At 36.3% G+C, this 72,089-nt stretch overlaps 3 protein-coding genes across 9 annotated transcripts; all 3 read left to right on the top strand.

Moving 5' to 3' along the window:
- Positions 1-15,277: 15,277 nt before the first annotated feature.
- On the top strand, positions 15,278-18,122 carry LOC121976039 (B-cell receptor-associated protein 31-like). The gene is made up of 2 exons (XM_042528026.1): positions 15,278-15,703; positions 17,621-18,122. Exons 1-2 carry the CDS (start codon positions 15,424-15,426, stop codon positions 17,974-17,976), a joined length of 636 nt encoding a protein of 211 aa, XP_042383960.1. The 5' UTR covers positions 15,278-15,423; the 3' UTR covers positions 17,977-18,122.
- A 1,722-nt stretch (positions 18,123-19,844) lies between these two features.
- Positions 19,845-31,256, top strand: LOC121976038 (probable UDP-3-O-acyl-N-acetylglucosamine deacetylase 1, mitochondrial). Of its 3 annotated transcripts, XR_006110498.1 has the most exons (8): positions 19,845-20,028; positions 20,111-20,419; positions 22,300-22,506; positions 22,814-22,912; positions 26,660-26,724; positions 28,305-28,449; positions 30,826-30,951; positions 31,060-31,256. XR_006110498.1 is itself a non-coding variant. In XM_042528025.1 (7 exons), the coding sequence occupies exons 1-6, from the start codon at positions 19,936-19,938 to the stop codon at positions 28,446-28,448; spliced, it is 849 nt and encodes a 282-aa protein (XP_042383959.1). In that variant the 5' UTR covers positions 19,845-19,935; the 3' UTR covers position 28,449; positions 30,826-31,256. The 3 variants fall into 3 exon arrangements, 2 of the variants coding, with proteins under 2 accessions (XP_042383959.1, XP_042383958.1); XM_042528025.1 differs by having other exon boundaries at positions 28,373-28,449; positions 30,826-31,256; XM_042528024.1 differs by having other exon boundaries at positions 30,826-31,256.
- A 1,089-nt stretch (positions 31,257-32,345) lies between these two features.
- On the top strand, positions 32,346-49,057 carry LOC121976036 (pre-mRNA splicing factor SR-like 1). 5 transcript variants are annotated; one of them, XM_042528020.1, is made up of 6 exons: positions 32,346-32,660; positions 33,181-33,245; positions 33,412-33,749; positions 34,414-34,494; positions 36,676-36,747; positions 47,950-49,057. In XM_042528020.1, exons 3-6 carry the CDS (start codon positions 33,462-33,464, stop codon positions 48,778-48,780), a joined length of 1,272 nt encoding a protein of 423 aa, XP_042383954.1. In that variant the 5' UTR covers positions 32,346-32,660; positions 33,181-33,245; positions 33,412-33,461; the 3' UTR covers positions 48,781-49,057. The 5 variants fall into 5 exon arrangements, with proteins under 5 accessions (XP_042383954.1, XP_042383956.1, XP_042383953.1 ...); XM_042528022.1 differs by having other exon boundaries at positions 33,384-33,749; XM_042528019.1 differs by lacking the exon at positions 33,181-33,245.
- Positions 49,058-72,089: the final 23,032 nt, after the last annotated feature.

Here is a 72,089-nt window from a genome sequence, read left to right as displayed (position 1 = left end):
AGGTTCGCCGGAGCTCCACACAACCAGTCGAAGATCTACGTCAGCAACCGGAGAGCGCCACGTGCCCAGCGTCCGTTGATTCAGCTTTCGGACAGGATCATTACTATACTACTTTTCCAATGTAACTTCTAAGAAGAAGTATAAAATTTTTTACTACTGCTACACTTTTCTTTCTACTATTATTTTATTGTTTACTGTTATCATTACTGTTAGTATACTTTTACTATTTCTATACTATTTTTCCAACGTAACTTCTAAGAAGAAGTATATTATTATTCATCTACATATCCTATCATAGTTCTGAAACAATCGAACATATTATAATAATATTTTATAGCTACTATATAAATATTATATGAACATCAAATCCATATTATAACATATTATAACAACTACAGATTTATATATACCTATAACTACTTGAATGATAAATAAATTAAATTCACATTATAATGGTTACAAAAATAGTAACAAATTAAATATACATTCGTAGTCGCTTCAACATATGTAACTGCTATAATATATATAACAGTTATAAAATCGTAGTTGTTACAAAGTGCTTGATAACTTAAGGATTTAAGCGGGGATCATAATTAAAGCAAAAGATGAAGTTGTCACTTTAGTGACTCTTTTAGGGCGGCCTTAGACTCTATGGAAGGGGTAAATCATGGGGGACATTTTCCCTAGAGCAACGATCCTTTACATAAGATCGATCATACACCTAGTGAGACATGTTGCACCTATTAAAAATTATCCCAAGACCTATTGGAGCAATCATCTTAGGGATGATAATTTTCCCTAAAGATTTGGGACTCCATGGGCAAACCCGAAACGGAGGTGGGTTCGGGGAAGTCTTTTCGGGTATAGGTTTAGGTTCGAATATTTTTCAAATTCCTTTAGTTAAATGATGGTGGGTATGGAAATACTATCCCTCTCTAAATTCACCCTAATAATAATAATGACGATGGTCTTTTTCTTTGTTTATTAAATCATAAATTATTAATGTTATTATATATGTATTATTTAATTAATATTAGTATTTATATGTCATTATATTCTTAATTTTTTTTAAATAATAATGTTAGTTAGCTTCATTGACTATCCCTGGAGGTAACCGACCAAGCTCCATAGAAGTTTCCCATCGACTACGGGAAGCACACACGACGATCTGCCTAAAAGCCCAACATCCTTTGATTGAGACCCCCATTTAGAGGAAAAATTCTTACAAATACACTATAGCTGGAGTGTCACGCCCCAGAGGAGTCCCTGTCCGAGAAAATTTCGGCAGCATCTCCCCTGTACGGTGGACAATCTGAAACTTTTCTACATCCTCACATACCTCAGCCACAGGCGGCTGGAATAATAAAACCAATAAACAATCACCGACATTCCACGCAGTTTATATAACAAGTAACAGAAGAATAATACTCTGACTCGAAATCAACCCTACTCCACTACACTCGTAAAGCTCAAATCCGATGAACTCACCTCTTCTGCCATCCAGGCAGACATGTAGTAGAATAAATCCAAATCCATCGATATGATAAAATCCATACAAAGTCCATAAGTGAAATAATCGAAAACATATCAAGTTCAAAACAGTCTAGAACAGAAAAGAAACTGAAAGAAAACTAATCATATCCTCGAGGTCTGCAGGGACCAGCAACTGGAACTCTCTCCTGACAGCATCAACCTGAAAATATCAACAATGGAGGCGGGGTGAGTCCAACACTCAGCAGGTACAACTGATATACAAAGTAAGGAAATAACACCTAGCACTAATCATGCGTACAGTCTCCTGATGTAAGAAAGATAAAAATGCATCTGAAGTAAACAGGAGAAAAACTGTACTAACCAGGACCTGAGTATAAGAACAAACAGTCCGAGTGATATGGAAATCCTATATGCATGTCAAACATAGGTATCCAAACAATATGCAACATATAAATGCAACAAACACAAATACAAGCAATAAATGCATCATGCATATGATGCCAATGATGCGTCCTGGTCACCCCTGACGCCAGTCGATCATCTCACACAATAGAGAGGCCGAGTGGGTAGGGCTGTGACAACCGTGCACTCTGTCGTCACTACTCCTGATGAGTGACCGAGTGGACGGGATGCTGTCGGAGTACACCTATCCTCCTACCCCAAATCATAAATGGGGGAGCGCAATGCTCTCATCTCCCGGTACACAGTGACGGGGAGGAATCCCTGCCGGATAACACGTTGTGTCACACTACCCATGAGCGGACCAACGGTGCCTAACAGAGTCCCTGCTGCAACACACTCTGCCTGATATCGACCACTAACCCATGAGTGGTGGTGTGTGCAGATCCATGTAACTGGCGATGTGCTCAACAATAATGGAGCAGACTATCGCACAGCATGCAATCATGCAAATGGTGCATGGCACTAACCACAAAATATCCTGACCTAATCCATATATATTGAAAAGTGCACCCTAGGTCAACGAATCATATCAAATCAAAGGTACACAAAAGGTATAAAACCTAGGTCCTGAACATGGTGAAGTATGGTATATCACTACCCCTATAAGCATGTATAAACAAATAAAGTATACATGGGATGCAAATCAAGCAATCAATCAATCATGTATCAGATATTGGGTAGTGACTAACCGAAACAAATAAAGGACATAATTAATGCAACTTGTTAAATTCACTATTATGTATATCAAATGACATAAGTCAAAAGTACCCGCCTCCAAAAATAGAAAGGTCCAATCTGACTCCGAGATACTCATCTCGCGTCAAAGTCCTGTGTCACCAATAAATATATATTTTATTTTTTTTTATTTAGCTATAACTCAATGAATAGCTAAATAAAATTCCCTAAACTAATTTAGGATAAAAACTCTAATCATATAACATTAACCCTTCCTAATTCATCATGTACCTAATCATCTAACAAGATCTAATACACATGATCTACAAAACAAAAACTCCCTTGTTGGAACACTTACATTGATCAGATCAAAATGGAAATCAAGAAAACAACTAGGCGTTCAGTGCTGTGGTGGTCGAAAATCCAGCAACTTCACACCACTGTCCACTGGCAATTGGATCAAAATTTCCAAATCTATCAAATAGGAAATCTTACAGTAGCATACAAAAATTCTACATCACTGTTGTAGTTAACAAAACCATCACCTGTCCTTCTTCTCCAACGATGGTAACAAGCAGCAGTGGCTGGGATGCTCTCCTATCAGCCCTCTGCCGAACTAATTTGCTTCAGTTTGTAACCTAAGTCAGTGCTGGAGAAAAGAGAGCCCGATTAGAAATCAATATATCCTCAACTGTGCCGATCTGAGATCAAACTGGTCACAGAGGATAAACTCACTAAAGATAGAGGTCTAGGGCACCACCACATGCCCTTGTTCGAACCTGCAGAATACAACTCGAGTTGGATTGGCGGCAGCCGGCTGGAGGGATCTAGAGCACAGCCAAGTGGAGGCTCGGATGAGGCATCGGCGCTAGGGCAGCGGCAAAGGATCGGCGGTGTCGCGAGCCCAAAGGGGAGGAGGAGTCGGCTCTCTATTCCCTGGCGTCGTCGGCGTCGAGAAGAGGAGAGGAAGGCGTCGGAAAGAAGTCGGCTAGGGCACTCGTGACGACGGCCGGTGCTGGGGTTCCTGGCGGCTAGGGCACAAGATCGGTGAGGAAGAAGATGAGAAGAGGGCGGTTAGGGCACAGTTGGTTCGGCGGCTCGGCGCGAGGAGGAAGAGGGATCGCCACACGTGTGAGGCTCGGTGAAGGCACGGGAGGAGAAGAAAATAAATAAGAAAAAGAAAGGAAAAGAAAATAAATAAGAAAAAACTTTTCCTCGCTTAAATGGGTAGTCTAAACAGGTCTTTTCGGGACCAACTTTTTATCCCCGTTAACTCATCCATACGAGCTCTGAAAAATTCTCGAAAAATTTCCAAAAATTCCGGAAAATTCTCTTATTAATATTCGACTATTTTCAGTATTTTACATTCTCCCCCACTAATAAAAATTTGGTCCCCAAATTTCATTATCTACCATCAGCAAACGCTAACAACAGGTAAAGCGTATAAATGCTGAACGGTGAATAAATCACATACCTCAAGTGAAAAGATGGGGACATCGAGCTCGGATAGTGTCCTCGAACTCCCAAGTAGCCTCCTCGTCCGAATGATGCTGTCATCCGACTTTAACCAGCCGGATAGTCTTGTTCCGCAACTGACGCTCTTTCCGGTCGAGAATCCGTACCGGAACCTCCTCATATGTAATGTCAGGCTGAACTGGAACTGGAATATCTGCCAGCACATGTGTCGGATCAGGCACGTATCTCCTCAGCATCGATACGTGAAATACATCGTGAACGTCTGACAGGGACGGTGGTAGTGCCAATCGGTAAGCTACCGCTCCGATCCTCTCCAAGATCTCGAAAGGGTCAATGTACCGCGGAACTAGCTTACCTCTGAGGCCAAATCTCTTTACCCCTTTCGTGGGTGAAACTCGCAGAAATACATGGTCGCCAACAGAGAACTCTAGTGGTCTGCGTCTCCGATCAGCATAACTCTTCTGGCGATCCTGCGCCTCTGACATCCTCCATCTGATAGTACGGACCAACTCTGCATCCTGCTGAACTCTATGAGGTCCCAACAACTGGGCCTCTCCAACCTCATCCCAAAGGACGGGTGTCCGACAAGGTCTACCATACAACGCCTCAAACGGTGCCATCTGGATAGCCGAATGAAAGCTGTTGTTATAGGCAAACTCTACCAATGGCAAATGGTCCTCCCAACTGCCTCCGAAAATCAAATACACAAGACCTCAGCAAGTCTTCTAGAGTCTGAAAGGTCTGCTCTAACGGTCCATCTATCTGCGGATGGAAAGTTGTACTGAAACAGAGCTGCGTGCCCAAGGTCTGCTGCAGTCTCTGTCAAAAACAAGACGTGAACCGGGGGTCTCTATCCGAAATAATGGTCAACGGAATACCACGTGATCTGATAATCTCCCGGCAAAACAGATCTACCAATCGATCCAGGAAATCAGTCTTCCGGATCGCTAACGAGTACGCGGATTTGGTTAATAAATCAACAATTACCCAAATCGCATCATGGCCTTGTCGTGTCCTCGGCAAACCCACCACAAAGTCCATGGTAAGGTGATCCCACTTCCACTCAGGAATACGAATCCGCTGAAGTAACCCTGCAGGTCTCTGGTGCTCAGCCTTCACCTGCTGACAAACAAGACATCTAGCTACGAAATCGGCGATGTCTTTCTTCATACCGTTCCACCAATAGGAACGTCTCAAGTCCCGATACATACGGGTCCCGCCTGGATGGATCGCAAATCGAGAACGGTGAGCCTCCTGAAGTAGCTCCTGTAAGACCGGATGAGACTGAAGTACGCATAATCTGCCTCGGAAGTGAATAACACCCTCCTCGTCTCATGTAAACTCGGTCTGCTACCCGGAAGCTATATGACTGCAAATAAATTGCAAATGCTGATCAGCAGCCTAGGGCTCTCGTATCCTCGTCCTGATCAACGACTGAGCACCCATGGTACCAAAGTACCCTAATCTGTCTGTCCTTACCCCTCAAGAACCAAATCAGAGGAACCTTAAATCCAGTCTGTGACCACAACTCGATGGCAAACTAAAGTCCCTCCGGACTTCCTGCTAAGCGCATCGGCAACCACATTAGCTCTCCCCGGGTGATAGCTAATGGTACAATCATAATCCTTCAGGAACTCCATCCATCTCCTCCGTCGGAGATTAAGTTCCTTCCAAGTAAACAGATATTTGAGACTCTTATGGTCAGTGAGAATCTTAAATGTAATGCCATATAAATAATATCGCCAAATCTTCATGGCAAAAATAATGACGACTTGCTCCATATCATGTACAGGGTAGTTCTTCTCATGTTCCTTCAATCGACGAGAAGCATAGAAGACTACCATATCGTGCTGCATCAGAACAGCGCTCAACCCTTGTAGAGGATATATCCGTCCTCTCCAGAAGGTAACACCAAAATCGAAACCGACACTAGTCTCCGCTTCAACTCCTAGAAGCTGGTCTTGTCATCCTTAGTCCAAGTGAACTTCACGTCTTTCCAGGTCAGACGTGTCAGTGACATAGCTATCCGAGAGAAACCCTCAATGTATCTCCGGAAATATCGAGCCAAACAAAGGAAGTTGCGAGCCTCTTCTATAGACCCCGTCTACTCCCAACGGTAACAACCTCGTCCTCCTGTGGAACCACGGTATTCTCCTACTGGTGACCGTGTGTCTCAAACATCTCACAGAAGACAACCAAAATACGCACTACTGATCTGCGCATATAGATGTTCCCATCGAGACAATCTCTGGAACTATGCAAAGATGATGTGCATAACTCACCGCGGATCCGAAATAAATCACCACATCGTCAACAAAGACAATGAAAACTGATCCAAACATCCTCGAAATACCAAAATCATCTAGTCTCAGAAAAATCTAAGGTTCTGCAAGCCTTAATGATAAAACCAAGATACATAATGTCTGTATCACAAACCTTCCTAACCATAACATCCTTGACAATAAATCTGCAATATAATCATCAACAATACAAATCATCAAGAATAGATCCACCCGTGTGAGAGCAACGCTCCATCACAGAAAACACCACATATGTGGGAGCAATGCTCTACCACAAACAATCCGTAATATGTGGGAGCAACGCTCCACCACAACAATCCAAAATATGTAAGAGCAACGCTCTATCACAAACCAACAGTAATATGTGGGAGCTCCGCTCCACCACAAACGATCCATAAGTGTCCAAGGCACCTAAATATCCAACTAGAGGCTGCACGAGATCACTCAACCACATATCACTGTAGGCAGCCAAAGATATAAACAACCTAGAAAACAAATCAAATCCATAATCAACTCTATCATCATCCTAGTGGGTTGGTCACCCACTAATAGGAGAATTAGTTGACAGGGTTATACAACCAATAACATAATGTAGACACTCAGCATTCTACATTCAACATAGGTAAAATCATCATGATGCTACCCAGCATACACCTGGTACACATGCACACACAACATATGTATAATCGACATAATCCTCCAATTTGTACACACCAAACACACTCATAGCACAGGTATAAATCAGTGTGATACCTCAAACAATACCTATCAAACCCGTGTGCATATATCAACATAGGTATAATCAACAATACACCTCAACAACACTCACATGACATATGTACACCTATGCCAAGAGTATAATCAACGTAATACTTCCAACAAATCATAATCGACACAAGTATACTCTCAAAACAATCATATAATAAACAAGATACCTCAAATAGTACACCCAACACATCCGCACATATCACAACTCAGATTAGATCGATAAAATACATCCAATAAAACACTCAAACATATGTGCACATTCCACAACATAATTTTTAATTGACAAATACCTCCAATAAACAATCAGACATGTATGTCTATCCACTCGGGCATAATCAACTAGAAACCCACAATAATCATATGTATAAATGTGTACGACCCAAAAGATAAAATCAGAATTCAAGAACATCAAGACACTCTCATGTTTATCCTCAAAAATATCAGCCCACATAATATCAGATGAATCAGTCTCTACTCCCCATGAGAGCAAGTTAGCATTCAAAACATCAAATCATTATTTATCCACATAATCCAATATCAGAGGAAACAAATATCAATCTTATCCTCCTGTTAACTAACCACAACTAACCAGATTTATTAAAATCTCATAGGCACTCTAAACCATAAACTCACTAGCACCTGATTTATAATCTGATCACCAACTATAAACATCAAACCTGTGAATATCATACATGACACTCACTATGTCACCATCAACAACAACCCAAATAATAGATCATCAAAATAGTTATCCACTAATAGATCATCAAACAACCACATAACATTTACTCTCATAAATCATTAGAAATCAACACATCACAATATCTGATCTCACAATATTCCTCAACCTCAAATCATTCTCAACAATGATCAAAACTGATAACTCCCCAAATGACCAATTTTTCATCGTATCGGATACTCTAATATCCAAAAGATATGAATATAAAAACTCTACTGGCTAAGTCAACAGGAATATGTAGGTATCATCCATTAGTCAGCTAACAATAGCAAAGGCTGGTATGTGCCTCCATCTCCTACTAGTAGTAACAAAAGCTAAAACTACTGATGGTATGATATGAAAAATCACCAAAGACTATAATCCTTTATCTCTATTAGGGTCGAGCAAGATCAGTGGCTAACTCATCACATGTAATATGGGCTACAACAACCAGACAGGTACTAAAGATAAAGTACTAATACATGTCATAACTATCATAAAATAAACATCATACCTATATGTCGTCTGGAGATGTTCCGTCGCTGTCCAGTCCCCAAATTGACCTCAAAATTCCGAACGAGAAAATTCGCCGGAAATCCATATAAATCCGAAACGGAAGTCCGAAACATAACCATAACGAAAATCCGTACAAACCGAAATAGACATCCAAAAATCCAGAACACCAAAAGCAGGTATCCATAACCTGCTCTTATACCAATAAATTTGTATCAGATAAATCTCGAAAATCCAACAAGTATCGCCAAACTTGGCGCTCTGATACCAAGTAAATAAATTGGTATCAGGTTATCCCAAATATCTAAAATATGAAAACAAATATCGTAAAACTTAAGCTCTGATACCACTAAATTGTCACGCCCCAGAGGAGTCCCTGTCCGAGAAAATTTCGGCAGCATCTCCCTTGTACGGTGGACAATCTGAAACTTTTCTACATCCTCACATACCTCAGCCACAGGTGGCTGGAATAATAAAAACAATAAACAATCACCGACATTCCACGCAGTTTATATAACAAGTAACAGAAGAATAATACTCTGAATCGAAATCAACCCTACTCCACTACACTCGTAAAGCTCAAATCCGATGAACTCACCTCTTCTGCCATCCAGGCAGACATGTAGTAGAATAAATCCAAATCCAAATCCATCGATATGATAAAATCCATACAAAGTCCATAAGTGAAATAATCGAAAACATATCAAGTTCAAAACAGTCTAGAACAGAAAAGAAACCGAAAGAAAACTAATCATATCCTCGAGGTCTGCAGGGACCAGCAACTGGAACTCTCTCCTGACAGCATCAACCTGAAAATATCAACAATGGAGGCGGGGTGAGTCCAACACTCAGCAGGTACAACTGATATACAAAGTAGGGAAATAACACCTAGCACTAATCATGCGTACAGTCTCCTGATGTAAGAAAGATAAAAATGCATCTGAAGTAAACAGGAGAGAAACTATACTAACCAGGACCTGGGTATAAGAACAAACAGTCCGAGTGATATGGAAATCCTGTATGCATGTCAAACATAGGTATCCAAACAATATGCAGCATATAAATGCAACAAACACAAACACAAGCAATAAATGCATCATGCATATGATGCCAATGATGCGTCCTGGTCACCCCTGACGCCAGTCGATCATCTCACACAATAGAGAGGCCGAGTGGGTAGGGCTGTGACAACCGTGCACTCTGTCGTCACTACTCCTGATGAGTGACCGAGTGGACGGGATGCTGTCGGAGTACACCTATCCTCCTACCCCAAATCATAAATGGGGGAGCGCAATGCTCTCATCTCCCGGTACACAGTGACGGGGAGGAATCCCTGTCGGATAACACGTTGTGTCACACTACCCATGAGCGGACCAACGGTGCCTAACAGAGTCCCTGCTGCAACACACTCTGCCTGATATCGACCACTAACCCATGAGTGGTGGTGTGTGCAAATCCATGTAACTGGCGATGTGCTCAACAATAATTGAGCAGACTATCGCACAGCATGCAATCATGCAAATGGTGCATGACACTAACCACAAAATATCCTGACCTAATCCATATATATTGAAAAGTGCACCCTAGGTCAACAAATCATATCGAATCAAAGGTACACAGAAGGTATAAAACCTAGGTCCTGAACATGGTGAAGTATGGTATATCACTACCCCTATAAGCATGTATAAACAAATAAAGTATACATGGGATGCAAATCAAGCAATCAATCAATCATGTATCAGATATTGGGTAGTGACTAACCGAAACAAATAAAGGACATAATTAATGCAACTTGTTAAATTCACTATTATGTATATCAAATGACATAAGTCAAAAGTACCCGCCTCCGAAAATAGAAAGGTCCAATCTGACTCCGAGATACTCATCTCGCGTCAAAGTCCTGTGTCACCAATAAATATACATTTTATTTTTTTTATTTAGCTATAACTCAATGAATAGCTAAATAAAATTCCCTAAACTAATTTAGGGTAAAAACTCTAATCATATAACATTAACCCTTCTTAATTCATCATGTACCTAATCATCTAACAAGATCTAATACACATGATCTACAAAACAAAAACTCCCTTGTTGGAACACTTACATTGATCAGATCAAAATGGAAATCAAGAAAACAACTAGGCGTTCAGTGCTGTGGTGGTCGAAAATCCAGCAACTTCACACCACTGTCCACTGGCAATTGGATCAAAATTTCCAAATCTATCAAATAGGAAATCTTACAGTAGCATACAAAAATTCTACATCACTGTTGTAGTTAACAAAACCATCACCTGTCCTTCTTCTCCAACGATAGTAACAAGCAGCAGTGGCTGGGATGCTCTCCTATCAGCCCTCTGCCGAACTAATTTGCTTCAGTTTGTAACCTAAGTCAGTGCTGGAGAAAAGAGAGCCCGATTAGAAATCAATATATCCTCAACTGTGCCGATCTGAGATCAAACTGGTCACAGAGGATAAACTCACTAAAGATAGAGGTCTAGGGCACCACCACATGCCCTTGTTCGAACCTGCAGAATGCAACTCGAGTTGGATTGGCGGCAGCCGGCTGGAGGGATCTAGAGCACAGCCAAGTGGAGGCTCGGATGAGGCATCGGCGCTAGGGCAGCGGCAAAGGATCGGCGGTGTCGCGAGCCCAAAGGGGAGGAGGAGTCGGCTCTCTATTCCCTGGCGTCGTCGGCGTCGGGCAGAGGAGAGGAAGGCGTCGGAAAGAAGTCGGCTAGGGCACTCGTGACGATGGCCGACGCTGGGGTTCCTGGCGGCTAGGGCACAAGATCGGTGAGGAAGAAGATGAGAAGAGGGCGGTTAGGGCACAGTTGGTTCGGCGGCTCGGCGCGAGGAGGAAGAGAGATCGCCGCGCGTGTGAGGCTCGGTGAAGGCACGGGAGGAGAAGAAAATAAATAAGAAAAAGAAAGGAAAAAAAATAAATAAGAAAAATCTTTTCCTCGCTTAAATGGGTAGTCTAAACAGATCTTTTCGGGACCAACTTTTTATCCCCGTTAACTCGTCCATACGAGCTCTGAAAAATTCTCGAAAAATTTCCAAAAATTCCGGAAAATTCTCTTATTAATATTCGACTATTTTCAGTATTTTACATGGAGATCAAACCATGAGTGTCTGAACGACAATTTGGATGTCATACCACGACACCATAGCCCTAGGGACATTATATTCCTAAATTAATACTTTTATATACATAGTGTTGAAAATTGAAAATATTTTTAGTCAAGTTAATAGATAATGAGCATTTGAAATGGATATAAGAATGGGGATAGAGATTTGGGATGTGGATTCTCTTATTAGACAGAATTGGAAATGGAGATGGGGATAGGGACGAGGATATAATTTTAGAGTGGGAATGGGTATGATAAATTCGTCCTATTTGTTGGTTGCTACTCGAAATACCATTTTGTTTCTCCTGTACAAAAATTTGTACAAGCACAGAACTTAACCTAGCTACCCATGTGCTCTACTGAAGTTAAACTTGGATTGCAAACGATGTTTAACATTATTAATCCAAGCTGCTCTTCAAAAGTTAAACTTGGATTGGAAACGATACTTAACATTTTTGCTCCAAGTTTAACCGATGTGATCTTCCTAAGTTAAACTATATTACAGAAGTTGATTAAATATCTATTTCAAAGATTGGCTTCTAGGTTAAACATGACGAGACACTAGGCCTTCTTGGTTATGGGATTATCCACCACTTCCTAGACAAAGTCTTTCAAAGAAATTGGATATTTAACTTCTTACAGTAACCTTAGGTTTAACTACAGAGACCACAATAGAAATACAAGATTAAAACGCAAAATCGAAATACAAAATTGATAGCACGAAATCGAAATATAAAATCGCTAGCCTTTTGTGTTGGTATTTCAGGATTCATACAAAGAACATAAACTAATTAATTTGAAGCGGAAACAATTAATTAGTTATACCTTTCTTTGCAGCTAAAGACCTCTTGATCTTCTGTTATATTCCTCTTCTCCTCTTGGACGTCGTGTGGGTGACAATCTACCAAGACGAAATCCACCCGAACCACTTCTCCTCCAAGAAAATTGAGCCACCAAGGAAAGCCAAAATAGGAAACTTCATTCTCTTCTTCTTCCTCTCCAAGCAACCAACCATAAGAAGATACCAACTTGATGTGCCACCGACCCTTAGGAAGCTAAAGAGAAAGGAAGAAAAGAGAGAAAATCCGGCCACCAACCACCAAGGGATGCTAGGATACAATGCCTCCTTCTCTTCTTCTACTTATCTATACAACCGACCACCAAGGATGAGGTTCTCTCCGTAATGTCGCCACCCACAAAGAAGAGGGAAGGGAGAAGAGGATGGCCGACCACACCAAGGAAAAGAGAGGAGCTAAGAGAGATCAATTCTATTAACCTAAAGATACCCTCTACCTCTCTTTTATAATCCTTGGTCATGGCAGAAAAGGAAATTTTAATAACAATTAAAATCTCTCTCTTTTAAATTTCCTATTATACATGGCAACAAAAGGAAAGTTTTAAAATTAAGCTCTCTCTTTTAAATCATGTAGATATCTACAAAAAAGGAAAGATTAAAATTAAAACTTCTCTTTTAAATCATGGTTATAAAAAGGGAAAGTTTTATCAAAAATTAAAATATCTCTTTTAAACATTATATATAACTACAAATAAGGAAAGATTTTAACAAAATTAAAATCTCTCTTTAATCCTTTGTAGATAGCTATAAAAGGAAAGAATTTAAAATTTTAAAATACTTTCTTAAAACGATGGCTATAAAAGAAAAGATTTTAACAAAAATAAAATCTTCCTTTTTATGCTAAAAAGGAAAGTTTTAAACAAAATTAAAACTTCCTTTTAATCCAATCATGGACGGCCATTCATTGGGCAACAAAAAAGGAAATTTCAAAATTAAAATATCTCTTTTAAATCCTTTTGTGGATAGCTATAAAAGGAAAGATTTTAAAATTAAATTCCTTCATGAATGGCTATAAAAGGAAAGATTTTAAACAAAATTAAAATCTCCTTTTATCTCTTCTAGTGTCCGGCCCCATGCTTGGTCACCAAGCATGGCTTGGCCGGCCCACAACTTGGGCACCAAGAAGGCTTGGTCGGCCCCCTTGCTTGGACACCAAGCAAGGATGTGGCCGACCCCTTCTTGGGTAAGAAGCTGGGCATTTGGGGTGGATACGAGGCTTATATATAGAGGCTACAATAGGGAAAGAGAGGAGAAATTGTTTTTGATCTCTCGATGAGCTTGAGCTTCCTGTTTTCGCCCCGAACACCCAACTCAAGTTCATCAATAATAACTCATACCACTAAAGAGTTATTATTGAACCACCGCGCCAATCCCAAATTACATTATGAACTCCTTATTATGAGTGCATTAATCTCTCTGTGTTTAAGATATCGAATGCCCACTAATTAAATGAGTTACTGATTACTCACTTAATTAATATCTAGCTCCAAGAATAGTACCACTCAACTTCATTGTCATGTCAGACTAAGTCCACTTGCAGGGTTTACATGACAATCCTTATGAGCTCCTCAAGAGGACATCATCAACCTAGATTACTATGACACAGTTTCCTTCTATAATCAACAACACACCATATAAATAATATCATTTCCCAACTTATCGGGCCTATTGATTTAACGAACTAAATCTCACTCATTGATAAATCAAAAAAATAAATACTAAGAATACGTGTTTGTTATTATATCGGGATTAAGAGTACGCACATTCATAATAACAGAGATTTTATTCTTTTATGTAGTCAGTATAAAAAGAAACAACCTTAAATGATCCTGCTCAACACGCTCATATTGTCCTAGTGTAATTTATAGTTCAGATAAACTAATACAAAATTACATTACGACCGTTCCAATGGTTTGTCCCTATCCATCTTGGTCGTGAGCTACTATTTATAATTTATAAGGAACTGATAACATGATCTTTTATGTCACACCAACATCATGTTATCTACAATATAAATTAAATGGACAACTGCATTTAACATAAATGCAGACATATGACCAATGTGATTCTTATTTCAAAATAAATGTTTATACAAAAAGTTAGGCTTTTAGTATATATCCCAACACTATTGACATCTTTAAATTACTCATACAAGTGCTAATTGTATTCATCCGTGGGACAGATAAGAGATAATAATGTGGCAAAAGGCGATTCCTTTGCTCCCAGCACCTTCCACGAACCCGTCTCTATGCCAACACGAAAGAGGTAAATCATGAGTCTCCCCTCCCGCCAACCCGTCTCTAGGCCAATACGGAGAAGGTAAATCATGGGTCTCCTGCCAACCCATCTCTAGGCCAATACGAAGGAGGTAAATTATGAGTGACTACTACTCATTAGTACAAGTGGCTAAGATATGAAGAAAAGGTATACTCGAGTGTGTCAAATTTTGATCCTAAAATTTTATATGATAATATTCTAAACTTTAATTATCACACCATATATTTTGCAAGAAACTAGACAAGAGATAATAATAAAAATAGTACCCATGAGGGTAAATGTGCATGACTGAATGATGCCCACTTTGATTAAACAATGAAGTGAGATACCCTTGTGAGTTGAAAAAAAGAATTATGATACACTCAAAGAAAAATCTCAATGAAATGTTTAAGGATAGACACATAAATTCATGATTCATCATTTCACTTTTTGTAGGTCCTATCATTTTATGTATCTATTTTTGAATATTTCATTGAAATTCTTTTCTTGAATATATGATTTTTTTGAAAAAAAAAATTAGGATGCTCTTCTGATTTTCTTGAGGGAGAAAAAAAAGGGGTATAAAGCAAATTTCCATATATTTTGTGTTTTTATTTTCTTTTCCAAGGCGAGAGAGTCCATGTCCATTTCTTCCCCTTGAATCACAAATCTTGTATATAAATATAATTCTTCTGTCGGTAGAAGGCGTTGGAATCCCTCGAATCGATCCATTTCCTCTTCTTGCTTGCTGCTCGCGATCCGATTTGGGTGAGGAAGATGATCCAGCTTCTGTTTGCGGTGCTGACCGCCGAGGTAGCGGTGGCGTTGTCACTTCTCTTCAAGACGCCGCTCCGCAAGCTCGTCATTCTTGCCCTTGACCGCCTCAAGCGCGGCCGCGGCCCGGTCATGGTGAAGACCGTCTCTGGCACCGTCCTCGTCGTCCTCAGCTCCAGCCTCTACAGCATGGTCAAGATCCGCAGCCGATCCGACGAGCTTGGACTCACCCCCACCGACCAGGTCCTCATGAGCCGCCACCTCCTTGAAGCCTCCCTCATGGGTACACAGTCTATACCATCTAGATCTTTCTTGTTTCACTGTCTTTATTGTCGCGTTATGGTGTTAATCATGAACGTTTTTATTGTGATCATCGATCGGGTGTTTGGAAATATTCTAATCGTAAGAAAACATCGATGCTTTAAACCCTCGAGAAGAAATTGGTAATTTTTTTGAGGAAGGAATTTCTATGGATATTCTCCCTGATTGTTTTATATGAGTTCAATCGCTAAAAAATATCTCAAAGTTTACAGTGGCACAAATGATATGCGTCTATTGTTGTTTAAAAGTTTTATGCCAAGATCGATTGACTTGGAATGAGCAATTCAGCAATCGGAGATGATATGGATGTTGAAGGGATAGTGAATCTTTGTGGTTTAACCGGTGCTATAGCATCATTGGTCACGTGACGCTGGTAATCAGGAATCATATAATTGTTCATATAAAGGTTTATTGTTTCACCGCCATTAGCTAAGGAATATTAGATTTTACATGAGATGAAGTGGGAGAGGAAACTGATAGAAAATCCATGTTATGTAAATTTTAGGATAAGTTTCCAAGTTATTGTTTACCAAAGAACAACACTGATCATTAAATGCCATAGTTGCCAAATGATTTAGTCAAGATTTGTTGCTAAATGCCTAGCTAAGCATATAGTCATCTTGTTCCTAGTTCATGATATGCTTCTTTTAAAGTTCTCACAAAAAGTAACATTTCTTTTCAGAAAAGGGATTAACTTATTACTTGGCAATTTATAGTTATTAATTATGAGATTCGGTAGATAAGCAGAAAACTGTTACACTAACTCTTATACCATTTTATAGTACTAGTCTAAGCCCTTAAATGATTTATACTGAGCCATCTTACTTTTAGTAGCTTTAAGCAACTATCTTTATTGAGAGAGTATTAGTATCTAATGTCAATTTAAAACCTATTCATTTGTATAGAGGTGTACATTGTAACTTGACATTAGTGTTGAAGGAGAACTTATCTGGATAGTTCTATATCCTGAATTCAGCTAACATTGCAAGCCATAACTTTCCCCACCCCTTGCTTTGGTCAAAGTCTCTTGTGCAAAGATTTTTGTTTCATTAATACATTTTTGTCATGTGTAATCCAAAGACAACCTGCAAAGCTGATAGTTAATTTATTGGGATGATCATTAGTAGGAAACCTTCGTTGCCTGTGAGATAAAATATTCTCTTATGACAGAGCAACTATCATTGCAAGATCTACAAGAACATTATGAGGTTAGAACACATTTTCAAGGAAATTTGGAATGAATGGTAAGTTCTATAAGTAGAAAATAAAATTGCTATTGACTTTCATGACATAATGCAAAGTGGAAAACCATGAAAGCCATGAAAATAACTATAACTTGATGTGTAATCCAAAGACAACCTGCAAAGCTGATAGGTAATTTATTGGGATGATCATAATTAGTAGGAAACCTTCGTTGCCTGTGAGATAAAATATTCTCTTATGATGACAGAGCAACTATTATTGCAAGATCTACAAGAACATTATGAGGTTAGAACACATTTTCAAGGAAATTTGGAATGAATGGTAGTTCTATAAGTAGAAAATAAAATTGCTATTGACTTTCATGACATAATGCAAACTGAAAAGCCATGAAAATAACTATAGCTCGATGTTTGTTTCTACTATATACTTGCACAGTCAAACCTACTAAATATCTGATATTCCTGGTGTATTTGCTCGTTTTTAATTTCTGTTTGCCAAACATCCATGCTATCAATCAGCAAATGAGCACCTCTTGTTGATTTCAGACAAAAAGCATCTTTGGAATCATTAATACTTTTGCTTGAACTGACATCTCTTTTTCTTTCACTTCAAATTGCACTCTTGACAAAACAATTTATTGTATTACATGATGCTAAGTTCTATCTGTGTGATTCAGGTTATTCTCTTTTCCTTGCCCTAATAATTGATCGTCTACACCATTACGTTAGAGAACTTCGTGGGCTAAGAAAGAGCATGGAGGCGGTCGTGAAACAAAACAGGTCGCTGGAAGAAGCAAAAGGTGGGGGTTTTGATGAGATGAAGGCACGGGATGCAGAAATTGCAAATCTGAATCAACAAGTAAAACGACTACAGTTAGAGACACAAGAGAGGACGGAGGAAGCCAAAGCTGCAGAACTGAAGGTAGAAGCTCTCAAGAAACAATCAGAAGATTTGCTTATCGAGTATGACCGTCTCTTGGAGGACAATCAGAACCTCCAAAACCAAATACATTCTATTGAGAATCATACTTGATAGCCAGAAAGTTGCCTAAAACTGAAGAGTGTGGAATTACTGAGGAGACAGTTGAATTGCTATCATACAACAGTTTTACTACTGATTGTGTTGGTCAATTCAGGACTTTGTTTTGATAATTTCTCTTAAGAAATAATGTTGATTAATGTGGAAGTAATTGAAGAAAAAATCATGCTTAAATCACATCAATGTGGAAGTAATTAAAGATTCTCAAATTCTAATTTTTCTATTTTACTTGGTTTACATACAATCAAACCATTTTCGGATAATTAAAAGGGCAAAAATTAAAAGGACGTTGTAGATTTATCGATCGTAGCTAGCTGCAATAATATAAAAATTAATTATTTTATTTTAATCAAAATTATTATACATAATATTATTATATTAAAATATTTTTTAGCAACTCATAAAAAATATTTAAATTTTATTAAAATTACTTTAAAACCGTACTCTAAACCTTAAACCCTATATACTATTATATAAAAATATTTTTTTTATCAATTTAATTAATATTATTTAATCTTTATCAAAAATATTTGAAAATAATTATAAAGATTATTAAATAGTTGCTGCACACAGTTATAAATTTTAAAATCTTCATCCTAAATTCGGGAATAGTACTATATCAAAAAAAAAAAAAATTATCATTTCGATCAAAATTTGATTGAACTTTAACAAAAAATCAATTTAAATTAATTAAAATTACTTTAAAATAATTATAGAAATGATAACAGCTATATAATTATAACAATAACCAAGCATTTTCTCATTAAATAGGATCTGTTGTATGGATCCTTTTATACTATTGAACTCTATCTCCTATTATATTATCATCTATATTTAAATAAATTTTATCTTATTTTATTGTTACTAACCAAGTCTTTTTTGATCTTACTCTTTCTCGTTTGATATGCATGTTTATCATAGTTTCACATCGCCTAATCGGAATATTTATTGATCATCTAAGTACATGTGCGTACCATCTTAAACGTGTCTCTCGGAGTTTTTCCTCAATAAACGCAACTCCGACTTTCTTTTTAATGTTCTCATTTCTTATTTTATCTATCCTCGTGTGTCCACATATCCATCTTAATATTCTCATATCTGTAACTCTCATTTTCTACTATGTGCTCGAGTCATGACCCAACATTTAGCTCTATATAACATAGCAGGTCTAACTGTGATTTTATAGAACTTACATTTAAGTTTAAAAGGTACTTTACGATCACATAAAATACTCAACACTCCTCTTCATTTCACCATCCTGCTTGTATTCCATGTAAGACATCTCTCTCAATCTCTCTATCGTTTTGTAAAAATGATCATAAATATTTAAATCTCTCAGTTCCGGGCAACTCGTCCTCTCTTATCTTAACAATTATTTCATTATTTCTAATATTGTTAAACTTAAATTTCATATATTCTGTCTTTAATTTACTAAGCTTAAAACTTTTCCCTTCTAGTATTTCTCTCCAAGATTTTAATTTAACATTCACTCTTTTACATGTTTCATCTATCAAAATAATATCATCTGTAAATAATATATACCAAGATTATTATGTCTTGAATATGTATATCGAATTCATCCATAATTAATATAAAAAGATAGAGACTTAAAACTATATAATTATATAAATTATATTGTAATAACTATTCAGTAGTGGTTATATGTTATAATAGCTAATTATAATGGCTAAAATAAAGATATTCACGGAAGGTGGAATGATCTTTTGATATATATATTTTTTGAAAAATAGATTCGGGCGCCCTTTTCATTTTTTTTTTGCCCTCACTAAAGTACACACGCAGTATTTTTATTTGTTTATTTATTTTCGATGAAAAAATAGCCACGCTGTAGAACAATCCCATCGGACATCTTTTGATGACCAGGAAGAAGAATAAGAATGGCCGATAAGACCATTTGCGGATGTCCGCCTGCACCCACCATCGTCGCCGCCCATGCCCTCGCCGTTGCTCAGCCATAGTCGCCGGCTACTCTCCAGTCATTCGTTGGCTCTCACATCCATCTCCCGCTCCATCTCCAGGAATTCCGTCGGTTCCTCTCCCTTATTCTCTCTTTATTGCGTTTTTTCCCTAGCCTTTCTCCATAAAATGAACTTTTGCTGGATGACAGACGGGACGGAACCAGCAAACCCTTGCATCGTCGGTGACCAGATCGGGGACGGCGCTTCACTCCGGTAACTTCACCACGGTCCGTCTGATCCCGGCTGCCGCCGGGGAGGGAAGATACTTCGTTGTCAGAAATTTACATTCCCGAAAGGGCACCAGGATACCTGCCTCGATCGACCATGTCGTCAACTCTGCCCTCTGCACCACGCTATGTCGCGATGGAGTGAGGGTGCGCACTGTTGAGCATCTCCTGTCCGCGCTGGAGGCCTGCGGGGTCGATAACTGTCGGATTGAGATCGATGGTGGTGAGGAGGTATTGAGTGCCACCATTTCCCATAGTTCGCTATCTATGATATCAAAGAGTTTGAAGTATTGTTGCATGGTTAATAGCGAGTTGTTATGATAAATTGATAATATAGTTTTCCTTCACTGGGCTTTGGCTCAGAACTGGGCAGATAAGGAGAAAGGTGAGCTGATTAAACATGCAAGTGATAGTCATAAAATTTTAACTAAAGTCGAGATTAAATTTAGATGTATGTTAAAAAAGGGACTTGTGGACCAATTTCTTGTTCCCACTCTTGGCTAACCGCTCACCACTAGACAAACTCCTATTAGCATTGTTGAATCATCTTCTAGGTTGGGACAGCATCGCTGAAGTCTCTTAGTTGATAACAATGCTTCAACTTTCCTTTTTGCTCTGGCTGTTCACTTGTTAAAAAAGAAAAATGCTATTGCAAAGCCATCCTTTTTAAGCTGTGGGAACTTAATCCACTTATCCATGTCGCGAGGTTTCATGCTTTCCCAATGTTACTCTCCCTCATCTGAATCAATCATGGAGAGTGTGGTGACTGATACAACTAGCAAGGTCCACCCTTTTTTGTCCATCATCCACCCTTTCTTTCCCCCAATTCAACTTTCTTCCCAAGTTATCAGGGGAAAGTAAATAGTTATGATGGATCATCCTCTTTGCAATCCTACATGCCAAGTCCCTATTTGCTTGCATTAGTAATAGATGAAGTAGCCTATCATATTTAAGATAAACTTCCTTGGTGCATCGGTGCATGTTATTTGCAAGCAATATTGCTTTAATTGGTAGCAGTGTAATCAAATTAAATTTTAATCTTGAATTGTGAACAAAAACTACGATGTGGAATCCTAGATGCATGGATATGATTTATATGAAATTATTGTAAATGTTTTAGATAACTGGGATTTATCATTCAAAGATAAATAATGAGCAATCAAAATTGAGAGGAGCTTCTTGATTATTATTATATGACCATCGTGGAAAATTTTATAAGACTTTGTGACCATTGATGCAGTGATCATTAATAGGATAAAGAATGATCAATCACAATTGGGAGGAGCTTTTGAAATATTATTGCGACTGTTGTGGAAAATTTATATGTCTATGGCATGATCATCTGTACCATGCTGTTAGGGAAAAGGTCTAATCCTAGATTCCTAGGAGATTATTATCACTATTGGTTAAGTCAAAGGGCTAGTTAGCAGATTCATTAACCAAGTCTTGGTAGGCTTCTATACAATTCCAATATGTTGTACTATGACATCCCCTCACACCTTCAATATATTTAAAAATGACAATAAATTATGAATATCACTAATAGATTTTATAGGTACCCTAGATGACTTGATTAATGTTGAAGGTGTGACGGATAGAGGGACACTAGAGTAAATTTTAGGTAACATAATTGAAAGTAGTTTAAGATATCTGAATATTATTAAAGATACAGTATTGCAAAGGGTTCAATAGAAGGATAATCCATAAAATCTACCCCAAATAGTTGGGACATGACTTCATTGTGAGGATGGCATTTCATATGAGGACTACGTTTTACTTTGACCAATCAATACTAGGGATTTAATTAAAAACAAATGTGTATGATCTATCAGATTATCTTATGCATGCTATTCTGGTTAAATATATCAAGAAAATCTTTATTAAATGGTCACTGTTTGTTTCTTGACATTTCATTCCTAAATTGTACCATGGGACTGTTTGTAAAGAAACAATTGCACTTTGCTGTTTATTCTTGAGATGCTGCTCCCTTTATCCTTTTCCTATTTATGTAGTCTAATGCCAAGATAGTTTCAGGAGGCATAGTTGAACTTATTTCAACTAAATCAAAATTTCTTAAACGTATTGTCATTGACTGGTTTACTAATAAGCAGGTTCCTTTGTTAGATGGATCAGCTAAGCAATGGGTAGAGGCAATAAAAGAAGCTGGGTTGTATGTTGCCAATGATCACAATGGGTGCAGTTTGGAAAAATTAGTACCAAAACTCCATGAACCACTTTATCTCTGTCACAGAAATTCTTTCTTGATTGCCTTTCCTTCTCCAAATATCCACATCACATATGGAATAGATTTTTCCAAGGTATTGTTTGCATTTATCTCTTTGGTTTATTTTGATTTTCAGCTTTCTCTAGTTCATCTGAAGCTCTTTTGTATCACTACATTATTGTGATCTTTATTGCTATGCTTGAAACCCCCCACCCATCTGAAGTTCATTTCGCAGCTTATATGATATAAGCTACCTGAGATACGAACCTAGTTGAATGGTTCAGGCAAGATAAAAGTTTTTGCCATTTGTTCAAGAGTTTGTGGATGAACAAAATGGGGCACGGGAAATATGATTGTGTTCTATGAACTTGACTCATGTTTGCGTGATTAACATTTAACAGATACCAGCAATTGCCACCCAGTGGTTTTCTTCTTTCGTTGATGAATCTATATACTGTGAAGAAATAGCTTCTGCAAGGACATTTTGCATCTATGAAGAGGTTTGCCTAATTCTCAATTTGCCAATATTCATTTTCTTTTGCATTTGTTCTCTATGAACACAATAAACAGAGTTTAAATATCCATGATTTTTTACTACCAATTTTTTCAGACATTGTTCAACAATAGATAGGTAATACTCGTGAGTCGTGTCATCTAACTAAGACTGAATTAGGAAAGCTTTAAATGTCAGTGACTAAAACTAGATGCACCTTGTCAGGAGTTGGTTGATGTCCCTTCCAGGAAAGTTCTGAAAACCAAAATATATGAAATGTAATAAAAAGTTAATAAAACAATAATATGTTGAACCATACAAACTGTGCATTTTGTGCGATGACTTCATCCTTAGTTGATATATATATATTTATATAGTAATGTTCTAATCTGAAAGAAAAAAACAATCATCACTGTAAAGTCTTATCCTATTTTTAAAACTTCTAATGCTAATTGAAATTTGTCATCAAAATCATACCGACATAATACTTCATTATAATATTTTGACAAAATGTATAGCTGTTGCTGCATTTCTTGATTTACTTTGGTATTTATGCTTATAGTTCCTGTAAAAAAAGGGAGAAAAAACTAAGTATAATTATCATTTTAGAAATTAGCTATGATTTTATGAGAAAATATCTTGTCAGATTCATAACATGAAAAAAATAATAAAATATTTGTAACTTTTAAATAGTTTGATAATAAGTATTATGTTCATATTATTACAAATCATATAGACATAAAAAGAGTTTATTTTGTTACACTACAACAACAACAATCAGATTTTATCCCATTATGTGGGGTCGATTATATGAATACTTTTACGTGCACTCGATCTCCAACTATATTATCATCTATATTTAAATAAATTTTATCTTATTTTATTGTTGTTAACCAAATCTTTTTTATCTTCCTCTTTCTTGTTTAATATGCGCGTTTATCATAGTTGACATCGCCTAACTGGAGCATTTATTGGTCGTCTAAGTATATGCCCGTACCATCATGCAACTCCGACTTTCTTTCTAATACTCTCATTTCTTATTCTGTCCATTCTCGTATGTATACACATCCACCTTAACATCCTTATCTCTGCAACTCTCATTTTATGTTCATGTCTCAAGTCATAGCCCAACATTCAACTCCATATAACATAGCAGGTCTAATTGCGGTTTTGTAGAATTTTCCTTTAAGTTTTAGATATACTTTACGGGCACATAAAACACCCGACGCTCTTCTCTATTTCAACCATCCTATTTGTATCCTATGTAAAACATCTCTCTCAATCCTTCTATCATTTTGTAAAAATGATCCTAAATATTTAAAGTTCTCGGTTTCAGACAACTCGTCATCTCCTATCTTAACAATTGTCTCATTATATCTAATATTGCTAAACTTAAATTTTACATATTCTATCTTTATTCTACTAAGCCTAAAACCTTTCCCTTTTAGTGTTTCCCGCCAAGATTCTAGTTTGACATTTACTCCTTCACGTGCTTCATCTACCAAAATAATATCATCTGCAAACAACATGTATTACGGTACTGTGTCTTGAATATGTAAGTTCGTCTATAATTAGTGTAAAAAGAGCTGATTCTTGATGTAACCCTATCTTTATTGAAAATGCTTCAATCACTCCGCCTGAAGTCTTTACTCTTGTCGTTACATTTTCGTACATATCCTTAATTAGTTCAATATATGTTACGTTAACACCTTTCTTTTCTAGAATTCTCTATATAATTTTTCTTGGGATTCTATCATAAGTTTTTTCTAAGTTAATGAATATCATGTGTAGATTTTATATTTGCTCTCGATATTTTCAATTAATTGTCTAAGAAGATATATAACTTCTATTGTCAACCTTTCAGGCATGAACCTAAATTGATTTTCGATCACCATGATCTTCTTCTTTAATTTTTTTTTTCTATTACTTTTTCCCAAACATGGTATGACTCATTAGTTTAATACCCCAATAGTTTGCACAATTTTGTATGTCTCCCTTGTTCTTATATAAGGGAACTAGAGTACTTATCCTCCATTAATTAGATATTTTTTTCTTTTTCAATATCATGTTAAATAATTTTGTAAGTCATTCAATACCTTATTTCCCTAGGCACTTCCAAACTTCTATCGGAATATCATCCGGTCCAACGGTTTTTCCATTGTACATCCCATTTAAATCTTGTTCTACTTCTGAAATTTGAATTCTATAATAAAAATTTAAATTTCTATACTCATTTGACCTACTTAAATTACCTAAGTTAAGTTGGTCACCTAAACCTTCATTAAAAAGTTGATGAAAATATCTCTTCCATCGCTCTTTTATTTCTCCATCGTTTATTAGTATCCTATTACATTCATCTTTAATACATTTTATTTAGATAAGAAAGTCAATTTGTGATTTATTATTCTCACTTTTGAACGTGACTAAGTATTCCCCTCTTTTCTTAAAAAATATATTAGTTAATACAAGGTTTTGAATCTCGACCTGTGCTGAGATTTCGGTTCTAGACCGGAACGATACGATTTTGGTATCGTATCGTGCCGATATGATTTTTGTATTTTTTATTTATATATAGTAATTATTAGATAAATATATTTATTGTGTATAGTTTAAAAATGAGTTGTATATTAATTTTATATAAATTCTCAATTATTGAACAACATGATATTGTTAGAAAAAATAATTAAATATAATTTTCAATTAAGAAACTTGATCTAGACTTGAATTAAAATTGATACCAAGCTTGATTGATACATTATAATATGTTACATTACTAATACCAAAAGGAACTATGTGAATCAAATGCAAACATTGGTTCTTACAACATTCTACTTCAGTCAACTTCATTGATAAAAAACTATTATTTATAATAAATATAATTAACAATTTATTAATTTAATTATTAATTTAAATAATATATATTTAAAAAATAATTTAAATAATTATGTAAAATGGTAAAAAAATACAAAATATATATTTTTAGAATTTTTTTATTTCTTTTTTTAGATTTTTTTTTAAAAAAAAAGTGTCATTGCTTTCAAAATTTAGGATTAATGTGACTTATTTGTGCTGTAAAATGTTAATGATGTTCTCTACATTCTACATTTTGCTATTAATTTAGGCTAAAAAGATTGCAATCTTAAACAAGTACTTATGGAAAAAATAATATACTCTTCACAACCCACTTGTTGCTTGTAGCGTGTGCCCTAGATGTTTGACAAAATGCTTGCACATATTTTTGACCTTCAAGGCCACCTCCTAATTAAGGATCACTGAGAAATAGGAGTCTTTCGTTCATTGGATTTAATGCCCTACCAATTTACTATGGTGACGTTTTGGTGGTGGGGGGCACCTGACAACCCCAATAGAGAACATGTGGCTTTTCTTATTGTGCAAGACCTCACAGGAGGCCTTATCGATTGTGATGGAGATGAAGACATCAAAGTGGGAGTTCTAATGTCAAACAAGCTTGTTGATCAACTACTTACGGAGAAGATGGCAGCATGGTAAGAGTATGAGATTGTGTTGGGCCAGTCCAATGTCACTGGAGCATATGGTTCAAATCAATGGGTTCAATGCTTCCTCTGCCTCCTTTTAATTGAAAATATTTGCCATCACTAAATAACTTTAATCAGTCTTGCTTTTATTTTGTGTGTACTCTTAGTCACTAATATATTAGTCTTAGTTACTAATTTCTTCATTTTGATATCTTCACATTTCTTTAAAATCAATAATAATGAAAGATGGGCTGCAGGTTGAGGGAATGCGCCAAGCTGGGCTAATTAAGGGTGGATCAGTTGATAATGCTATTGTTTGCAGGTGTAGTCTCCCATTATGTTCTCGTGTATCTTCAAAAGCTTAAACTGAAGAATGTACAATGTTTCCTTATAAATCATTAATCATTTTCCAGAGACAATTATTCAAGCAATCAACTAAAAATGGACTGCAAAGGGATCCTTAAAGAACTTAAATTAAGATTCAACAGTTTCTGATTGTCACAGAGAAAAAGATCGGATTATTCTTAGTCATATAAATTTTCTAATCTAAAGAAGAATGAAAAGATGTATAGAAAGTAATGTCATGATTCTGAAAACTTCTAGGTGATATTAATAGTTAGCTTACACAAAAGAAATGTATAAGTTTTTCCACTAGGGTGGCACAAAAGCAGTAACTCAAGCTGAGAAATCACATTTAACCCATAAAATTTCACTCTAGTATCTATGTTGAAAGAAATCCATTACTGTTAAACATCTTATACGTACCTTCCCAAGGTACATTCTTGTACAATCATCCCTTTTATTGTGAGAATAAATTGAATTATGTGACAAAATATTTTGAATAGTTAGAACTTTGATAACTTTTTATTATAAACTCCAGAATAACTAATTAATCTAAAAAGTAGGAAATTGTTTTAGGTAAGTACAAGTCTTTTATACATATTTTATCTAACACCCCTTAGGCTGGAGTACAAATATCTAGCATGCCCAACTTGTTACATGAAAACATAAGACTAGGTGAAAGAGGTTTAGTAAACATATCAGCAATTTGCTATTTGAAAGAGCATATGACATACTGATCTTCTAAGATATAATGAATTAAAATAAAGTGACAGTGACTCTCAATGTGTTTTGAGCATTCATGAAACACTTGAATGTTAGCAATGTAAATGACGGCTTGCTTGACACTATGTATATTCATTTAGTATTGCTAAAATTAAGATAATCAAGGAAGGACTTGATCTGCATCATCTCGCAAATGCATGCATTATTGCTCTGTACTAGGCTTCAATGCTAAATCAAGCTACACTTTTTGTTTCTTGTTTTTCTATGTTACCAAGTTGCTTGTGAGATGCACAAAAAAATGAAGTGGACCTTCTATCAATAATGAACCCTACATAATCAACGTTAGGAAAACAAGACTTGATATGCAGAAGTCCATGCTTCTTAGAGACTACCGCTTTCCTTTTCCTAGAAATTCTTTAGCCTATGGTAGGATTGTAACATTCCTTCTTGATGGCACTTTTTGGCCTTTTGCATGAACTGACTCAAAACTCTGACTTTAGCTGTGTGTATCTATTTGTCCTTGCACTCAGAAATGTTTCATCCACTTATTGACACTGTTTAGTATATTTGAAGCTTAACTTTTGGGAAGGATAGTTTCATCCATATATTTGATGCCATTCAGACTACAACACCTTTCATAGATTGGTTCCCTAAGGCAAAATGTCAAGTAATGCCTAATGCACCCATCTTCTACTTCTTTAAATTTTCTTCTGCTGTAATACCACCCTAGTTGTATGGTTGATGTGGTATTTTGCATCCTGTATTGATAATTCATGAAAGTTTGAGGTGGTTGCTTTTTTCTGATTTTCTTTTCTTTAAATATCATTGTTATTTCAGTGCCACTGCTGGTTGGTTAAATCCACCATTACGTTTCTCTAATGAGCCTTGTCGCCATAAGGTTTTAGATCTTGTGGGAGACGTCTCACTCTTTGCTCAAAATGGAAATCAGGGGCTTCCCATTGCACACATAATTGCCTATAAGGTTTTAAATCTTTCCTTCTCTCTCTTTTTTTTGATAGTTCTATTTAAAATGCCTCTTAGTTTATAGTTATTATAAACCAAAAGGTTTCTTGATATTTTCCTATTAATTTTATAGGTAATGGTAGATAATACTTCTATGCAATTATATAAGATATTCAAGGCATTTTGCGATTAACTTGATATGGTGTTATCCCTTAGGCACATGTAAGAGCTAAATTTTAGAAGAATTGCATTCTTAGTGCTCTTAGTTGAGTTTCATATTAATAAAGTATGGAATTTTATATAAGGAAATGTTCTTTAAGGGTACATTTACTTGGATGGAAGATAGGAGGGAGAGGAGGGAAAGTGACAAAAATGTGCACATAAATAATGAAGCTTCATCTGCAAGTTTGTGATTCTTTCCTTTCATCCTTCATCCAAGTAAACCAATTGTTAGCATTGAGTTGCACCCTCATACAAATACTCAAAGCAACTTTCTTATTGCTTTTATGCAAGCGGTAGACAGAAATCTATATGAGGGGAATGTTTGTGGCGAAACTTGATAGATATGCTTGATAATAGCTCATTTATATTTGTTCAATGTTAAAATATGTATAAAATAAATTTAAAATTTGGTGAGCTCAATTCATTGACTGTCATCAACAAAGTTCATGAACAAGTCTTGAATATATTTTTTTTTTATTAATTGTCTAAAGCTTGATTTTGATTTTTTTCTTTTAACTTTTATAGTGGTAGATAAGATCATTAATGAGGTGGATGGTTGTGTGCGAGTTTGATTAATAGCTGGTTTATATTTGTTCAATATAAAAATATATATAAAATAAATAAATTTGAGCACAAATGGGCTAAATTCACTAAATTTCATTAATAAAATTTATGAACAATTCTTGAATAAATTTATTTATTAACTTGTGTAAAGCTCGATTATAATGTTTTCTTTATGTTTTGTTTAACTTCGAGGTGCAGATTGAGTAAGGAAAGGAATTTAAGGTGAAAAAAAATCCCTAGGGAAAAGGAAGAGAAAAGCAAAGGAAAAGAAGAGAAAAGAAAGGAAAAAAAGAAGGAAAAAAGTGAACTAGTCTTGTGTAACCTTGCAGAGCTACAAGCGAGGTCGGTTGTGGCCACATGCAAGACTGCCTGCGGCAATGCGCGAACTTGCGAGCTCGCTCATGGCCATGTGCAAGACTGCCCACGATTGTGCGCGAACTCGTGACCTCGCTTGTAGCCACCCGAGACCGAGAGGCCAAAAACGAACTTGCGGCCACCATAGGCCACGAGTGAACTTGCGGCCACTCTGGAGGCCACGAGTGAACTTGCAGCCGCTTTCATTCTGTCTAATGGATTCTTAAATTTGTCCGTCGAGTATTTGACATCAGTAAACAAAGGAAAGGATAAAAAATTATCCTTTTTCACGAAATGAACAATGGAAAATTTGCCAACATGGAATTTTTTTTCTAGTTTTTATTTTTGCCTTCTCAATTAAACATGGGTTTAATGTTTTAATCAAATATATATAAAAATAAACTAGGCATGTATATTATGATTTTTTTGTATTTATTATTTTTAATATCTTATAAATTTTATAACTGTGTATTATCTACCATATGCTAAAATTGAGAAAATAGTATAAGTTTCATTTATTGCATCAATGCTTTTAACTAAATTATAAGTAAAACAAATTTCTCTATAGTTGAGGCTCAGCCTCAATAAGATTTTTAATAAGATTGAACAAGCTCTACTGAAAAAAAGAATAAGCTTGAACACAAATCTGCTCCATTTGCTTCGTTTTCAGTCCCAATAATTTTGTCTCTGCCCTAGTTCGGGCAAACGGTACCTAACTTGGTATTTAAAATCAATTTTAGCAATCTTCATGTGTTACATGCTTAGTGGTTGGTACCGGAACAATGATGCTTGCTTTTTTTGACACGAAAAGGCAATCGCAAATCAATGTTCTGGGAATATATATGCTGTTTAAATGCGTGATTTGCAAACAAAGTACACTATCATGTGAAGATAAAACCATAAGAATTCCTACAACCATAGCTGTTCTGATCCTGAAACAATTTTTAAGTTTTCAGCTTCTCAAATCGCTCATGGATTTCTCATTTTACCAAGGAATGTGAGAGTAGAAAGGGAAGATGCTCTTGCTTCTTGTTATATGTGACCATTATGCGAAGTAGTTTTTATGAACGTATCTTACTGTGGCCTATTATTGATTTACCATTGAACTTGCTTAATAAGACAAAATGCATTACTTTACAATAGATTAACATGCTGTTTCATATAGGTGGCTTTTTTTTCAGTGTTTTAGTCCATCATTTTGAGTCACTACTCTTTGCAAATTGGCTCGAGACTAAATATTCCTTCTTTTATACAGGCTGGCCATGCCCTGCATGCTGACTTTGTGCGATTGCTATCAAGATCATCGACAGCACAAGTGAAAGATTAGCAACGGAAATGCTAGCACAGTGATCCAAAATCCATTTTCATGGAATAGTTGTTGGTAAGGCCTAGCCATTTCTGTAGCGTAAATGCATTAGCCTGGTGGCATTGTTTTCATGTGTTTATTTGGGGATTCTTGAAAAAGTTTCACGAAGTTAACATCTCCTAGGGAAATCATGCGTGAGCTAAGATAGGATGACGAATCTCAGCCGAGTGAAACTCCTCCCTGTTTGACTAATTAATTGGAGTTGACAAATTAATTTAGTGTATGCTATTAATGTTAATTCTTCTTCAAACACCTTTTGTAATTTGTATGAATGCCATTTATACAGCAATTCGACATGTGGATTTTCCCATTGGAAACTATAGTAGTACTGATTTCTTTCATTCCTGGTAAGTATTCCAAAGAAACTCTGATTTACGGTAGCTGTTTGCTTATTTAGTTGCTTTGACTCTATTGAATAAAAGTCAAGTTTGAGAGCGTCTACAAGGCCAGCGTGACTAATGAATTAGCCCTTTTGTTTCCTTCTAAAATGGTTTTTGCTCGCATGAAAAGCATGCTCCTAAAATATGTTCTATATTGGATTTTTGCTCGATACTAATTGAACTGATAGAGCGGATTAGATTGACTCGGTAGGACGGACAAAACTAACCTACTGGAATGAGTTAAGTCGATAGGGTGAGCTTATCAAGTCTGGTCACATGGACTCAACTTGTTAAATGGTGAACAAGTGGCAAGGGAAGTGTTTGTCCGAGCATCTTCGTCAGTGCATCATAGGACAAACACGAAAAAGATAAATTATGATAACTGAGAAAGTGATTGTGAGATGAGTTATATTAGACATAGGTAGTCTCAAGATTTGACCTCTCATTTCAAATGATAAATTTTTATTCACTTACTATCTCATTATGTTGGTAGATTATAATTAAATGACGAACAAGCTAAGCCTATCGGAGGCTATGCATGTAATAGGTAAGTTTATTTTCACGAATTGACACAGTTAGTATTTGTATGAATATTTATTCTAATAAATTTTAGGATTAATTTTTAATGAGATAAATGACTCATTGGTTGATTGATATTTTCCATGCAAAAGGTCTTGTCTATTTTTATCGTGTCAAATGTGGATAATATTAAACTGTTTTAGATGAGTGACATTATTTTTATTATAATGTAATAGCTAAAATTAGTTAAATTGATTGAAAATAAAAAAAAATTGTAATTTAATCGAATTAATCGAATATAGATTTTTAAAGCCGAAATCAATTGTTTCGAAATAAGTGAATTGTTTTTAAAAAAAAAAAAAAAAAAAAATCAAATTTCCTAATTAATCAAATTTCTCGGACTTTTTACCAGGAGTTTTATCAGTTTTCTAATATATAAATTAAAAATTGGATGAAATTTGAATAAAATAAAATAAAATAAAATTCAGCTTACTTGGGTCGGTTGGGTTATCCGCTTTCGGGCTAGACATGCCCACGATTCGTTCGTTCATCTCGAGACCGGGATCGGAGTTCGCGTGTTGCTTCCTCTCACCGCTCTCCTGACGGCGCCGTCACCCCCTTCCTCCTCCCTCTCCACGGCCACCACTTCCGACGGAATCCTCACTTTTCCCGTCGCTGAATTTCGTTCCGATTCTGTTCAGCCATCTCTGCCTCCCTCCAAGCGTTTCTGGCTATTTGATAAAAGAAACCCTAACTCCAAAGCTAATCCGGGGAGGGAGGAGGGTATCCGGTGCAACAGGACGTGCAGAGAGCCTATTGCGATAGGTACGTGCCTTCGTCTAAGTAATTTCTGCCCTCCAACCTCTCGTGGCTACCTTGCATCTTCACTATACTCTGTCGCTCTCTCCTGCCCTAATTATCGCATTCAGTTGGCCTTTTATTGAAAAAAAAAATTTTGGGCTTAAAATCTTAGTGATATTGAAAGATGAGGATGATAACTTTGACTACTTTATAGATCAACTTTTCTGGATATAATTGGGTAAAACATCTTCTTCAAAGTTAGGGAAAAATCGAAATCGCTGATTCACAGTTTATAGATGGCGAGAAGGGAAAGTTATAATCATCTTTCACTATGTTTTCTTACGAGTCCTGCCATTGAGAGAATTATATCAAACTGACCAGGGTTGAATAACTAACTTAGCAAAAGTTACCTATGTTTTTACTGAGAAAGTACTAACTGGGATAAAAAAAACTTGTTCACATTTCAGATCCTCTTATGTGGTTGTATATATATCCCAAAGATACTTTTTTTTTTCTCTCTTGTTTTTTGTGATTATGCATGTAGAGTTATGAGCTGTTAACGGATTAAACAAGGCCAAGGTACAAGAAATTTTGTGCAAGGGTAGGCAGGTACTATTTTTTTCTGCTTCTGGTAAAGTGTTTGTTTATCCTTATTATTTTCTCTGTGAACTTGATTAATCATCAGTAATCATGTTGACTGAACTTAAGCATATTTCCTCTCTTATTGACCAAATTTTACTTTTTTAGCTACAGGCTGATTCAAGTTTTCTTCCAGGTTGTCGCTAATTTGTGCGGTGAGAAATTTCTGTGAAGTATTGTTGGATAATGGAGATACAAACATCTGGAAAGTCTATTGATACTTTAGTAGAGAAGGTTCTTTCCATGAACATTCTATCATCTGATTATTTCAAAGAACTTTATAGACTGAAGACTTACCATGAAGTTATAGATGAGATCTACAACCAAGTTGATCATGTGGAACCATGGATGACTGGAAATTGCAGAGGACCTTCCACAGCATTTTGTCTGCTTTACAAATTTTTCACAATGAAATTGACGGTCAAGCAGATGCATGGACTGTTGAAGCATCCCGATTCTCCTTACATTAGAGCGGTAACTCTACATATATATTATATATTTTATATTTTTTTTCCTAGAACATTTCTCTTTCTTTTCTACCATCCCATCTATGACTATACTATTTGCTTGGGCTTCCTACCTAGTTTGACCTGCATCATGCAGATATATATATATTTTTTTTTTCATTTTTTAGTTAATTAAGCAAAGTTATTAGCAGAATCTTCAGCATGTTCATGTATTCTTGGATGATTCTCCGTGTTAATATTTTGCATTCCTAATTGGCAAAATCTCAAGCATATTCATGTTCATGTATTGCCTAGTCTCTGGGATAATTGGCTATTTGAGCGTATAAATACATTGATTCTAACCCCTCTGGGAGATATGAATACACAAGTTTCTCTCATCTATCTCAAAACCTTTTCTGTGGCTATCAAGGCTATTGTTGGATGTCAAAATTCTAGGTTATGTTCCTAGGATATACATGATCTTAAATGGATTGATTTGTTTCTGAACTTTTCTGTTAGTTTCTGTTTCACGGACAAGGCCCATATGTTTGTGTCATCAACACTGTTCCTCTTTTCCTCTGATATGCATGTAGATATATGGTTTCAAGCTTGGTTGTTGATGCTAGAATTTATTCCTTTACTTGTAGTCGCTGCACATTAAAGATGAAAATGAATTGTTCTTTATTATACAGGTTGGCTTCCTCTATCTTCGTTATGTTGCAGAACCAAAGACACTGTGGACATGGTTTGAGCCATATGTTAAGGATGATGAGGTACTTTATCCATACATTTCTCTTTGTTGTCTTTTCTAGTGACTTGTTCCGAAACTGATTCTTATAACCAATATTACAGGACATTTCTTATTGTTTTTGATTTTATTCTAGACTTCTGTGTTTTGATTTTCCCCATAACGATAACCCCTAGATAAAATTGATCCAAGGAACTTCTGATGACAATTTATTAATTTTATGGCCCCTTTACGTTTGCTTGTTACAACAGTTCATTGGTTTTTGTTTTTACAATTTTTAAATTTTTTCTTTTGATTTTGTGTGGTACCACTTTCTCTTACATTTCAAACTTTGTATTGGATATTATGTATTTTGTCAATGGCTACTATAGATATGTAGCTATACCATGTAGTGAAGGGAGCATATTGTCTTTTTTGTTTGGTCTTTCTTGTACAATGTCAAATTTATAATTTAACTACTCTTTTTTCCCTTGATAGTTTATGATATATCAGTATATGTATTATATGTTTTACAAACTTGAAATTATCTTTCAAACTTCGTATTGGATATTATGTAATTTCTCAATGGCTACTATAGATATGCAGCTCTATTATGTACTGAAGGGAATATTTGAAATCTCATACCGTGTTGGGCGAATCAGTCGAAACGTATGGTTTCATTAAATCATCGAAACTTGATAGCACTCGACACCAAGGTTTAAAATCTCAAGTCGTATCGTAGTTTCGATCTTTAACTAGAAAGATATTGTTCGAATATCATGATGATGCTCCAAATGCATGGTGCTGGTGACAAATTGGAGGTTAAAGGAGAAATGAGATGAACCAAAGGAAGGAGACATTGTTTGTGCTAAGTGGTATCGAGTTTCGGTAATTTACCGAATGATATGGTACAACATTTAAAACCATGCTTGGTACACACTCCTTCCCATGCTTCATCTCTTTCCTTCTTCAACTCCAATTCATTACCGACACTATGTATCACACATCAACACGATACTGAAACAATATCGTTCTAGTCACAGACCGAAATTTCGATACGGCTCGAGATTTTGAACCTTGGAAGGGAATATATTATCTTTTTTGTTTGGTCTTTCTTGTACAGTGTCAAATTTATAATTAAACTATTCTTTCTTCCTTTGATAGTTTATGATATATCAGCATATGCATTATATGTTTTACAAACTTGAAATTGCCATATCAAATTGTTTGGGTTTCTTCCAATTACATATTGATTGTTATACTCAATGGTTGTGCTATCTAGTATCTAATGTGAAGGCAAATATTCTTATACAATTCAATGAGAAAAAATTGTATATATTTTATAGCTATTATTCACAACGAAAATATCACTAATAAAGTACCTAACCTTGGTTGATGGAAAAATCTTTTTGAGTCTTGTGCACTCTTTTTGTGCCCTATATTTAGTAAGGTTGTGGTATGACTCAGTCTTTATAGGTTAAAGTGTTGTGTATTTAGGAAACAACACTAATAGTGATGAGAATGCTAAGATGGATGTGTGGGGTTATTAGAAAAAAAAAATAGAAGAAAAAACTGCTACTACTATTCCTGATTAATGTATCTCCAGTATATGATAAATGAGAATACCAAGGTATTGTCTGCAAAGTTGATTATTAGTATTATAGTTAGACAAGTTGAATTGAACAGTGGAAGCTCTAAGGGTTGCTGCTGCTAGCAGTGTAGTTTTCTTAGAGTTAAATGTTAGGATAAGATTGCATAGCTAGCTGATCTCAAACAATTGAGACTAATATAGCTTGAGGATCACGGTGATCTTTTGCCTCATCATTGTATTTTTCAACGATGATGTTTCATTTAGGGATGACCATTGGGTTCATTGAATCAAAAGGAAGAAGCTAGTTGCTAAGCTATAAAAGACTTGTATACTACTGCCTTTGTCTTTGCTTAGCTATTTTACATTATGCATGTTATTGATGGTAGGTCTCTGTCTATATTTTACCTTGTATTATATTTGTAGATTGGTTTTTGGAGCCAATTAGACCTTGTACTTGTTTTTTAATGCATATATGTAATGAACTTGCACAAGAGCAGTGATATAGAACCTAATTCAATGTCTTTGGACAGTTGACACCACAAGCTATACTGTTGCTTACTATTTAAATTTGATATGAAGGCAGTAACCTTATATGATAATAAACTAGATTCTTGCTCGTTGTCTTTTCTGCTACAGGAATTCTCTCCTGGTTCCAATGGTCGACTTACAACAATGGGGGTATATGTGCGTGATCTTCTTCTTGGGCAGGTCTGTTGTTTGACTTACCTTGTGACCTTCTTGGAATGTGCTTGTCTTCCATATGTTATTGATAAATTTTTTTTCCCCCTTTTTTAACCTATTGCATACATGTTGTATGAGCTAATGTTGATTCTTTTGGTAACCGAGGTCATTTCATTTTGGTTTAGCTTCCGTACCTATCATAGTATGATTTGAGAGTAAATCTGCAGACATTTTTATCTCTAGTCAATGGTTTTCCAATATCTTGTTACTCTGCTACGTGTCTTTTTCAATCATTTGGTCTGATGCAGAATCTAGGCTATCAAGCTTCTGTTTTGTATATACCTTATTGTTTGACCAATTTGCTCATTCCATTATGCCAGTGAAGGGTGATCACTGACCATGTCAGAAAGCATTTTGGATGAGTTAAAAGCAAGGTTCTAAAATTCGCTAGACACTAGTCGGGCGGCGGACCAGCGCCTAGCGCCTAGGCGGGGACTAAGCGGCGCTAGGCGGATTCCTCGGTATTCCTTGTTTCATGTGGACTGTGGATAATGTCATATACAAATCTAAATGTTGTCTTAAACAATTTCATAGCAATGGTGATCTAACTATGTATGCTGAAATAAATACATACTTTCCAATACCAAAAAATGAAAAACTATAAAAGAAAATTAATAGTTTTGTGCAAAGGAAATATACTAGACTTAGTAAATATGAGTTAAAAAAAACAGTTAAACAATAGAACATGCAGTAAGTTATCATAATCATATAGCAAACAGTAGAACATTGGAAAATAGTAGCAATAGTTCAATTCAAGATTACAATGCATTGTGAATCAGTAACCAGTAACCACTAAGCAAAATATAATTGTTAAATAACGTAAATCATGTTTTAACAAAATGAGTTCAAAATTACACAACTAATAATATCTCATAAACTCGTATTTATTCTGCTTCCTCTTCTCCATAATTTTCAATAACTTGTTCTTCATCGGACACAAACTCAATATCATTATTGTGATCCTCGTCTTCTTCTTCAGATTCAAAATCATCTTCATGAAGTTCTCTCACTCTAGAGCTTCTTCGGGGTTGTAGATTTTCATCCGCTCCACTTGCTTCATCAACCATTTGCCAAGTGAGCCCAGAACCTAGTTCAACTTCATCATCTTCCCCACCGTCCACAATCCAACCTTGTGCATTTGAAGCATCTTTTGCAAGAAGGACATCAACATTTCTTTCTTTTTCTCTTTTTTGTTTGTTCAACAATCTAGCATTAAATTGGACAAATACTAGATTGTTCAACCTGTTGGCATCCAACCTATTTCTTTTCTTTGTATGAATCTAAAAAAAAAAACAAAGAAAATAAATATTATAACTGAAAGTTTAAAACTTACTCCTTCAAATGTACTCCAATTTCTTTCACACCCAGATGAACTTGTAGTTAATGAAAGTATCCTCAATGCCACCCTTAGCAAGTTAGGTGTGTGAGCACCGTATGTACTCCACCATGCACATGGATCAAATGTATCATCATTTTTTTCACATGCTTTTGCTGCCAATGTTTTTCCAAACAACACAGTCTTATTTCTATATTTTGGAAATTCCTTGTTAATAATTGTATCTTGTAGATCTAACTCATTGGCATGCAAAGTTTCCATGCATTCAAAAATCCCCATCGCGACCTCCTCATAAAGAGCAATAGAACTATCTTTGTAGTAAAAATAAGGATTCAACAAAAATGCAGTGGTATGCAATGATGTATCAAGTCTATCCTTCATTTTGACTCAATAATGACTATGATAGGCTGATAATTTGATTCCACGTTATTCAGAGCCACCTTGATATCTTCTTTAGCTTGAAGAAGCTCCCCATATAGAAACCCCATCGATGGCTTTCTATCTCCATCTACCAATCGAAGAACTCTTACCAAAGGAGCAAATATTTTCAAACAAAGTGTCACACCATTCCAAAAACTCATGCTCATCACTGTAGAGTAAGCCAATTTTCCTTTGTTTGTTTTTGACCATTTACATTTCTCCCACATATCACTTGTAAACATGGCTCTTAAACTAGCTTTTTTTTCAATCAAACTTTGCAATGTGAGGAAATTTGATGCAAACCTGGTAACTCCTGGTCGGACTATGTCTCTCTTCTTCGTGAAACTTCTCATCAATGATAAAGTCTTATGGTGAGCATAGATGAAAATGGTAAAAGCCTTGGATTGCTCAATCACCTTTTTATATCGTGGAAGTTTGCCAATACTTTCAAGCATGAGATTAATAGTGTGAGTTGCACATGAACTCCAAAAGATCCCAGGTCGTTTTTCTCTCATCAATTTAGCTGCAGCCATATTGTTGGTGGCATTGTCTGTAACAATCTGAACAATATTCTGAGCTCCTACTTGTTCAACACACTTGTCAACATACTCAAAAATAAGTTCAGCTGTATGTGCCTCTTCTGAAGACTCCTTAGACTCTAAAAATGTAGTACCCTCCTTGCAATTAACACACAAATTTAAGATGTTTCTTTTTCTATCACTCCATGCATCTGTCATGATCGAGCATCCATTCTTTGCCCATTCTTCTTCATGTTTCTTCAGCAATTGTTTTGTTCTTTCAACTTCGGCTTTCAATAGTGGCTCCCTAAGTTGATATTGAGTTGGAGGCTTGAATCCTGGTCCAAATTGACCCACTGCCTCCATTAGTTGCTTGAAGCTATCATTATCAACAGCATTGAATGAGATTCCATTTTCATAAACCCATCTCCCAACATATTGTTGAACTTGTTGAGTTCTCTCTTTGAAAAGAGCCTCATTTATATTTTTTTGCCGAAGTACTTTACTTCCACTAGAGCCTGCATTTTCTGGAGCAATTGCCGATGCATATCTGTCCATGGGGCCAAGTGGAAGAGGTTTTTTAACTCCATCCATCCCTTCAATTTCAAGACCTTCTTCTTCATCTATGGAAATAGCCACCTCTGCTCTACAACTTTGTTCTTCCATTATTTTGTTCTTCTTTCTGTTCCTCCCTTCTAAAATAGCCTGTTTGCACTTATTTTTGTCTTCTTGAGATGCTTTTCGACAACCCGATACATTTCCAGGTATATTTCCAATGTGCTCCTTTATCCTATACACTCCTCCTGACATTGCTTTTCCACATAACTTACATTTAATTTTGTCGAGGTTCTTAGGATCAATCAATATTCCAAACTCCCATCCGATGTCATTTGATTTTCTTCTAAGAATTCCGGATTCGGGTTGAGTGACAGATGCTGTCGAAGATTGATTGCTTGCCATTGATAACAGATAATCTGAAGGGAAAAAAATTATATATAACAAGACATAATATGATAATAAAATTTAATTATACCATACAAATATACAATACAAAATAATGAAAATATGAAATATAACATTAAGTCATTAACAAGTTTGAGAATATTTTTTTATATATCTTAATCTAATTAATAAAATTTATTAGATATTTATTTAAATAAATTTAATTTTAAATATATTTTTTATATTATTAAATCTGTTATATACTTATATATAAATTAATAATATTTATTAGAATTTTTAAAATTTTAATTTAATTTTTATATTTTTAAAACTGATTTATATAAATTAATAATATTTATTAGAATTTAATAATATTTATTAGAATTTTTAAAATTTTAATTTAATTTTCATATTTTTAAAACTGATTTATATAAATTAATAATATTTATTAGAATTTTAAAAATTTTAATAATTAATATTTATAAATCCGATTAATATACATTTATAATATATAAAATATTAAAATTTATAAATATGATTTATATAAATTAATAATATTTATTAAAAATTTCAAAATTTTAATATAATTTATAAATAATTAAATATGATTTATTAATTTATTAATATGTATAATGTATTATATGTTTTTTAATTTTAAATATTTTTATATTTTTAAATCTGATAAAGTGATAAATGATAATATTTATTATAATTTTAAATTTTTTAAATATGTTAATATATAAATTAATATTTAATATTATTTATTTAAAAAAATTAAATATATTATTTATATATTTAAATATGATTATATAAATTAATAATGGTTATTAGAATTTTATATATAATTTTATATATTTAAATTTGTTTTATATAAATTAATAATATTTATTATAAAAAAGATAAATTTTAAATATATTTAATTGGGATCTTAATTTTATTAGGGTTTATGAACTCAACCTTATTATTAAAATTATCCCCGTTAGGAGTTAGGAATTGTTTTAATTTATTAAATCTAAAAAAAAAAAAAAAAGCTAAAACCACGTCTCTTTCGCGAGTCTCGCGACTCGCGCGACGGCGCGGACGGCGGACGCCACGGGCCGCCACCGGCGGCTCGCGGGAGGGCTCCGGCGCTGCCGGAAGCTTCGCCGGACGAGTCCGATGCGTCCGGCGAAGTCCGGCGTTGCTTCCAGCGGCGCCGGTAGCGTCGCGCGGAAAGCTTTTGGCACAGCCAGAAGCATCGCGACTCTACCGGCGTTGCTCGAAGCAACGCCGGACTTCGCCGGACGCATACGCCGCGTCCGACGAAGCTTCCGGCAGCGTCTGACACCTGCGATGCATCCGGTGTTGCCGCGACGCAGATTTGAGAAACAAAAAACGGGCGATGAAACAAAAATGAACGGAAACAAAAACTTACCGGAAGCAACGCGATCAGGGAGAGATCAGGGAAGACGAACAGCCGGGGCGATGAAACAAACGAACGCCTACGAACGGCTGGCAAATACCTAAAAACGGATTTAACATGCCTTAAAAAGCTTGGCCCGCCGAGCCCGCCGGCACAGCGCCTAGGCGGCGCCTAGGGCGCAATTTCGAACATTGGTTAAAAGATGCTACCTGGTATCTCATGTTTTGTTTGACTTTATTAGATGGAAAAAAAATTCACATGCTGTGAATTTGTCATGTCTCTTTACTTCTGAGGTCCATTACTGATCTGTTTTGCTTACATTTATTGTTTCCATGCGCAACAAATAAAGATGGGTATTCTATACAAGGTTTAAAATCTGGAGCTTTGTCGAAGTTTTGAATTTTGACGGGAACAATACTGTATTGGTCTTGTAGCAGTGTCTCTGCATGGCCATGGAGAATTGGTGGAGAAAGAGAAAGGAGATGCAAAATAAGAATAAGAGGGTGTTTGGCTCAGCTTATAAGCTCTACAAAATAGCTTATAAGTTGTTTTGGAGCTTATAAGCTCTTCAAATTTGTTTGGTAAAATTTTTTACAAACAGCTTATAAGCTATCAAAATAAATTGTTTGACAACTTATAAGCTATTTTTAAAAAAGTAAGGGTGACCTTACTTTTTTTTTAAAAAATTTATTTTAATAATTTTCTTCTCTAAAATATCCTTAAATATTTTTATTAATCTCCATCTTATCTTCCATAGATTTTTACAAACCTAACAACTCTCTCTCTACGCCGACTTCTTTTCCCAGTGCACGAAGTCTCCAACACTCCCTTCCATATCTTCTCTCCTTGGTGCACAAATTCTCCGACTCGATTAGAATTTGATTTTTTTCTATCCAACTTTTTCTTAGGATTTAGAAAAACAAAGTGTCAAATATATTATTGATCAATTTTTAACTATAATTTTTATTTGAAATATTAATGATATCATTAAAGTTTTGAAAATTTCTAAATTAAAATATTAAATAGTTTTTTTTATATAAGTTTAACATATTATAAAATTGTAAACTAGTTTTGTTTGTTATATATATATATATATATATATATATATATATATATATAATACCTTAATAGTATTATACCTTTTTTGGTAATTTTGTTAATAAAAAGATCTTATAATACCAAACACATCAATATCTTTAAGTTGTTTAAAATAAGTTCATCCAAACACTTTAACTACTTATTTTTAAAATAAGACCTAACCGCTTATAAGCTCCTAAAACAACTTATAAGTTGTACGAGCTTATAAGCTGTTTTTAATAAGTTTAGTCAAACACCCTCTAAGAAGATAACACATTTATATTCCTAACTCTCGTATGCAATGATACAATTTTAACATTATATTGCATAACAAAAGCTTAAAAAAATAAAATGTCAAAAGGTGTAATAGTAATATGACACGATACTATCTAAATGATTGACACAACAACACAACTTAAATTTCTTGTACTGAATAACTTCGAGATTTGGTAATTTATTAGAATGATACATTTTGAACACACCACCTTCATGGTATGAGTTTTAACCATGATTCTGTACATGCTCATAAGTTAGGCTGAAAAAAATAGAACATAGGAAATGGCTAATTATAAGAGGGTTATGCCCTTGACTAGAAACCTATAGCATGGAGTGATTTCTTAAGTGGCGGTCATGTAAAACTACTCCCTGCATTTTCATATTGAGGTCAACTAGGACACAAATTTGCGCTTACATACTTTTTTAGGAATTGAAAATTACAATTCAGTGACCTCTGATTGCCTATCTGTCTGTATTTGACTAAGGAAAGTGACTTGGTAGTCTCGTCCTGAATTTGTGGTTGGTTACTGAATCTCAATGTAGTGTCTTGAACAAAGATAATGTTCCTCAATTACCATATAAAGTTTGAATCAATGAATTTCTGTTTGTTTTCTTTCACGGGAAGAGATATGGTGGTATGTTGCAGAAGCTGGTTCTCTAAAACACCTATGTTATGTGGAAGGGTAGGTGTTGTCTTTTTCCTCTGTCCTGCTAGTAGCTTGTGTGGTCATCCAAATAATAGATATAATATGTTAAGTAGCATTTGATGCAGCTGGATATGAATATGCAGTACTTCATCACATCTGTATATGTGCAGTATGCCGGCATATGCATATGCAATTTAATTTTGAATCATTGGTTGAATTACTGAAGTCAAAATAGTATGTATTTATCTGAACTCAATAGCTATTGGAATATAGTATCTTCCAGAATAAGATCAATCTAGTTTATATTTGGGTTAATCAATATATACTTAAATGCATTGTGCAAAGAGAGATTCACCAATTTTGTTGTCATATAGGATTTTTATCTTCTTTATTAATAACCAACTCTAGCTAGCCAAGTGTGTTAGTTTAATGCCAAGTTTATATATTTTTAATTTCTTCTGATCATACCTAGCAAAGTGTGAAGATTTTGATTTCCCCTCTTATCATTCATGCAATAATGCTATATTTAAGTCCAACGATAATTTTTTTGCTAATCTTTATTAAGTCTCCGTGGAAGAATTACTGTTATTAATAAATTTAGTATGCATCCATAATATTAATTAGTAATATTTTCTATGATTTGATAATATGACATTTTTATATTTAATATGTTTTTAATTGATTTATTGAATTCAATAATTTAATCATAACTAACTCGGATTTTTTTACATTTTAAGAATCAAGTAAATATATTTATGATAAATTGACTCAATATATTTATTATATGCATAAATTTTCAATTCAGATGTGCACTTTAAATGTTTTTATGAAGATAATTCATTGGTAATTTTTATAAACATTTTGATTCTTATTTATTTTAATATTTATTATACACACACATGTAGTAATTTATTAGTTTAGTATAAAACTCCAAAAATATGTGGATGGAAGCGATTCTTTGATTTTAAAATGCGTATTAAAATAACAATAAATTTGTGATATAGAAATTAGTTTGTGCATATAATCTTAGAAACCTAGATGATGCTACTCAGAAATTACTGGCTAAATTATTCTATGAATTTTCTACTTTGATTAAGATCCTACTAACGTTTGAAACTATACTTTGTGTAGGGTATTCTAATGCTGCACTAGATTAATTATTTGTATGAGTAAATTTACTATGATTTTCAAAATAATTGGCTATACACATAGGATCAATAACTTCATGATAAAATATCACAAAGTAAGCTGAGAAATAATAGAAATGTTGATCACCATTAGACTAGAATAGATGAATGTTCGTAATCTAAGTAAATATTTGCAAGAATCTTGTGTGACATTGTTACAATGAACTATTAACGATGTGCCTTGAAATTGTGGGAAATGACAAATTTGGATTATAATTCTTGAAATTCAAAAATACTATAATTAATTATAGATCAAAATAATAAGGTTTGACTAGTTGTCTTGAAGTAAACAAATTCTAAATCTATTAGACACAAATGATACTAAAACTCAAAGCATAAATTTCAAATCCCCCTTCATTTGCATAAATTTTTTCTTGATAAATTTTAAGTTTGATTGTAGACTAGTAATTGCTAATGGGTGAATCATTTAGGTTATTCCAACCCTTGTAGTTGCCTTTACATATATTTATCATATTTTATACCAACTTTGAAAATATACCCTTTTATATTTGTTATATGTGAAATGCATTCTCAATTTTTTCCTGCAAGCTAGATTAAAATGTTATAAAGCCCTAGCTTGTTCCAGTTCTAGGACCTCTGAAAGCTTTAGTCAACAAATCTGCTAATTGATTATAGGAACTAACCAATAAATTACTGATCTCCTTTTTATTGTAGTTTTTATCTAAGAACTAGTTAGAGTAAAGACACTGGTTACAGTAGAGCAGCGTTACTGTAACCAATAACTTCTTGAAAGAGTGTGCATGACAGTTTGAGCTCTTGTCAATCCAACAACTAGTTGTGCTATATTCTGCCTCTGTCCTTGACCTGACAGTTAGAGTATGATTTTCTTTTGCCAAATTTGCATCTATTGTAGCCTAGAAATCTGATAATTACCTTGTTCACAGTATATGAGATGTTTTCCTAGGGCATTCTGAAAATATCACAGAATCTGTAAAGCTCTCTTCCCCATTCCCATAACCATAGTATGGAGACGTGAGATATTGGCTAATCACACATAGTCAATGGAGATTTCATGTCAAAAAGTTCAATTATGATGATTTCCCTTGTCCTAACGTCATAATGACATTTGGGCCCATGCTTGTCAACGGAGCTAGCTCTTAACATATCTACGTACATATTTTTGTTGTGATATATGAATGTCTCATGAATAAGCAAATTTATGTTTAGAAAATATTTTAGTTTTTGATTTGGGAGAAACGAAAGTATACTTTCAACTTTGTGATTTTTTATGATAATTTCAATAAAGACTGAGAAAGATGCATTTTCCTTAATGAGATGGAAGTTGAAACACTGAATGCTCCGATACACTCTTAATCATGCTGAATTGGAAAGAATACAATTGAAATTACCAAGGAGTCGGTTCTGAGATATCAACAGCTTTGATACCATGTTAATGGAGTTGTTTGGGTTATTCCAATCCTAGGTAGCCCCTCTTAACTGTATGTGTATTTTCCTGTTACAACTTCACAAATACACCATTATATATATTTAGAATGTCAAGCAGGTCTTCCTGAGGTATAATAAGAGAGAAAATTTACATCTGATTCAGTAAATAAGAGGTTTGGGGTGTTTCCACAGAAATATTAGAAGGATGGGGTCTTGGTAAGATGGATTTCTACACAGCTATGATGTTACTAAATTGATCTTTATGGCTTTCGTCCCTTTCTTTGCTCTGATTAGGTTAGGGAAATCTGGTACAGTTGCCTGCATATTGTCTAACAAGACTGGGGTTTGGATCTGGTATAATAAACCTTTGACCATTCTAGCTATTATCTGATTTAATGAAGATATATGATCCATTATGCGAATGGAGTATTACAATGCATGTGTTTCTTATCACCTTTCATCTTTTTCTTCATGCTTCTAAGCATTCTGTTTGTCTATCCTCATTAGATGTATGCGACCACCACTGGAGGCATGCAATTAGAACTGCAAGTTATACCATCAGTCAAGTTGGATCCCAACATCAGTTTTTTCAACCATCACCTCGCAAGTTGGTCCAGTAGTTTCTAATAGGTTACTGCTTTCCCAGATAGGCACAAAATCTTCTTTTGATTGCGGAGAAAATAGATTGTTTGATCCTCCATTACTTGCGGTTTTACGTTCACTGTAGCTAGTAATAAAAGTGGATCTTGGAAAAGGAAAGGGTATCTTGCAAAGGTTGTGAAGCAGTTAATTCTGGCCCTTCTATCATATTCCGATATTAATAAAGTCGGCTTTTTATCCAATACATCTTTCTATATTGCCACAACTCTTGCAGTTGATTTGACCACAACCCTTGCTATTTGGAGATGTAACGCCAGTTCTACAATAGTGTTTCATTCTTTATATAAAATTACAATAACCATAGGTTATCCAACAGAATTCCAACTGGATTTCGAGGTTTCCCGACTATGACTTGGATTTACCAACAGTACAATTGAGACTAATGTGACAAACTACTAGCAATAGTCTTCCCTGCTTTCAGGAGCTGGAAGTGTATTTTGATGCGAGAAGACATTGTCAAATTTAGGATACCGTGTGACAGCTTCAACTATTGACCAGGGTTAGATCTTTGCTTGCCTTATGTTTGCATCCACAGTGACTCATCCATAGTTGCTAACACAATCCATCTTATAATGGTTGTTCTGAAATTCTTTTTTTTTCTCTTCTCTCTTATTTATTCTCTTGCAAGGCACTTCCTCTCAACGGCGAAATGCATACTAAAAAGTTAGATATCCTATTGAACTTGCAGACGCATCTCTTGTATCAATTACTGTCCATGGACCAATGAATTTTACATAGACATGTTTCCCTTACCAGTGGTTCTATTATTTCCAACGTTGTACTTGAGTTTCCTCTCTTTGTTGAGCTAAATGCTAAACTATCTACGACAGGTTGAAGATTCAGGAATCTAAAACCTAGATAACCTATGGTTTTTGTTCATCATACCCATATTCTTTTGGTTTCATTTTCAACAATTGTTCAGATAGGAACAATCATTTTTTGATGGTGATATATTCCTTGAAAGTTTCTTTTGTCTAAGTTATTAGACATTGACTCTCTTAGAAGCCTGTAAAACGTGAAGACATCAATATATATAAAATGCTGAGATAACTGCATATTCTGAATTTTTGACAGCGTCTGCATCTGATCTGGTTAACCTTTGATTCTATTTTATTTTAGTTCTTAATTATAAACTTTTTTAAATCTTTTAGACACGATTCACATTTTGTAGTACTTTACCTGCTTGTTATGTTTACTTGACATTGCATATTAAATTTTCCTATATACTTGCCACGGTTACTTTACATTTACTGGGTGTCACTCAATCCTTTTAACTGCTGTTAATATGATTATGCAGTACTACTTCGATACACTCTTTCCAAGGATCCCTGTCCCTGTTGTTCGCCAAATTGTTGCTAATCTGGAGAAACTGAAGCTCCCTGCCAAGCATGCTGGTGTAACTGGAGAATCTAGTCGTCAGGGATCTGATGATGTTGCTCGCCGTCCACCTTCTGTAAAGGCTGCGTTATCAGTTTCTTTTGGTCAGCGTGCTCCACACCGTGCATCTACCAGAGATTCATCTCCAGTCAGGAGGACTGTAGGTTCTGCACCTGAACGAGGTGAGAGTGATGAACATCGGAGGTCATCTCCGCACATTCGCCGGAGTAGCAGCCGTGAACGACATGATCGAGATCGTTCGGACCATGAACAACGTGATCGTGATCGAGAACGCTCGAACCGTAATCGCAGTCGTGAGCGTCGTGATGTAGAACGGTCAGGGCATGATCGAGATAGGGACTGTGACCGGAGTCATGAGCGTGGTGATCGTGATAGAGAATCACATAAATATAGACACTTAGGGAGAGACCATGGGAGGGATCATGACAGGAGTGGAAGAGACCATGATGGCTATAGACACTCTAATTCTCGCCGAAGCAGGAGTAGGAGCCGGAGCCGGAGCAGAAGCCGAAGTCATAGTATCATTTATGGCACAGATTCTGACCATCAATCTAAACCATTCATAGAAGAAAATAAAGACAAGACTAAGGTGGTCTCAAGCAATCTGATAAAGTTGAAAGATTTATATGGTGATGCAAGCGAAAGGAAAAGTGAAGAACCTGCAGATCGGCTGCGGAAAGACACTAGCAGTGAAGAAGTTATAAGATTGGGGGGCTTTACATGGAAATGAAGTTGTTATGGCACTTCCCAATGGTTGTTTTGTAACATCGACTAAGGATATAGCGATCTCTTGGCCTCACTGAAAATCAACCAATTCTCTGGGTGAAATGCTAGACTCTGTAACATTCAATGCAAGGAAACACTGTAGAGGTGTCACTGAATCTGCAGGGACATCAATTTCTCTTTGTTCAACTTTAAAATTGTTTGGAATTGGATATCACAGGTTGTATGCTACTCCTGTACTCTATCAATTTCTTTTAAATTAATTGGCTACTGGATTCCTGTCAGGATCTCAAAACTCCTAAGTTCTTACATATACGAGTTTAGTGTCGGTGTGCTCTCATTGTTGTGATTTGAACTGGGAATTACTTGCGTTTAATTTATCGGTTTGTTTGCTCTTGAAAGATAGGAAAGCATTGAAGATTGCTGAAACGTGAAGTGTACTTACTGGTGCATCATGTTACTCTGCCGGCTTGCCCTCTTCTTTCTTCTTCATTCCGTTGGAAGATCTTGGTCGAAGAACCGCTTGTTGCCATGAATCAATCGACTTCAAATGCTAATTCTATCATGATGTTGGTAAGCGAAACGCGTTATATTCATCCTACTCTAGTGCTTTATTCGATCCTACATAAACCACAAGCATAAAACTCTAGTGTTTTATTCGATCCTACATAAACCACAAGCATAAAAAGTTGTGTTATGGCAATTCTAATCTATTGGCAGTTTAAACGTTGCTGCGTTATTTATCTAATTGGTATTGTTCCATTTCAAGCCTAATAAATTATATGAATGAGTGAAATTTTCATTCTGATTTAAGCTCAATCAATCTATTATATTCCAGAGCAATGATCCAGCTGTAGAAAGCTCTTTTATATTTTTAGTGACTGATGAATAACTTATGTGGATGAATAATTTCGTTGGAGTTAGACTAGATATCCTAAAATTAATCAATGTGAGCTAACTACCTGTGAAAAAAAACCCTACTATTAGTTGTAATCGTTTAAAAAAATGACTCTTTAACCTATTTTAGATGTGTCCAAATTTATTTATTTATTTAAAAAATTTGTCTGTTTAAGATTGTTTATTTGCTTATTCAATTTCTTTAAATTTATTTATTAAAAATCTTTTCTTTATATTGAGCTCAATTAACAACGTTACTGTCCTTAATAATTTGAATACATAAAATTTATATTATTTTATTATTTTTTAATATATTGTGAATAAGGTTATAAAAAGTTATTTTTTATATATTTAAATATAATTTTCAGAAATAAATTTATAATTAAATTTTATACCAATTAATAAATCAATGTATGCATAATATTCACAAATAAACTTATTAATGTTCAAATTTATTTATTGTATATAATATTTATTACTGAATAAATATAAATAAATTTTATCAAATTGAACATCAAATTTGTTTACAAACATTTGTTCATTTACAATTGGTTGATTGCAGGTAAACATTTATTAGAAAAACTAATGTATAGAAAAAGTTAATATTTCAAGCATTCATTTATCATGGAGCTTTGTATATAGAATTTGTGTAATACAAGCTATTTGTTTGAAGGATGTAAACGATTAACTTCGTGGTTTGTTTAAATATATTTAAAATTTTATAAAATTAAATTTCAACCATAATTATAACATTAAATTAAACGATTGCCTGTGCGTGACCGTGAGCGACGCATTGATGTGGCATCGCTAGGTCAATTTTATTTTAGTTTCTCTCCTTCCACCCTCCGCTCAAAACCTTTAAAATGCTTTTCCAAATCTAATTTCTCCTTCTCAGTCGCTCCCTCGCTCATATGCTCTCTCCCCTTCCTTCGTCGTCGTCTTTCGTCGCTCTCACTCCTGCCAACAACGCCCCCTTCTTCTTGTCAGCCGCAAGCAAAGCAATGCCACCGCAAGCTTCTTCTCGAACGGGCCAATTTGCTCCTCAAATTGCCGTCGCAAACAAAGCTGATGCTACCATTCCCACCACTCCAATCTCGATTGTAAGCCATTCCTCTAATATCTATTTTTCTCTCTGTATAATATTTAGTCAATTGATACCTTAATCCTTCCACCTTACAAATTAATGATGAAGAATAGGCATGTTATTTGAAGTTGTAGTGTTTATAGATCTTCTTGCTTAAACTATTCCATGATGTATTAACTCTTAAACAAATTAGTAATGAAGAATAGATATTTAGGGCGTGTTTGGTTCGGGGTTATCGCTGATAACCTTAGTTGGTTATCAACGATAACCTTGTTTGGTTTAAGTAATTGGTGATTCCTGGTAATGCAACATTCCCGCCACATCAGCAATTAAGGAATAGAACCAGGAATCAGAAAACCTTGGAAATCTTAGGGTACGTTTGGTTTGCACCGTTTTCATTTTCATTTTCTGGAAAACGCGCGTTTTCTAGAAAACAGAAAACGATTTTTTGTCATTCTCTGTTTTTCTAGAAAACGATAGCCAATTTTTTAGAAAACGCGCGCGAAAAACGCAAACCAAACACCATTTTTCAGAAAACGCGCGTTTTCCAGAAAATGAAAATGGAAAACGCGCGTACCAAACGCCCCCTTAGGTTTTATACGATTCTGGGGTTATCAATATTTTTTCCCCAAAATTACCCTTCGAGGCGGAGGGGTCGGACTGCTGGTAGCAATCGGCGCAGGGGACGCACTGGATCCAATCGGCGCAGGGGACAACCTCGCTATTTCTCCGAGAAGAGAGAGCATCAACTCCTCGACCGCCGTTCGTCGCCGTCTTCTTCTGCCTCCACTTCAGCACCAACACCTTCGGAAGAAGATAGCAGCGGAAGAATGGATCAGCAGCAGCAGCAGCAGCAGCAGATTGCGGTGATTCTCGGCTCGGCGGAATCAGGCCCCTTCGAGTCTCTGATCGGCCAGTTGATAGCAATCGGCGATGGGTCCTTCAATCGCCGCCGCCGCCGCCGTCGCGGTACTTTGCAGAAACTTCTCTTCTGCAACGGGCTTCAGATCGCCCGCAGCGACGCCACCTACAGCGAAGGCCGCGCGGGCGTTGAGGAGAGGGAGCACGCGAGCTTCGGTCCCCGCTCCGCAGCGAGATCGTGGCCGCCTGCGACGCCTATGTCCTCCTTCCTGAGAGATGTCTCGAACCAAAGCTCCGCCTTCCTCATGTCCTCCTCCGTCTCGTCGTTGATGAAATCGAAGAATCTCGGCGCAGAGAACTCATACGTCTCGTAGATCTGCGGATCTTCCACTGCTCCGCCAGTCATCTGCGCCTTCTGGCGGTTCACTTCGGATGAGAGAATGAAAGGAAATGGCAGGGAAGAAGAAGTCACGGGAGAAGAGATAAAAAGATTTTTATTCAATTAAATTAATTCAAAAAGGTAAAGGGTAAATTAGTAAATGTAAAACTAAGTAATTGCATAATCTCAGTTGAACCAAACACCTAATAAGTTATATTATATTCCCCATAACCTTGGTTATATGATTACCTGGTAATCTTATAACCAAGGTTATAGATGATGACTTGAACCAAACGCGCCCTTAAATTTGTCTTGCTGTCATTGTTTCCATCTAGTATTATAGTTCGTATGTTTGATACATTTTAATATATTATAATTCAAGTTGTAGCTCCTACAGACAGTAGCTACTACAATGTGAGATCCATATTATAACAGCTACTATCGGGCAGATGTTGCAACATGTAGAGCTACTGTCGAGTAGCAGCTACAATATGTATAGTTATTGTCGAGTAGTTGTCGGGTAGCTACTACAACGTTGTAGTAGCTACCGAGAGTAGTTACTACATGTTGTAGCAGCTACCCGACAGTAGATGCTACACATTGTAGCTAGCTATTGTGCGTTATAATGTGTATCACAAATTATTTCTCTCTATATATTATTCTTCCTATACCATTAAATTTTTTAATTTAAATTAAACTAAATCTATCATTCCCTAGCAATAGAAGAAACCTATTTTAATGATCAGCTATACATTTCCTAAGTTGTTGAAGATCGAAAATAAAAAAATTAGGATGGAATTTTCATCAGTGGACGAGGTATTTTCGTTCTATAGCCAATATCTACAAGAAGCCAAATTTAGTGCCAAAATAAGCAACAATAAGAAAAATAAGCAGACAAATAAAATTGGATGGAAACAATTTATATGCTTTAAAAAAGGACATACAGATTATAAACGGAATAAAGAAGCACAAGGTGATTAATGTAAAAAGGAAAGAGCATGTGGAAAAGTTAGAACTGAATGTAAGGTAAAGATTTCACTTGTCGAAGAGCAGATTGAGCCAAATTAGGTTGTCACAAACTTCATAAAAAGTCATAATTATCCACTCTCGACTCTGTTAAAGGTACATTTACTATGCTCACATAGTAATATTTCTACAGTCAAGAAAGCATTAACTCAGTAATTTTCAGAGGCTTATGTGCCAACTAGTCAACAAATTTGATTATCAAGAAGGTATACGGTGTGTTTGGTAATGCAATTGTATTTGATATCATATATAACATCAACAATTATGAGTTGATTTAGGAGTTAATCATTACCATCAAATCATTGTGTTTGGTTGTAGCTTTCTAAATGATGAGAAAACTGAATCGTTTATTTGCTTACTTAAGAAGTTCATAGAAGTCATGCCTAAAGGTCCACTAACCGTGATCATTACTGATCAAGATCCAACTATGTCGAAAGTCATTGCACAAGTTCTCCCTCAAATAGTGCATCGATATTGTTTGTGGTACATACTCAATAAATTCCCACAAAAATAACCTTCTTTGCCTTTTCACAACTACTTTCAAAGCATGAAGAATGTTAATATGAACTCCTCAACACCCAATGAATTTGAGAAGTCATGGGAAGAGGTTATCAAGTGTTCTGACTTGAAGAAAATGATTGGTTGTCATTGATATATGAATTATGACAAAGGTGGACCCCTTTATATTTTAGCCAAGTATTTTGTCTGGAATATCAAGTAGTCAAAGATATGAAAGCTCACATTCATTTTTCAAGAAGTATGTTTCAAGTAAGAACTTATTGATCGATTTTATCATCAATTTTAATAGGACATTGCAACACCAAAGACATAATGAGTTAGTTGTCAACCATATTAATATAAATGAGTATCCGAAGATTAAGACAAATTGACCAATGGAAAGCCAAATGGTTAAGTTGTACCAAAAAGAAATAGTTGAAATTTAAAAGTGAAATGAGTGAGGGACATGATTATTATGTGCAACAAGCATTTATAGGAATTGAAATAATGGTTTATCATGTTATGAATTTTTAAAGTTGTTCTTCCTCAAATCCAAGGGCGCCACACATAATAAACATAAGGGGTGCATATCCTGTAGTTGCACGAAATTTAAGTTTGAGGGCATTCCATGCAGGCATATGTTGACTTTTTCCATATCAACTAAGTGTTTCTACTGCCTGATAAGTATATGTTGGTGCAGAAAGCATCCGACGATCGAACCTAAGTTTTGATAATGACAAAGGGTTCAAAATTAAGATTATTTGTTATCTAACATGTTTGAATGAGCTTGTAGGAAAGTCCTAAGTGTACTTAGGCAGAAGTCCTAGCTGCGGTTAGGCAGGTGGAAAACCCTAGGTCCTAGGGGGTGGTAACCCTAGGCAGGAAGTCTTGGCAGGTCGAGGGCTTCGGGCAAAAGCCCTAGAGTCGACGACTCTAGGTGGAAAGTCCTGGTGTCGCGAACTAGGTGAAAGATTGGGCGGGTCGTGGAGCAGATGTCCAACGAAAAGTCCTGGAGCCTCGAGCACTGAGCAAAAGTCCAGTTGGTCTGGAGGATCAACTGGCAACAGGTAAACTCTCCTGAGAGAAGTAGGTGAGGACGCGTTCTCCGGTGAGGGAACAGTAGGTGTCAGTTCGACCTAGGATTTTCGGATAAGAATCCGAAGTCAGAACTGGACAGTCCGATGATTGTCAAATTCTTTTATGGCTATATTATCCTAACTTTTTTTTGCAAGGTATGTTGGACTAACATATTTTGTAGGAAGTGAACTTGGAGAAACAACCTCGCGTGAGGGCACCCTCATGGAGCGCGAGGGTGCCCTGGACACTGGCGCGAGGGCGCCCTAGACCTTGGCGCGAGGGCACCCTCACAGAGCTTAAGGGTGCCCTGGACGCAGGTGGAGGGCACCCTCTATGGTGTTGGAGGTGCCCTCAGGAGCATAAGCCGTGAAGAAGTCAAGGCTTATCGACGCTGCGTTTTTGGAGGGCACCCTCCATGGTGTTGGAGGCACCCTCAATAGGCTATATATGCCTGATTCGAGAAGCAGTTGGGAACATCATCAGAAATGCAATCCATCTTCCGTGCACTGCTCAAAAGATCATCCTATAAAGCTGTAACACGACATCAACGACCTGAAGCTTCGAATTTACTATTCTTAAAATTGTTGGTATATTTTCTTACTGCACTTGAATTATTGTACCTTCTTTGTAATACTTTGCGAGCTTATAGTGATTGCCCAAAGTAAACGCTCGACGAGCATGAGTTTTGGAGTAGGAGTCACCCTAGGTTCCGAACCAAGTAAATCTTGGCATTTGCGTTGTTGGTTCTTATTTCCACTGCGTTTACTCTTATTCTTCCAAAACGAAAGTGAAAGCCATGAGCGCTATTCACCCCCTCTAGCGCTTTCAATCCAACAATTGGTATCAGAGCGGGGTCCCTTCGAATTGGTGCAACCACCATTCAAGCAATATTTTTCGTGGTAATTTTTTGATTTTTCGGAGTCGATCGGAATCGGTATAATTATCGCCTTATGATCCATTTTTCACAATCAAAGTTTTTGCTCGAAGCTGGTACAACACCACTCAAGTTCGGATTTTATTTTTCCTTATCCCACATTACTAATCCAAGACTAAGTCTTGGAACAAGTTTTTATTTTTCTTGTGTGCGAGATCTCCCTTTGCTATAATGGCCCATCAAGAAGGCTACAGCACAACCCGCCCTCCGCTCTTCACCGGTGAGGACTTCGGGTACTGGAAGGGCCGAATGGAGTCATACCTCCAAACTCAGTTCGAGATGTGGATGATCATCAAGACTGGGATTGCACTTCCACTCGACGGCTCAGGAAAACTGGTAGCATGCGAGAACTGGGACGCAAGCATAAACAAGAAAGTCGAGGCCAACGCTAAAGCAACCTGCACCCTCCAATGTGGACTTACAAAGGAGGAGCTGAACCGAATCGGCCCATTCTCAAGCGCAAAAGAATTGTGGGAGAAGCCGATCGAGCTGCACTAGGGCACGCCCGACACAAAGGTAAGTAAGCACGACTTACTTTTTAATAAATTGTATAACATCAAAATGAAGGAAGGAGAGATAGCTAGCCAGCTTCACGCGCGAATTCAAGATCTACTGAATGGACTACACGCGATCTGACAGAAGTGGAGAACCACGACGTTATAAGGTACGCGCTTAATGCTTTTTTGAGGAACACTTTGTGGGCATCCATGGTTGATGCCTACAAAGTTTCTAAGGACTTATCTTTAATTAAATTGGATGAGTTATTTTCTAAATTTAAATTACATGAACAGACTAATGCTTGGCCGCTCGAGAAAGGTGTTGCATTATTTGCAGGTACAAGCAAGACAAAGGATGCAAGGAAGAAGCATAAGATCGAACCTGAGTCCAAAGAAGAACCAAACTCAGATAATGACGACGATGAGATAGAAGCTGAGCTTGTCAACCTAGTATTCAAGCTCTATAGAAAAAAGAAGGGGCTCACAAAGAAGGATATCAAGAAGGTGGTTTAGACCAAAAAGGTACAGACAAGTCCAAAGGTAAAATTCGAAGTAACCTGCTATGGGTGCAATCAAAAGAGACACATCAAGGTCAATTGTCTGAACCTAAAGGAAGCAAAGAAGTAGAGGAAGAAGAAGGCACTACAAGCCACATGGGACGAGTCCTCTTCAGAAGATTTCGACAAAGAGCTCGAGCAGACGAGCTTCCTTGCACTAACGGCCCGTGAAAACATCGACGAATCAGAGACCAAGAATGAATTGGAAGCTGAGTTTGAGTGAAGCCACATATCTGTATCTATTTTCGAAGGGCCAAAACCCACTATAAGTGCTTGTTAGTTAGAAAAATTATACAGTTTAGTCAATTATTTGTTACGTAAGCTAGCTAAATCGAATGTCCGGGTCAAGTCACTTCAAAAGGAAGTAACATTCCTTAAAGAAGTGACTAACCCTAGCTCCTTGACCGAACTTGATCAGACTGGAACCTCAACTCAAGTCCAAAAGCTTGAGGAAGAGAATTCTAGTATGAAAAAAATCAAGTCAAGGAACTAAAGGACATGTTGGAACGGTTCACTCTGGGTTCCAAGAATCTTGATTTGATTCTTGGAAAATAGCGAGCCGTTTACAACAGATTCGGACTTGGATTCAAGACTAAAATAACATACAAGTCATATTTATCTTTGGTTAATAGAAATAATAGCAATTTAGTCCAAGCATGGGTCCCCAAGTCGAACTTGGTTAATCAAGTTGGACTTGGACAATATTGGGTCCCCAAGGATCAAATCCATTACCTTGATAGACTATATCGAGGCTATGATCCAGGGGGAGCCAATAAGAAGTGCTTTTACTGCTTTTATTATACATGCTTAGATTAGGCTAGTTAAGGACTTAGGCGTAATTTACACTTGACTAGTTAGACCTAGAGATTTCAAAAGGAAAAATTAAATATTCAATTTCTTTGAGAGGATTTGTCTAGAAGTGGTGAATCATCTCATACCCAAGAAGGCCTAGTGCCTCACCACAGTCTGGAAGCTAATATATATTTGAAATATGTATTTAATTGACCAATTAAAAAACTTGAGTCTAACTCAAATATAAATTAATCCTTAGACATAACTTAAATCAAAGATAAAATTAACCATCTCACAAAATCCATAAGATTCTCTGGTTGATAATTTAGAAATAGATAAGATGGACCTAGGTAAAATTTAGATCTAATTAAATTAATTAATAAATCTTAACTTAATTAATAAATAATTTTAACTAAATAATTCTAACTAAATAACTTTAACTTAATTAATAAATAATTCTAACTAAATAATTTAAATTAATTAATAAATCTTAACTTAACTTTATAAATAACTAATCTTAACTTAATTAATAAATAATTCTAACTTAATTAATATATAATTTTAACTAAATAATTTTAACTTAATTAATAAATAAACTTAATTAATTAATCAATATTAATAATCTTAATCAATTTAACTTAAAACTTAATAAATCAAAGTAATAATAAATTAAAAAAATGCTTAATCCGCTTAGGGCGCCTCACGGAGGTGCCTCCAAAACAAAAGGAGGCGCCCTCGTGAGCGGCGGGAAAAATTCCCGCCGAACCCCTGGAGGGCGCCTCCCACTAGTTGGAGGTGCCCCTATATAACTCTAGGTTTAACCAAAAAGAACAATCGAATCACAAATTTAAAAAAATAAAACAAAAGAAACACAAATTCGAAACAAATCCGAAAACTCTAGAATCATATGCCTCTTGTGTTTGGTATTTCCAAAAATAACTATACAAAGAAAACTAATATGATGCGGAAAACAATTACTAGTTATACCTTTCTTTGAAAGCAAATAACCTCTTGATCTTCTACCGTATTCCTCTTCTTATCCCGGGCGTTGTGTGGGCAACGATCTACCGAGATGAGAACCACCAAAGCTCCTTCTTCTCCTTACAAGATTCGGCCATCACAAGTACTCCAAGAATAGATGTGGTTCGACCACCACCACTAAGCTCCAAGGGATGCTTCCTTTTTCTCCTTCTTCTCCAAGCTAGAATCCGGCCACCTTCAAGCTCCATGAGATTATAAGGTCCGGCCAATGAAGAAGAAAGAAAAGGAAGAAGGAAAAAAACAATAGGGTCGGCCACCACCAAGGAGGAAAAGAGAGGAAGAAAAATAGAATAGAGTCGTTGTTCATGAAGACACCTCTACCCCCTCTTTTATAATCCTTGGTCTTGGCAAATAAGGAAATTTAAATAAAAACTTCCTTAATTCCTTTGCCATGAAAAAGAAAATTTAATTAATTAAAAATGAATTTCCTTTTCTCACATAACATGGCCTGCCACCTATATTTCCTTCAAGGAAAGTTTTTATTCACAAGAATTAAAACTTTCTAATTTGTTTCTGGAAATTTTAATAAAAATTTCTCTAATAATTTGTCCCTTCAAGGTGGATTATAAAAAGAAATTTTTTAAATTAAAATCTTTCTTTTAAACATGTGGATGATTTTCAAAAAAGAAAAATTATCTCTAAAATTAAAATCTCCTTTTAATCTACAAATAATGAAAGATATTTATTCTTTTCTTAATTTTTGTAGAAAGGAAATATTTAATTTTTAAAATCTCCTTCTTATTATGAGTGTGTTAGTCTCTCTGTGTTTAAGATGTCAAATGTCCACTAATTAAATGAGTTATGACAACTCACTTAATTAATATCTTAGTCCAAGAGTAGTACCACTCAACCTCCTCGTCATGTCGGACTAAGTCCACCTGTAGGGTTTAACATGACAATCCTTATGAACTCCTCTTGAGGACATTCTCAACCTAGATTACTAGGACACAGTTTCCTTCTATAATCAACAACACACACTATAAGTAATATCATTTCCCAACTTATCGGGCTTATTGATTTATCGAGCTAAATTCATCCATTGATAAGTCAAAGAAATAAATACTAAATATATGTGCTCATTATTATATTAGGATTAAGAGCACACACTTCCATAATAACTATGGTCTTGTTCTTTTATTAAATCAGTATAAAAAGAACTTACCTTAAATGGTCCTGCTCAGTACACTCAGAGTGTACTAGTGTAATTTATTAGTCAAGATAAACTAATCCCTAATCACACTATGACTTTACCGACGGTTTGTTCCTTTCCATCTTAGTCGTAAGCAACTGTTTATAATTTATAAAGAACTGATAACATGATCTTCTGTGCGTGACACCACACACCATGTTATCTACGATATAAATTAATTGAACAACTACACTTAACATAAATGTAGATATTTTTGACCAATGTGATTCTTTATTTCAAAATAAATGTTTACCAAAGCTAGGCTTTTAGTATGCATTCCAACATCAAGTAGGTCAAGGTTGATCGAATACTTGACTAGGAAGTCCTAAGTGGAGGTTAAGCAAAGATAAGACCAATGAAAAGGTTGGAAGAAGAAGAAAATCTAAGCGGGTCAATGTTGACCGGATACTTGGTGTGAAAGTCCTAGTGAGTGAAGTTATGCAGTTGAAAAATCTTAGTAAGTGAAGCTAGGTGGAAATTCTAGTGAGTGAAGCTAAGTGATGGAAAATCCTGGTGAGTGAAGCAGGCAGATGAAAATCTTGGTGAGTGAAGCAAGACAGTTGTAAAATCTTGGTAAGTGAAACCATGTGAAAATCCTAGTGAGTGAAGCTAGGTGATGGGAAGTCCTGGTGAGTGAAGCCAGATAGATGAAAGTCCTAGTAAGTGAAGCCAGGTGAAAAGCTCTAGTGAGTGAAGCTAGGCAAATAGAAATTCTAGTGAGTGAAGCTAGGTGATGAAAAGTCCCGGTAAGTAAAGCCACGCATGAGGAAATCTAAATGAGTCAAGGTTGACCAAACACTTAGTGTTTTGGAAGTCCAAGTAAATCATAGAGGACTTGGCACAAGGTGGAACGTCTAAGGGGGTCAAGATTGACCGGACACTTGGCATGAGGAGAAAAGTCCAAGTGGGTCAAAGGGTTGACCAAACACTTAGTGAAGAAGTTCCAATAAGTCAAGGTTGACCGGATGCTAGGTAAAGAGGAGTCCCAACATGTCATGATTGATCGGGTGTTGGATAAAGAAACCCTAGACATAGGTTTAGAAGTTAGGATTTGGTAATCGATTAGGCCAATCGATTATCATAATTTAAGTGATTACCCTAATCGCTTAAGCTTGGAATCACGAGAAACAAAAGGGAGCTGAATTGCTTACCTTAAGAGATTCAACAGGGCTTAATCGATTAGTCTAATCGATTAAGCATCATTCAGTGAGAATAGAATGTTTGGTAAGCGATTAAGCAGGGAGGCTTAATCGCTTACAGGCCACTCTCGTGCGAACAGAAAGCTTCCTAATTGATTAGGAAGGCATAAGGCATAATTAAATAGGATAATCGATTATGCTTGAAAACTAGTCGTTGTCAGCCCGATAAAAGGATTTGACGTGCACTATTTTCATCAATCTCTTCTCTCCCACTCTCTTCACCGATCTCAGATCATCACCGTCGATTCTTGAAGCTTCTTGGAGACAAGTGTTGTTGCACTTCTAAGGTCAAGAGGCGTTCTCAAGCAAGAAGGAGAAGCTAGCTAACGTTTCATTATTGTAAATCTTGTAAGATTTCATTTGTATTTACTTCTCTTTTCTTCTTGTTGTATTGAGAGCTTGTACAAGACTTCTCTGCCTCTAGAGTGTTTCCAAAAATGAGTATATTTATAGTGGATATGTGTGAGAGGGTCGGATCCTTGGATTAGTCATCTCATTTGAGGTGGATACCAAGTAAATTATTGTATTAACATTGGGGAGCTTGGCTTCAAGTTTATCCGCTACAACAACATCTACAAAGTGAGCAAGCAAGCGAGATGAGCTATTCACCATCCCCCCCCCCTCTAGCTTCGAAGTGTCCCAACATGGACTTCAGGTCATTGTAGAAGCAGATCAGTATGGAGTCTACGTCAGCATACTCCAAGCACCCAAGAAACCCATGACCGTTGCTAAGAATTGTTGCCAAGTGGATCGACTTGACCGAGTCTAGGTGTTCGGATAACTTCCAGGCGCCCTGGATGTGCCATGTCAGCAAACGACTAATTCGACTAGAGAGCTATAAATAGAGGTCTTGACCTTTTAGTTCAATAACACACTCATTTTTAACTTCTACATTGTGTAATTTCTTTCTGTGCTTTTAACGTCTATAAGAGGTTACTTCGCCTTCACGAAGGATGTCTTCTAGTTGAGCTTCCACTGTCTTAGATTAGCAATCTCTCCGATTGCAAATCAAATAGATTCACTGTGTCTCTTATTTCTTTATGTTTATATTTTTATTTATTTAATTAAGTGTGTCCTTGCTTTGTAAGTAGAAAGAGAAATTTTTAACCTTAATTGTAGGGTTATTCACCTCCTTCTAGTCGACCAACATGGACCAACACAAACTTCCTAAATCCTTTTAGACTAAAGCTCTTAAAACGACAGTGTATATATTAAACTGAGTTCCAACTAAGGTTGTTTCAAAGATGCCATTTGAGTTGTGGAAAGATCGAAACCGAGTTGCTACATATATGCATTCAGGGATGTTCATCTAAATTAAGAGTTTATAACCCACAAGAAAAGAAACTTAACCCAAAGATGATATGCCAAAAAGTATAAGGATATATATTTTATTGTCCATCTCACAACACTAGAATTTTGGAATCAAGAAATACAAAATTTCTTGAGAATGACTTGACTAGTAGGAGTGATAATTCTCAAGACATAGCTTTTGAGATAGATCACATTAATGATCAACCACCTTGTTTAAGTTATGGATGGGCTGTCATTCACACCCCTCAAGCACAAATGGGTATTAGACAACAAATTGAGGAGATTCCATAAAATATTGATGAAATCTAGTCTATCAAATTATTAACGAGGAACAACAAAGAATTGTTCAACTGATTGAACAATAAGTTCCTCAAGAGGATAACTTAAGAAAATCTACTAGAATAAGGAAATCAACAATATCTAGTGATTATGTTGTGTATCTACAAGAAATAGATTTTAATATTGGAGTCAAAATGACCCTGAAACATTTTCACAAGCCATAAGTTATAGTGAATAAAAATTTTGGTATGATGCTATGAAAGAAGAATTGAATTTTATGGCATCGAATGGAGTCTAAGATCTTATTGAGTTTCTCAATAATGAAAAAAAAAATCATAGGATGTAAATGAGTTTTCAAAATAAAGAAGTACTCATTGGGCAACATTGAGAGATATAAAGCAATATTCATGGCTAAAAGATTCACTCAAAGGGAAGGAATCCACTATAAAAAGATAGTAGCTCCTGTCTCTAAGAAAGATTCCTTTTGCATTATTATGACATTATATTGGTTGTACATTTTGACTTAGAACTACAACAAATAAATATGAAAAATGTATTTTTTTAATGGAAATCTAGATGAAGAGGTTTACATTGGATCGAAAGCGCTAGAAGGGGGGGGGGGGTGAATAGCGCTCGTGGCTTTCACTTTCGTTTCGGAAAACTTTCTAGTAAATGCAACGGAAAAGTAAACAATGCAAACACCAAGGATTTTTTACTTGGTTCAGAGCCTGGGGCGACTCCTACTCCAAGACCCACGCTCGTTGAGCGTTTACTTTGGGCAATCACTATAAGCACGAAAATTCTTTACAATTTAAGTATAATATAAGAGCAATAGTAAAATTTATACCGACAATAAAATACAATAAGTTTGAAGCTCCTGGTCGTCGGGATCTTGATATAGCTTTTCTGGATCGTCTTTTGAGCAGCACAGAGAAGACAGATTACAATTTCATTGTTCTTATTAGTTGCTACTCGAGACTACCTTTTATAGCCTGTAGAGGGTGCCCTTAAGCTCCATGAGGGCGCCTCCAACCTGCCGAGTCAACCGCGCATAGATAAGCTTCTGATCTCCGTTGCTTATCCGCTCGAGGGCGCCTTCAACTGCATGGAGGGCGCCCTCGCGCCAATGTCCAGGGCACCCTCGCTCCAGTATCCAGGGCACCCTCAAGCTCCATAAGGGCGCCCTCGCGCCTTGCTGCGAGGTTGCTTCTCCAGGTTACCCAAGGCAAGCACGTCCAATTCACTTCCTACAAAATACGTTAGTCAAACATACCCTGCAAAACAAAGTTAGGATAATATAAACATAAAAGATAAAGAATTTGATAGTCATCGAACTGTCCGGTTCTGACTTCGAATTTCCAACCGGGAACCCTAGGTCGAACCGACGCCTACTGTTCCTTCACCGGGGAACACGTCCTCACCTACTCTACTCAGGAGAATATATCTGTTGTCAGACCGCTCCTCTAGACCGACTAGACTTTTGCTCAGTGCCCGAAGCTCCAGGACATTCCGCTGGACGTCCACTCCATGACCCGTCCAGTTTTTCACCTAGTTCACAACACCAGGACTTTCCACCTAGGGTTACCACCCCCTAGGACTTTTGTCTGAAGCCTTCGACCGGCCAAGTCTTTCCGCCTAGGGTTACCACCCCTAGGACCTAGGGTTACCGCCCCCTAGGGTTTTTCACCTGTCTAACTACAGCTAGGACTTTTGCCTAAGTACACTTAGGACTTTCTTGCAAGCTCATTCAAACACATTAGATCACAAATAAACTTAACTTTGAATCCTTTGCCATTATTAAAACTTAGGTTTGATCGTCGGATGCTTTCCGCATCAACAATCTCCCCTTTTTGACTATGGCAACAAAATTCAAAGTTAAGTAAAACAAGAGTACACAAAAAGTATAAATATATTAAGAATCAAGTAAATGCAATAACTAGAACACGTTAAGCAATTATAACAAATTGAGCAAAATGTTCTAGTTTTATTCATTTTTACTTTAACTTTCTCTTTCTTAATTTTTACTTTCCTCTCCCCCTTTGTCATATATCAAAAATATAAAGTATAGAAAGGGATGTAAAGAAAAGATAGTTTGCTCCCTCTGAAATGAAGCTTTGTTACTTAGTAAAAATTCAAGACTTAAAGTTACTTAGTAAGACTTAGCAAATATTTAGTCAAAATAACACTTTTTCAAGTTAAGTACTTTAGCTTTTAAGAAAGTGACCAAATCTTTGACAAATTGTAAATTTAAATGAAGTTAATATTATTCTTGAACATAATTTTTAACCATCATTAACTTTAAAAAAAATAGTTAAGAACTTAGTTAAGTACACAGTTAAAAACTTTGAAATATACTAAGCTTAAACTTTCAATTTTAATTCAAAATAAAAAATTTTAATCCAACCTTAAGCATAAATAAGTCAAAAAATATTTTTTATTTCAAAGCCAAGTCAAAAATAATTTCAAATCCAAGTCAAAAATAATTTTATTTTAAATCCAAGTCAAAATAATTTTATTCCAAATCCAAGTCAAAAATAATTTTATTTAAGAAACCAAAAAACTTGGTTAAAAAATGTTTTCCACTCCCCCTTGATTAATGCCAGTCAATTTAACAAACATTTAAAGTCCTAAAGTCCAAGCATGAGTAACGAGAGACAAAAATTCTACTCTCAAACAAATGTCTAATCTTTAGTTACTAGCTGTTTACCAAGAGGTAGTAGCTTTCACTTGGTTAGTCAAATTAAGTAAGTGTTCCATTTAGTATGACTAAGCATGGATAACTTAATTTGATTAATATAAATTTTATATTTATTGCACAGACATAAGCATTCTGAAGTCCAAGCATTACCCTATGCATCTCACATCATTCTAAGTATTTTCATTCACAAGCAAGGTAATTCTAGTGTGCTTGTGAGATGCTCTGGCTAAGAACTAGGGGTACATGCTTTGTAGGGTATAAATACCTAGGCTAAGTCCAATATTTTGAAAAATAATAAATTTGGAATTTTGAAAGTATTTTTCCTAGAATTTCAAAACTAAGTAACAGACTAAAATAGCAGTTTTAGAAAGTAGAACAAACAAAGTTTATAAAGCAAGTTTATCAAATAGACTAGAACAAACTCTCTATAGTATGTCAAACATATACAAAGCATAGAGGAATATATGGACTGATCAAGTCGGAGCATCGTCAGTAGGTGGTGGTAATGATCGTTCAGGGCCCTGCAGAGTCTAAAGAATCTGGTCAAGTCTGGAAGTCACATCATCCCGGAGAGCAGTCATCTCTCCCCGGAGTGTGCTGAAGCCATCTGAGACTAGCTGCTGTAAATGCACGGAGGACTCCTCAAGACGAGTGAGGTGATCCTCGATGGACAGTGAAGTCGAGGGTTGGGTCGAAGTCGAGGGTCGGGTCGAGGTCGAGGGTTGTGCTGGAGGAGGATCCTCAAAGAGATATGCCTTGTAAACTCTAACCACTCCTCTTCCTCGGCAGGGGCATAAAAATCATCTCCTGCAGGAGCAGCTGGCTGTGGCCCACCTCTCCAGGCTAGGATCCCCTGATTGATAATATCTACATGCACTAGGGCTAATTGACGCTGTCTGAACTCATCATAAGGACTAAGGGAAGTAACCCTCCCCTGGGTCGTGTCTATCTCTAAGGTCGAAAACATATATGTCAAGACATGACAATAGGGCGTATGGATCTCGAGCCTAGTGACGAGACTGGAGGCACGTATAGTGTTATGGAACATATGTAAAGCTATATCTATGTCGAAACGCTAACAGAGGGAGTACAAAAAGAAAGAATGAGAGGGGTGCATCTTCGGAACGTTCCAAGATGTGATCGGCAAAATGCAGGAAGTCAGGACTCGATACATAATATAGTCCTGGCCCCTAAGAGAGAGTGATCTGAAGTCAGTCACTACAGGTGGTCTCTCCTCCCTAAAGAGATACATATAGATAGTATCTAGGGTGATATTGGAATAGGGCTCACCAAATGGCAAGTCCCTACTAGGGTAGCACAAAAAGGAACATGTGAATGGCCTAAGTCCTAGACTAGTGCATAAAAGGATGGGAGAAAACTGAAAATCTCTTCCACCAACTCTGGTGGAGTAAGTCAAATCATCCACTCTATCTAGATTATTATAAAACTATACACATAGGTCATGGTTTAACTGCATGGCTGCAGTAAACTAGCTTATCTAGCTGGTAGTGCTCAAACATTTGGATGATATATGGACAATATCTAGTAAAAAAGGATCTATTTAAATAACGCCATTTTAAAGGAGTAAATTTATACCTAAGGAACTCTATCCTATGTCGCTCAGAGGGAAACCTAGAATCAGTGGATGGGGTACTACCAGAAGCAGCATCTACATTCCTTCTCTTCCTATTTTATACATGTAAACATATAACAACAATATACAGAAAAATACATATTGAAGCAACATAATTAAATAGGGTATACCTAGGAGGCATTTTGGGATCGGAAGGGAGAGAATCTGATCGAGGAGGGCGCCTCGGTGTGAGTTGTTTCGTGGTTGGACCGTGAAAAACACGAACAGGGAGTTCTCTGTTCGTTGGGAAAAATAACATTGAGGGCGCCCTCAACCTCATGGAAGACACCCTCAATTGGTTATGGGGGGTGCCTCCAACTGGTGGGAGGCACCCTCCAAAGTTTCGACAGGAATTTTCCCACCGCTCACGAGGGCGCCTCCTTTTACTGTGGAGGCACCTTCGTGAGGCGCCCTAAATTTTTTTATTTATTTATTTAGATTAAAATTGATTTATTAATTTAAATTAGTTTTAAATGATTTATTAATTAATTTAAATTGATTTATTAGTTTAAAATGATTTATTTATTTAAATTGATTTATTAGTTTAAAATGATTTATTTATTAATTTAAATTAATTTATTAATTTAAATTAATTTATTAATTAGGTTAAAATTGATTTATTTATTAAATTAAATTGATTTATTAATTAGGTTAAAATTGATTTTATTCTATATTTTACCTAGGTCCATCTCACCCATTTCTAAGTTATCAATCAAAAAATCTTATGGATTTTGTGAGATGGTTAATTTTATCTTTGATTTAAATTATGCCTAAGGATTAATTTACATTTGGGTTAGACTTAGGTTTTTCAATTAGTCAATTAAATACACATTTTGAAGATTGACTTCCAGGCTGTGGCGAGGCACTAGGCCTTCTTGGGTATGGGATCATCCACCATTTCTAGACAAAGCATTTCAAAGAAATTGGATATTTAATTTTCCTTTTGAAACCCCTATGTCTAACTAGTCAAGTGTAAATTACGTCTAGGTCCTTATCTAGCCTGATCTAAACATGTATAATAAAAGCAGAAAAAGCAATCATCAAACAATTTTATCTGTTGATAAAAATGGTCTTTCTATTGGCTCCCCGTGGATCATGGACTCGATAGGGTCTATCAAGGTAATGAATTTGATCCTTGGGGACCCAATAGTGTCCAAGTCCAACTTGATTAACCAAGTTTGACTTGGGGACCCATGCTTGGACTAATTTTCTATTATTTCAATTAACAAGAGATAAGTAAGATTTGTATTTTCTATTAGCCTTAAATCCAAGTCCGGAACGGTTGTAAATGGTTCTTTGTTTCCAAGAATTAGATCAAGATTCTTGGAACCTATAATAAATCGTTTCAACGTGTCCTTTAGTTCCTTGACTTGATTTTTCATGATAGAATTCTCTTCCTCAAGCTTTTGGACTTGAGTTGAGGTTCCAGTCTGAATGAGATCAGTCAACGAGCTAGGGTTAGTCACTTCTTTAAGGACTGTTATTTTCTTTTGAAGTGACTTAATCCGGACATTAGATTTAGCTAACTTACGCAATAAATAATTAACTAAATTGTAAAGTTTATCTATTTACACGTAGTTACAGCGGGTTTAGGCCCTTCGGAAATGGATATGGATCCGTGGCTTCGCTTGACTCAGCTTCCAATTCGCTCTCGGTCTCTGATTCATCGATGTGTTCCCAGGCCGTCAGCGCAAGGAAGCTCGTTTTTTCGAGCTCTTCATCAAAATTTTCTGAAGAGGATTCGTCCCATGTCACTTGTAGTGTTTTATTCTTCCTCTGCTTCTTTGCTTATTTTAGGTTCAAACAATTAACCTTGATGTGTCCCTTTTGATTACATCCATAGCAGGTTACTTCAAATTTCACCTTTGGACTTGGTAGAGCCTTTTTGGACTGAACCACCTTCTTGATATCCTTCTTTGTGAACCCCTTCTTCTTTTTGTAGAGCTTGCGTACTAGGTTGACTAGTTCGGTTGTTATCTCCTCCTCGTCGTCATCGTCGTCGTCGTCATCTGAGTCCAGTTCTTCTTCGGACTTGGGTTCGATCTGAAGCTTCTTTCTTGCCTCCTTTGTCTTGCTTGTACCTGTAAACAATGCAACACCTTTCTCAGCCGGACGTGCATTAGTCTGTTTATGCAATTCAAATTCAGAGAAAAGTTTGTCTAACTTAATTTGAGAGAGATCCTTGGACACTTTGTAAGCATCAACCATGTGTTGGAGCAATCTGGGTACCCTAAGTTTTGATGTTTGGGCAAAGGTTTAAGTTAGGTTTATTATTGTATTTGATATGCATTGTGAGTGTGCAAGATACAGGTACAATAAGGAAAGTCCAAGTGTGATCTTGGCAAAGGAGGAAAATCCAAGGATGAGTCTTGGCGGTGTAAGTCCAAGCATGTAGTTTTAGTAACGTAAGTCCAAGTGTGACTTGGCAATGGACGAAGTCCCAGAGGTGCGATCTCTTGGCAAAAGAAGACCCGACAATAATGACAAAGCCGATGGAAGCTCCAAAAGGCAAGGCGTGAAGGATGAGGAGGCATCTGAGGGACACAAGGCTAATGAGGAGGCTAGAAGGCTAGGTCTAGATTAGTCGGGTGAGGATGAGTGCTAAGTGAATGTACTCGAGGGTAAAATCCTAGAATTAGGGTTTTGCTGTAGCGTTACTGTAGCAGTACTATAGAAGTCGACTGGTAGTTTCATCAGTCAACTGGTGCAGTCGACTGGGCAGTCGACTGAGAGTGAATAGAATGCTTCTGTTCGTTCGGCCAGTGTGGAGCAGTCGACTGGTACTTTTACCAGTTGACTGATATCGAGCCGTTGGGATGTAATAGTCGAATTTCCACAAGAGGGCAGTCGACTGATGGTTTTAGCAGTCGACTGGTAGGCAGGATTTTCCAACCCGTGTCCTATATAACCAAGCCTTGGGAGCTTGATTGAGGTTGATGAAATAGAGGTGATTAACCCCTATTAGTAGTTTACCTATGCCCTAGCGTTTCAAGTATTCTTGTGAGAGTTGTGGTGAGGTTTCTCCACCCACAAGGAGCTACGTGAACTAGCTGGAGTTTACCGGGGAGTCATCCACCGACAAATCGGGATCGTCCACCTTACGAGTAGCAGTGGAGTAGGAGCCCTAATATCCGAACCACGTTAAATGATCATGTAGCTTGGTTTGCATTTCTTGTCTTGTATTTAGATTAACTTTCTACTTGTTTGTTTGTATTTCCACTGCACACTAATCATTGTAGGAAGCAACGATTTGAGTGATACGCTATTCATCCCCCCCCTAGCGAATGTCAAGGTCCCAACAAGTGGTATCAGAGCAAGGTGAGCTCTTGTTGGACTAGTCGCCAAGGGAGCAAGTGCTAAAGGAAGAAGATGGAGTCGGAAGGTCCACTAGGATGGGACATCCGAATCGCACCTCCATACGAGCGCGAGGACTTCGACTATTGGAGGAAGCGCATGGAGATGTGGTTCCAGATGAATTGGAACCAATGGATTGCGTTGGAGGAACCATTTAAAGCTCCAACGGACAAGAAGGGAAAGCGTCTCCAACCTCGATATTGAACCGAGGAGCAAAGAGAACAATCGGAGACGGACAAGGAGGTAAATAGAATTTTAATTAATTTATTGCCTCCTAATGCGATATTGAATGTAGGTGAATACGAGAACGCAAGTGACCTTTGGAAAAAGGTAATTACACTTCATAAGAGTCCTACACAAATCCAAGAAGAGGAGGAGCCCAAAGAGAAGGGCTCATTGGTCCAAGAAGAGAAGAATCAATTGGATGTTGACACGGATTCAACATCTGAGGAGGAGAAGGAAGATGAGGAGGTATCATCCACATCATCAAGGGAGGAAGAAATGGAACCGTCCACATCTTCAAGTGAAGAGGAAGAAGAGTAATCCAAGGAAGAGGAGATCTTAGAAGCTCAACCCTCCACCTCAACTACCAAGAAGAGCACAAAGGACCACATCAAATGCTTTGAGTGTGGTAAGATGGGGCACTACAAGAGTAGGTGTCCTTCGCTCAAGAAGGTAAAGGAGGTAAACTCTAAACTCACTAAAGTTAATTTAGAAACTAATGTGAGTTGTAGGAAGAAGAAAAAGGAGAAGAAGCACATTAGGTATTTCACGTGTGGTGAGTGGAGACACTACCACACAAAGTACCCAAGGAAAGGAGAGCTCAAGAAATTGGCGCACTTGAAGAAGTGGGAGAAGAAGAGAGCTTCAATGGTAAGGGAGGTAAACCCTAACATGAATTTAAGTTCAAATTTAAATTCCTCCATGCATTCTAGAAATAATTTTTATTATTTACCCAAGCATAATCATGGATTTAGATATAATGATAGAAATAGGGTTAATGTAGGAGATAACCCTAGGAGACCTATTCATGCTAAATCTAGTAAGAGTAGACCTAATAAGATCCAAACCACTTTGCCAAAGGGAAGGAAAGTAGGTGAAAACCTAAGCATTAATCCCAAGAAAGGGTGACATATGCCTAGGAAGGTGGGTAGGTCTAGGGATGTCCAAGGTAGACATGTTGACATTATGGTTAGAACCCTAGTTGAAAAATCAAGCCTTGAAGGTAAAACTTGAAAAAATAGAAAAGTCCTAGAGAGGTTCATTATTGGACTTAAAGGACTTGACATGTATTTGGGTGATCAAAGACCCAAAAATATCAAATTAGGTTCATCCAAGATCAAAAGGAGGTCAAGTGCTAAGGTAGCACATAACATTGGTAAGGGAGGTGTGACCAAGGACAAGGGAGAGTCATCCAAGGCCAATAAGAAGGAATATACTAGAGTGACATATAATTATGGTAAAGATGAGGTGTCCAAGGTGAAGGATAGGAAGAAACTAACCAAAGTCAAGGTGTCTAAGGTTAAGAAGGTGAGTTTTGTAGGCCAAGTGTCACCCGAGGTGCACCGAAGTGGCCTAGCCATAGTAAATGAGTCACCTAGGGAGGTGGATAAGATTAAGAGCTCAAGAGGGAGCTCAAAGAGTATTTGGAACATATGATAAATGATCTCAAGTGAACCAATATGTGTCAAAGGGATTAGAGATGGATTTGAGTCTCTATTGTAGTTGGTTGGCACAATTGGATTAAGTTTCATGCATAAAAATATGAATTGGATTCATATTACATGAAAATTGATTTTTGATGTATAGATGTCATATAAACTAATGCAAGAGATGCATTATGGTTTAGTATAGGCAGATACATCAAGAGGAAGCCAAAACTAGGACTTTTAGTCAAGGTTCAATTGAACTATTTAGCTAGTTTTGAATTTTATGTCAATTATAAATATTTATATATATATATATATATTTCCCAATTAGACAAGGTTAAAATAAACTTCTCCATAAAAT

The sequence above is a fragment of the Zingiber officinale genome, chromosome 4B, assembly GCF_018446385.1.
Source record: "Zingiber officinale cultivar Zhangliang chromosome 4B, Zo_v1.1, whole genome shotgun sequence".
In the NCBI taxonomy this organism is placed as follows: Eukaryota; Viridiplantae; Streptophyta; class Magnoliopsida; order Zingiberales; family Zingiberaceae; genus Zingiber; species Zingiber officinale.
The sequence above is the reverse complement of the archived record's forward strand: the minus strand, read 5'-3'. Positions and strand labels throughout refer to the sequence as shown.

What these genes read in the sequence shown, in the direction of transcription:
- LOC121976038 (XM_042528024.1), top strand. Translation starts at nt 19,936, where the DNA reads ATGCCCTCGCCGTTGCTCAGCCATAGTCGCCGGCTACTCTCCAGTCAT. An exon ending in CATTTTGCATCTATGAAGAG is followed by an intron (nt 22,913 to 26,659) that starts GTTTGCCTAATT and finishes GATGGGCTGCAG; the next exon opens with GTTGAGGGAATGCGCCAAGC. An exon ending in GATAATGCTATTGTTTGCAG is followed by an intron (nt 26,725 to 28,304) that starts GTGTAGTCTCCC and finishes TTGTTATTTCAG; the next exon opens with TGCCACTGCTGGTTGGTTAA.
- LOC121976039 (XM_042528026.1), top strand. Translation starts at nt 15,424, where the DNA reads ATGATCCAGCTTCTGTTTGCGGTGCTGACCGCCGAGGTAGCGGTGGCG. An exon ending in CCTTGAAGCCTCCCTCATGG is followed by an intron (nt 15,704 to 17,620) that starts GTACACAGTCTA and finishes TGTGTGATTCAG; the next exon opens with GTTATTCTCTTTTCCTTGCC.
- LOC121976036 (XM_042528019.1), top strand. Translation starts at nt 33,462, where the DNA reads ATGGAGATACAAACATCTGGAAAGTCTATTGATACTTTAGTAGAGAAG. An exon ending in CATATGTTAAGGATGATGAG is followed by an intron (nt 34,495 to 36,675) that starts GTACTTTATCCA and finishes TTTCTGCTACAG; the next exon opens with GAATTCTCTCCTGGTTCCAA. An exon ending in GTGATCTTCTTCTTGGGCAG is followed by an intron (nt 36,748 to 47,949) that starts GTCTGTTGTTTG and finishes ATGATTATGCAG; the next exon opens with TACTACTTCGATACACTCTT.